Below are 72,089 nucleotides of genomic sequence, written 5' to 3' on the forward strand. Positions count from 1 at the left end.
AGCAAACTCAGCTATGGAGTTCCACAGGGATCTGTGCTTGGACCGATTCTTTTCACTTTATATATGTCCCCTTTAGGCAATATTATTAGGAAACACTCTATAAATTTCCATTGTTATGCAGATGATACCCAGCTATATTTATCTATGAAACCAGGAGAAACTAATCAATTAGTCAAACTTCAGGAATGCTTAAAAGACATAAAGACCTGGATGTCCTCCAATTTCCTTCTTCTAAATCCAGACAAGGCAGAGGTTATACTGTTTGGGCCTAAAAATCTCAGAGACACTATGTCTAAACACATTCTCACCATTGATGACTTAGTTCTGGCCTCAAGTAATACTGTAAGAAACCTCGGAGTTATCTTTGATCAGGATATCTCCTTCACTTCATACATCAAATAAATCTCTAGAACTGCCTTTTTTCACCTAAGAAACATTGCTAAAATTAGGAGCATCCTGTCCCAAAGTGATGCTGAAAAACTAGTCCATGCATTTGTTACTTCCAGACTTGACTATTGTAATTCCTTATTAATGGGATGTCCCAATAACTCATTAAAGAGCCTCCAGTTAATCCAAAATGCTGCAGCCAGAGTTCTGACTGGAATTAGCAAGAGAGATCATATTTCTACAACGTTAGCTTCTCTCCATTGGCTCCCTGTTAAATCCAGAATTGAATTTAAAATTCTTCTCCTAACTTATAAATCCCTTAATAATCAGGCTCCATCTTATCTTAAAGAACTCATAGCTTCTTATCTTCCAAGCAGAACTCTCCGTTCTCAGACTGCAGGTTTACTTGTGGTTCCTAGAGTTTCCAAATGTAGAATGGGAGGCAGAGCCTTTAGCTACCATGCCCCTCTCCTGTGGAACCAGCTCCCAGTTCAGGTTCGGGAGGCAGACACCCTCTCTACATTTAAGACTAGACTTAAAACTTTCCTTTTTTATAAAGCTTATAGTTAGAGATGGATCAGGTGACTCTGAACCATCTCTTAGTTATGCTGATATAGCTTAGTCTGCTGGGGGACCTCTACTGATAAACTGAGCTCCTCTCCTCTCTCCTTTCTCCTGTATCAATGCAAATGCCACCATTGCATGTCATTAACTCTGTGTTTTCTCTCTCCTTTAGTTGTGTTTCCTCCTCTCTGTCTCCCTCTCTCTGTACTTTTCTGCAGGTATCCTCGGCCTGGAGCTGTACATCTCCAGAATCCAGTTCATCTGCCCAATGTTCTTGATGCTTGTTATTGTCTTTATTGCCTGCTGTTCTTGTCTCTCTTCTCTTTCCACTCACCCCAACCGGTCGAGGCAGATGGCCGCCCACTATGAGCCTGGTTCTGCTGGAGGTTTCTTCCTCTAAAGGGAGCTTTTCCTCTCCACTGTTGCCTAAAGCTTGCTCAAATGGGATTGTTGGGTTTTCTCTATAATTTTTTGTATAAATATTTTCTGTAAGGTCTTAAACCTTACACTGTAAAGTGCCTTGAGATAACTTCTGTTGTAAATTGGCGCTATACAAATAAAACTGAATTGAATTGAATATGCCACACATTATCATTTTCAGGCACAACATCACTTATCAGTAGATGCAGAAATCTCATGGTGGCTCTCATGGCGATTCTCCCAGTTGTTTCACTCACATGTGCTTTTTCGGAAATTTTCTGAGAACAGTTAGTTCTGTCAGAAAATGTATAGGGAAATCATTGCATAGCAGTATACTCATAATCTAATGTCAAGTACTTTTTTCTACAAGAGAGTTCCAAATAATAACTTCCAAAAGATCATGTAAAAAGTCAGAGGGAAACCCAGTTATGCATCGGAAAAAACACTGAATCACTTTTCACACCATCAGCACTTCATCATCATTTTCGACTGCCAAACAGAAATGACATAAATTGTCAACACTGAAGAACTCCTGAAATCCACAAAAAACAATATAGTCCTAAATTATATGATGATACATTCAACACACCGTGAACGTACCCTTAACACTGGTTCCCAGCCTGGCAATTTAACCCCTTGGTTTCAAGCAGTTGGAGATCACTCATCATCGCATCAATACATTTAATCAGGGACAATCTGATTATTATGATTCATACACATTCACTGTTCATGTACTGTTCTTTGGTTGTGTAAAGCTGCTTTGCGACTATGTCAATTGTAAAAAGCGCTATACAAATAAAATTGAATTGAATTGAAATTAATTTTACACAATACAGCAAGGTATATGCTGGACAATGAGGATACATTTGATATTACCCAGTATGACGCAAACAATAATGTTTTTATCTTGTGGGTCCTAAATGGACAAAGACCTCAAAATCATCAATTTACAGAGCTAAAGAAATGCTTTGCTCTTCGCCAGAAGAAAAGTGTTGATCATGTAAGGCCAGCAGAAACAAATAATGAGAGTTTCAGTTAAAAATGCTATTACAACTAGGTTTTTGCAAATTTTTCTCGCAATGCTGTGGTTCTTGACCTTATCAGAATGCAACAGTATTTTGAAGATGAACACACACACACCCCATAATAGGTTAATCTTATGCAAAGCAATGTGTGGTTTAATTTGAAGACTGATTACAGTATGCTTTTTGTTCCAGATCAGGATTCTCAGGCAGAGTTTGGCATTGACTTCATCAAGTCAGTTAAACTTCTGGGATATTAATCTAGTCAGTTACGTAGCAGAGGGCTTTGTTAATCAGTTTTAGCTGCTTTGGTGTTAATTAAATTAAAAACAGGTGAACTAGATGATCAATGAACAATGAAAAAACTCCCAAAACAAGAATGATTTTAGGGGTGGAGGCCACTGAAATGTTTTCCTTCTAATCTTTCTGACAGTTTTTTCCACTAGTTTTGCATTTTGCTAGGTTCAGTGTCACTACTGGTAGTATGAAGCAAAACATCTTCGAACGCACCTTGCGGCCCCGGGTTCCTCCCGGGGCTACGCCTGTCTGAGGGTCTCTGGGATGTCCGGTGTCGGCGCGCTAAGCTGTGCCTTGGACCAGATCTGGGAGGAGATACCCTTGGACATCATCTGTTGTCTCATTAGGAGCATGCCCCGATGTTTACAGGCATCCATATAATCACGTAAGGGCCATGCACAGTACTGAGTAACATTTAGAGTTGCTGGACTATAATAAGCCATTGCTGTCCAAAAAAAATGTAAACGTAAGACTGCCAGCTGAAGCTCCGCAGAGGATGGTTGATGCAACAGGACAATGACCCAAAGCATACAAGTAATTCAATAAAAGAATGGCTTCAACAGAACAAAATATCCCTTCCGTAGTGACCCAGTCAGAGTCCTGACCTCAACCTGATTGAAATGCTGTGGCATGACCTTAAGAGAGTGATTCACAACAGACATCCCAAGAATATTGCTACACTGAAACAGTTTTGTGAAGAGGAGTGGTACAAAATTACTCCAGATCGTTGTACAGGTCTGATCTGCAACTACAAGAAATGTTTGGTTGAGATTATTGCTGCCAAAGAAGGGCCAACGAGTTATTAAGTCCAAAGGTTCACTCTGCACTGTGAATGTTTACATGTTATGTTCAATAAAAACATGAAAACATATAATGTTTGTGTAGTATTATTTTAGGGAGACTGTGTTTTTCTATTGTTGTGACTAATATGAAGATCAGAGCACATTTTATGAATGCAGAAAACCATGAAAAAGTTTTTCTTGCCACTGTAGTTACTTTACAGGTCACTGTGACAAATTTTATCATGACAAATCCATCAATATTTTCAGCATTTTAGGAAATGACACAATAGGGAAATTTATCAGTTTATCCTACTTGAAAACCAACCAAATACATATCCCTAAAACATTGAAGAAAACAACAGTTACAATTATATTGTTGCCTTCTTCTTCTCTTTCGGCTTTTCCCATCAGGGGTCGCCACAGCGAATCATCCTTTTCCACCTAATTCTCTCATGGGCATCTTCTACCCTCACACCAGCCAACCTCATGTCCTCTGTTATAACATCCATATATCTCTTCCTTGGTCTTCCTCTTGCCCTCCTGCCTGGCAGCTCCATCTCCAACATCCTTCTACCAATATATTCACTATCCCTCCTCTGCAAATGTCCAAAACATCTCAGTCTGGCCTCTCTGAGTTTCTTGCTAATGCAGGCTACGTGAGCCATCCCTCTGATGTACTCGTTCCTTATTCTGTCTAACCTGGTCACTCCTAAGGAGAACCTCAACATCTTCATCTCTGCTACCTCCATCTCAGCCTCTTGTGTCTTTCTCACTGCTACCGTCTCTAACCCATGTTAGAATACATGTGTCTCGTTTAGACACATGTATTCTGTCTTACTACGACTGACTTTCATTCATCTTCTTTCCAGAGCAAACCTCTCCAGCTGTTACAATTATATTGTTGCCTGTTTTCACCAATTCAAATTCTATTCTATTTATTAATTTATTTCATAACAGAAATTCCTAGATTTGAAAATTCATCATATTGACTGCAATAATTTAAAATGGATTGGTCCTCAAAAAAAAATTAAACGCTGTCCAAAATTTACTATAGGTTCACTTTGGAAAGTTTGAGGTAATATTTTTAGGCCTGTAGTAAGCAGCTCATAGAGTAAAAATAGACCTACACAGCTATCCATTGCAGGCAGTACGGAACCAAAATTAACTAACATGACTGGTTTATAAAAGCAAACGTCAGTGGTTTGCGCTAGCTTCACTTTAGCTAAAGCTACAGCAACTTTTTGTGTTAACAAGCAAAACAGTTTACAGCAACTCACAGAATAGTATAAACATTTTATAGCTCTCAAAGCTTTGCACAGTTTTTATACAAATATAATTTTAAATTACTTTGCTCACCATGAAAACAATGTCAAGTGTATGAAATAACGACTGAAAGTGAATCTTCTGCTTCCAATTCTCCACAATGCAATTCGACACAGTCACAGAAACGTGCTGACGCCAGCAGCTTGGCACACGCAGCCCAACTGTATGCACTGGTCAAGTTGACAAATGTTGCTGAATTTAATAAACAGGGATTTTCAAGTTTACAATTTTTCAGTTGTTGAGATGTGGTCAACTAATAATTTCATTGTTATTACAATAACTTAACTGTTGTTGCACTGACATGGAATTATATTCTTGAAGAACAAAAATATAAAATTCTACTACTACTACATGTGTACTACTACTACTATAATTTACAATGTAGTAGTGGTACATTTTAATACTAAATTATGTATTGTCTGCCCTCACCAGCTCTACAGGGCCAATCATGCTCATTAAATTTTTCTCTCGAACATACCTGTTTTGTAAAAAGAGCACTATCTTGCTTATTGCAGGTTTAGACTCTGCCACCTCTTATCAGTGTTTCGGCAACTCTGTCAAAGTAAGCATTATTTGGGTATGCTGTGTAACTATACATGCTATCTGCCAATCTTTCAAGGATCTCGTGTTTTAGATTTTCCATCCCTAACATACAGAAGATCAACTTAGGTAAGTTGATCTTCCTATACTCTACATCCACAGAAAAGATTGGAATTTCTAATACTACTGTGTTTGTCACTCCTGAGTTTGAAAGGATCTCTATATCTGTTGTACTATATGTGTCACTCAAGTTTCAGCAGAGAGAGGCATACCACTTCAAGTACAGGGATGACTTTGACTGAAGATCTGCAATATTTTATAGACTGCAGAGTTTTTAATTGAATTCAGGATTATTTGAGCTTTTTTATCAAGTCCTCCACTGTAGCAGGTCTTACATAATAATGATAATAATAATTATCATTATTAATAATTATAATAATAATAATCTAATAATACTTTATTGATCCCGTTGGGGAAATTGTTTTCTGGACAGCTGCAGTAGATGACGGCACTACTGTGTGGGGATCCAGTGATCCAGCAGGTGGTGATCTTTCCTATGTTCGCCTCTGTGAGAATCACTCTCAATATCTAATGTACCATCTTCTCCAGCACAAGTGGACTATCTTGTTAATAGTACAGCTGCTTCACTCGGAACAATACCTGATACTGTTGCTACTCTGAAAAAGAAACTAGTGAATCAGAGGAAGTTAGCTTGAAGATGAAGTTAGGAGGTACAATTCACAAATCCATAGCTTAAAGCAGAAATCACGTAAGCTGGAAAGAAGGTGGCATTCCACCAATTTAGATGAATATTGCCTAGCCTGGAAAGGTAGTTTAATGATATATAAAAAAGCCCTCCATAAAGCTAGAACCTCATATTACTCCTCATTAATAGAGGCAAATAAGAACAACCCAAGGTTTCTTTTCAGCACTGTAGCCAGGCTGACAAAGAGTCATAGCTCTGTTGAGCCTAGTATTCCGTCAACTCTAAGCAGCAATGATTTCAAGAATTTCTTTAAAAATAAAATCATAAGCCTACTCTGGACTCAGAGGTTTCCGTGAATTATAGACCAATATCCAATCTGCCCCTTATCTCTAAAATTCTTGAAAAGGTAGTTTCTAAGCAATTGTATGACCACCTGTGCAGCAATAACTTGCATGAAGATTTCCAGTCAGGATTTAGAGTACATCATAGCACAGAAACAGTACTGGTAAAGGTCACTAATGATCTTCTATTAGCATCAGACAATGGACTACTCTCTATACTTGTCTTGTTAGATCTTAGTACTGCATTCAACACTATAGATCACAGTAGTTTATTACACAGACTGGAACATGTCATTGGGGTCAAAGGAACAGCACTCGAGTAGTTTGAATCATATATATCAGATAGATTTCAGTTTGTACATGTTAATTATGAATCTTCCATGCACAGCAAAGTTAGCTATGGAGTTCCACAGGGATCTGTGCTTGGACCGATTCTTTTCACTTTATATATGTCCCCCTTGGGCAATATTATTAGGAAACACATAAAATTCCATTGTTATGCAGATGATACCCAGCTATACTTATCTATGAAACCAGGAGAAACTGATCAATTAGTCAAACTTCAAGCATGCTTAAAAGACATAAAGGCCTGGATGTCCTCCAATTTCCTTCTCCTAAATCCAGACAAGACAGAGGTTATACTGTTTGGGCCTAAAAATCTCAGAGACACTATGTCTAGTCACGTTCTCACCCTTGATGACTTAGTTTTTCCTCTCCACTGTTGCCTAAAGCTTGCTCAAATGGGATTGTTGGGTTTTCTCTATAATTTTTTGTATAAATATTTTCTGTAAGGTCTTAAACCTTACACTGTAAAGTGCCTTGAGATAACTTCTGTTGTAAATTGGCGCTATACAAATAAAATTGAATTGAATTGAATTGAATTAGTATTAGCCTCAAGTAATGCTGTGAGAAATCTCTGAGTTATTTTTGATCAGGATATCTCCTTCACTTCATACATCAAAGAAATTTCCAGAACTGCATTTTTCACCTGAGAAACAGTGTTAAAATTAGGAGCATCCTGTCCCAAAAAAAAAAAAAAAACTAGTCCATGCATTTGTTTGGATCAGGCGACTCTGAACCATCTCTTAGTTAAGCTGCTATAGGTTAGTCTGCCGGGGGAACTCTATTGATAAACTGAGCTCCTCTCCTCTCTCCTTTCTCCTATATTAATGCAAATGCCACCATTGCATGTCATTTACTTTGTGTCTTCTCTCTCCTGTAGTTGTGTTTCCTCCTCTCTGTACTTTTCTACAGGTATCCTCGGCCTGGAGCTGTACATCTCCAGAATCCAGTTGACCTGCCCAGTGTTCTTGCTGCTTGTTGTTGTCTTTGTTGCCTGCTGTTCTTTTCTCTCTTCTCTTTCCACTCACCCCAACCGGTCGAGGCAGATGGCCACCCATTATGAGCCTGGTTCTGCTGGAGGTTTCTTCCTCTAAAGGGAGTTTTTCTTCTTTAATGTTGTCTAAAGCTTGCTCAAATGGGATTGTTGGGTTTTCTGTATCATTTTTTGGTATAATTATTCTCTGTAAGGTCTTAAACCTTACACTGTAAAGTGCCTTGAGATAACCTCTGTTGTGAATTGAATTGAATTGAAAATAAATATAAAAAAAGCTTATAAGAAATGCACATCCTTAAGTTGTTGTTGAGCCATGATTAGGAGGCTAAGCCAGTGGTAAAAGAGGTATTTAGACGTTTGCTTTAGTAAGTATTGATACCACACTCTAAACAAGTACAAGTGCTGCATTCAAAAACTTACTGAAGTAAATCAATGAAAGTATTACCAGCTAAATGAGCTATGAGAAGGAAATTACGATACTTAGACAGTGCAAAATATAGGTCTACATTCAAATATGGTCAAAAGTCATGTAGTTTGGATTGACTGTAGGAATCATATGGATAAATAATTTACACACTCACAATTCCATTCTGTGCATTATTGCTTTTTCAGTTGAATAGTACAAACCACTAATCTGCTTTAGTAATGAGAACTTTTTTTCACAAAACACAAAAGAATAATTTATGATAACTCAAAGATAATTAAAAACAAAATCTGGGTTTACAGTAAATCATTAATAATATATATTAATTAATATAATATGTATAACTGAGTATCATCTGCATAGCAATGGAAATTTGAATTTGTAATTGTGTTTCCAAATAATATTGCCTAAGGGGGTCATATATAGAGTTAAAAGAATCGGTTCAAGCACAGAATCCTGTGGAACTCCATGACTTACTTTTGTGCATATAGAACACTCATCATTAATATGCACAAACTGGAATCTATCTTATAGATAGATGCTGGGAGAAGTTTGTTGTCTTATGCTAAGGAAAGATTGTTACTGACCCTTTTATGTGTTCCTGTACTACACTGTATTCTAAATCCTGACTGTAAATCCTCATACAGGTTATTACTGTGCAGATTATAGCACACATTAAAGCACACATATTTGCTTTGGAACTACTTTTTCATGGATTTTAGAGGTAATCTGCAGATTTGATTGGTCTATAAGTGGCTAAACCCCTGAGGCCAAAGTGGGCCTTTTGAGTTCTGGGTTTGATTACAGAAACTGTATAAGCCTGTGGTATGTAGCCTACTAGTAAAAATGGATTGATCTGATATATTATGGAGGTGCTGATCAAAGGCAAAACATCTTTGAGTCTAGTCAGTCATATCCTTTACACATTGCTCAACTTTATTAAGCTGTTTAATCTCATCTTGTTTTGATGAAACATATAACGTGTCGTCAGCATAACAATGTAAGCTAATACCATGCTTACGGATTATGTTGCCCAGAGAAAGCATGTAGAGGGAAAAAGCAGTGGGCCTAAAACTGAACCCTGTGGAACACCAAACTCCACTGGAGAGCATGTGGAGTGATCGCCATTTAGATCTACATACTAATAACCATCAGTCAAATAGGATTTAATCCAGGAGAGGGCTGTTCCCTTAATTCCTACAACATTTTCTAATCTGTGAAGGAGAATGCTATGATTGATGGTGTCAAAAGCTGCACTGAGGTTGAGTAACACAAGCATAGTGACGCAACCCTCACCAGAGGCCAATAGGAGGTTGCGAGTGATCGTTATACCAAGGAGCGAGTTTCTTATCTCTAATGATTTTTCTTTTAACTGGAGCTACAATATCTAAGGTATAATGTAATGTCCACTCTAAAAATTCAGTCGCCTTGTCAAGTTCTATAGGGTCAGACGGTGATCTAATCAAAGTTGATAACTCTGGGAGATCACTGATAAAGCTCTGTGGGGTAGTTGATGTGAATGTATGTTTAATGCGGAAGCGCAGCGCTGAGTATACATTATTAATATGACACACTTTAACTGAGACAAGAGAGTGGTCTGAGATAACTTCAGACAGTGGAATTTAAAGGTAATTTCTTATACTTTAGATATTATCAAATCTTAAGTGTGACCCGCTTTATGAGTGGGTCCTACTACACACTGATTTACTCCTAGCGAGTCCAGTATGGACATAAATGCTGTTCTCAGAGGGTCTTCTGGATTCCCAAAGTGAATATTAAAATCTCCAGCAATTAATGCTTTCTCTACAGAAACGACTAGGTTCGAGAGGAAATCTGCAAATTCACAAGGAAATTCAGAGTAGTAGCCTGGGGGTCTGTAAATGATAATTAGCGGGATCGGCTGAGCAGACTTTATATTTGTATCTATACTTGTTATGTAGGGGTGGCTGTGGCTCAGGTAGGTAGAGCAGTTTTCTGTCAATCACAGGATTGGTGGTTCGATTCCCAGCTGCCACGTCACATACCAATGTATCCTTGGGCAAGATACTGAACCCCTAGTTGCCCCCGGTGAGTCAGGTCAGCTGCATAGCAGCTCTGCCATTGGTGTGAATGTGTGTGTGCCTGTGCGTGTGCGTGTGAATGGGTGAATGAGACGCAGTGTAAAGTGCTTTGAGTACCTTTGAGTACCAGCTAGGTAGAAAAGCGCTATATAAGTGCAGACCATTTACCATTTACTATAGAGAACTTCAAAAACTTTAAATGTTTTTATACGATAGTAAGATTATCATTGTAAATAACTGCGACGCCGCCTCCTCTACCAGTTCGATGAGGCTGGTGAATGTAGCTGTATCAAAGCTACATACTCGTCATGTTTAATCCAGGTTTCTGTTAAACAGAGTATATCAAACTCCGTGATAGTTTCATTAACAGTAAGCGCTTTGGATGTAAGAGATCTAATATTTAACAGTCCTAATTTCAGATCAGGGGTGCTGGCTGCATAATCAGTGTGCTCTGAATTTGAGGTCTCTATGTTAATTAAATTACTAAAACAGACTCTGGGTTTTTCTAACTTTTTGTTTAGCTCGGGGGACAGACACAGTCTCAATATGCTGAACCCTGAGTGACGACTCTGTGCAGCTAGCAGACAGTTGGATTAGCCTGTTCTGAGACTATGTGCTATACTGCAAGAAATGAGAGCAGCACCTTCCCGAGTGGGATGGACACCGTCCCGCCCTGACAGGCCAGCTTTCCCCTCAAAGGTACTCCTATTATCTATAAAGTCCACATTATTTTAAGAGCACCAGCTGGACATCCACTGGTTTAGTGACCTGCTGTAAGTTATGTTGCCACGTCTCATTGGGATGGGGCCAGAAGTTGATTGTTCTTAAACTTTATACTAAATAGATTTACTTTGAGAGTGCTCCTGTCTCCCTTTTTCTTTCCTTTATTTTGAACTCAACTCAACTAAAGAAGCTATTTCTATTTATATTGGCAGAATAAGACATGGCCACAATAAAAGGATAAAAAAGACATGAATGTTTAGCAGCTTCAGCCAATTTAAATCTCACATATAGAGTTAAGTATTCAAACCCCCGCTTATTTTGTACTTTATTGCACTGCAATTTAATTTGATACATGATTGACAGTAATTTCTAAAATTTCTTTAAAAAAAAAATCTACCTTTCTTATGAATACTTTCTCTTACAGACACTATGTGAGGTTTCGGGTAGGGACAACTAAGAATACTGCAGACTTTAAAGGATCTTTAAATTGTTCTATTTTTGTTTAATATACTCATATCTCTAGATAGGAAAGCTATACTTTGAAATTTATTTTGCAAGGATCATATAACAAAAATTGTAGTAGTCAAAAAAATACATTTTCCTTTTTACTGGGAGTAAATTTCATAGTTGTACACTGTGACACTCTCAGGCAGGCTCTGTTTCATTTTAACTACAAAAATGAAGTTGCTCTATGGAACAAGAAGACAGTGGTGAAACCAAGTGGAATTTAGATGTTGGTGAAGGAAGCTATCCTTTCATGCATGGGATGGAGTCTGGTGCAAAGGACCCAAGGCATAGCAGTTTCATTTCCCAAATGTTCATAATTAAACGTTTTCTATTTGAATAGCCAGCAGGAAACTCCTTGGCTTATGTTTTTGTAGCGGCTATTGTGTTTGTGGAGCCAAATATTGGAAACTTTGATACCAAATCCCCTGGTGTATGTTAACTTTGGCAGCAGCCAATGGATTCTGGGGATGCTTTTCCTGCACATTACTGTGCCTCCACTGTCCACCACCCACCATCTCCTCAGGTCGTGGAGTTCCCTGCAGCCAGTGCTCGCTGAGCTGATGAAGGGGAAACACAGGGAAGACATTGTGATGAATTTCAGGGTGAAAACTTATCTCAAGTATCTCAGAGGTTTTTAGAGAAAACACTTCAATGTGGAGAGGCCTATCTCCTATTGCTGAACTCTGTTTCATCCTTTCTCATACCTAACAACAAATTCTCGGGAAGCCTTCAGCCATCAGAACATGTCCTCTCTGTACAGCATGTATGATCCACAAAGTAGTCATTCCTGTTCAGAGGTCAGTAAATGTTCAGACTACTGTGGAAACGAGGACCACGGCAAGGTTGCTTTCGCTGAATTCTTTGTAGCACTGAATAAGTCCCAGCTGGATAGGAATGTGAGCTGAGGGCCGCACAGCAGGAAAGGCAGAGTCAGCAAACAAGCAGTAGAGCAAATAAGCCACAAAGAATATTTATTAAGTTCTCTTTTCACGTGTGCTTGTGCTTATACAGAACCACTGATACCAAGATTGTCTATTAGTATAACCATGTATTTTTCTCTCTATTGGAGTTAGTTACCTATTTTTTAAAATAAATTCATGGTAGGACTCCAGTCTCCTGTGAAGAGTCCCCAGCATGTAATAGGACTTTGTTAAATGTAATATGTGTTTGCAGCCCCACTTTGTTTCCCATCAAATAACTACATTTAAAATAAGTTATCTTTTTTGCTTCACAACCTATGACACACAATCTTTACACAATAACACAATACACAATAATTTTCTCAAAGAGAGTAGAAAATTGTCCACTATGTCCATGTGTAGAAACTGACAATGTAGACTAGATTATGTTATAATGTAATAACCGTGGCAAGAAAAACTTTGTGAACCTTTTGGAATCTCATGGTTTTCTGCATTAATTTATCATAAAATGATCTCTCTGATCTTCATCGAAGTCACAACAATAGAAAAACACAGTCTGCTTAAAATAATACTACACAAACATTATATATCACAAAACTGTTTCAGTGTAGCAATATTCTTGGGATGTCTGGTGTGAATCGCTCTCTTAAGGTCATGCCACAGCATTTCAATCAGTTTGAGGTCAGTACTATGACTGGGCCACTCCTTTTGTTTTGTTGAAGCCATTCTTTTGTTAAATTACTTGTATGCATTGGGTCATTGTCCTGTTGCATCACCCATCCTCTGCGGAGCTTCAATTGGCGGACAGATGGTCTTACATTTTCCTGCAAAATGTCTTGATAAACTCTGGAATTTATTTTTCCATCAATGACAACAATCCATCCAGGCCCTGAGGCAGCAAAGCAACCCCAAACCATGATACTCCCTCCCATGTTTTACAGTGGGGATGAGGTTTTGATGTTGGTGTGCTGTGCCTTTTTTCCTCCACACGTAGTGTTGTGTGGAACTGAATTTTGGTTTCATCTGTCCACTGAATATTTTGCCGGTAGTGCTGTGAAACATCCAGGTGCTCTTTTGCAAACTTCAAACGTGCTGCAATATTGTTTTTGGACAGCAATGGCTTCCTCTGTGGTGCTCCATTCTTGTTTGATGTTTTCCTTATTGCAGATGTGTCAACAAAATGTAAGATGTTTGTAAGTCTTTAGTTCAAACTTTAGGATTCTTCTTTACCTCATTCAGCATTCTGCGCTGTGCTCTTGCAGTTATCTTTACAGGATGACCACGCCTAGAGAGAGTGGCAACAGTGCTGAACTTTCTCCATTTGTAGACAGTGTGTCTTACCATGGACACATGAACATCAAGGCTTTTGGAGATACTTTTGTAACCCTTTCCAAGCTTCATGTAAGTCAACAATTCTTGATTGTAGGTCTTCTGAGAGCTCTTTTCTGCGAGGCATGGTTCACATCAGGCAATTCTACTTGAAACCAGTATACCCAAAACTGGTATTTGTTTTTAAAGGGTAGGACAGCTTTCAGCAACACATCCAATATCATCACAGTGATTGGGCTCAAGGTTGGCTCACTCCTGGCTCCAATTAGCTCTTGGAGAAGTCATTAGGCTAGGGCTCACATACTTTTTCCACCTTGCACTGTAAATGTTTACATGTCATTTTCAATAAAAACATGAAAACATATAATATTTGTGTAGTATTATTTTAAGCAGACTGTGTTTTTCTATTGTTGTGACTTAGATGAAGATCAGAGCACATTTTATGACAAATTAATGCAGAAAACCACACAATTCCAAAAGGTTCACAAAGTTTTTCTTGCCTCTGTATACTGTCAAACAAAATGTAATAAAAGCTGATAACATGATAATCTGCTAATTATGTAATAAAATGAATATGCACATACTATAATAATTTTTTGCACACAAAATATTACATTATTATATCAAATTTTACTTAAAATGTACAAAACACATTTAGTGTTTTTCCACTTCTTTTTTTCCACTGCTGTAGTACATATTGGAGAAACTAGTTTGGAGAAAATTAGAAAAGCAAGTTTGCTCAGCACAAAATTTTCTAATATTTCTTGCAAAAAAAACTCGCGGTTCTGCATATAAATAGGACAAACGCTCAGGTAAAACTTTCAATGACAGGCCTCTCTAAAAACTATCACACTTTTTAAATTCTTTTTAAAATGTTTTCTGAAAGGAAACCTAAAATACTAAAAGGTACACTGGCCCATCACTGTTACCACTGGGATATATTTAATGTATAGTGTTGTGTGTTGTGTTATGATAGTTTAATAACGAAATCAGCAGCCATAGTCGCAGATAAACCGGGAGATGCATCTTTAACAGGCTGTGCGGATGGCATTTACTGTCACTTTTTGGCACAACATGTCATATGATTGCTTGTAATAGGTTTTTGCCATTTTTGATTTCAGCAAGAACTGTTACCTGTTTTTTTCATTTTAGTTTTGGAAAGGAAAATTAAAAAAAAACAAATGTTTTTATTTTTATTTTTTAGGTTTTTTTCACCAATTAACCTAACCGTAACCCTGTCTCCCAAACCCATGTATTTAGGTGGTGGGAAGTAGCCAGAGTACCTGGAGTCAACCCACACAGACACAGAGAATAAGAGCATATAAATTCCAAAACAGAAAACCATCTGGCCGATCTGCTGATTTAAATCTGGGTCCCGTTATATGTAACAACAGTGCACACCACTAAACCACCATGTCAAAGTCCTAGTTTGCAAAACTATCATGTTGGAATTTAGAGTGCAGTATATGGCTATTGCCTGGTGGCAGGATGTGCTAATGGCCCTTGTCAAATTCACAAAAGTACCACTGGAAGATTTGTTATTTCTGGCAAGTAAATAAATACAAACCATTGATTTACAGTGACTTAAATTTTATGAATTACACAATCTTCTCCCTAGACAATGCATAATGAATCCCTGTGATTATACTATAGTATATGTTAATAAGTATCTACTGCTTTTAGGATGTTTACTGTTCAGGTAAACACAAGTTCACAAGTTCTTTAAACACTGAGTGATGTAATTTTCCCTCTGACATAATTTAACTCTGTGTCCTGAGGGCCTAGAGGAAGTGTCCTTCACTGCTAGTGTCCTAACTGAATGATTTAGGAAGGGTCGGCAAAGGGCATAAAGTGGGTAAGGTGGTCCTTCACACAGTAGATTTGCTATGGTACACTGACATGTTTATGGTTTCCGAACAGCAGGGTAAGTTGGAGGGTGGCAGGATGAACGCACAGTAAACTGACGGATACAGGCCTGAAAGGGAATGACTGTATCCCCCACCAAAAAAATAAATAAATAAATACAGACTTCCTCCAGCGAGGGAGGAAAAAGCAAGGAAAAGGATTTGTAACAATGTTCCAATGTTCCTCTCACGATGAAACAATTTTGTAAAAGGCTTGATTATAATCAAACCGATTGCCATGGTCTTAATTGTGCCAGATTGGACCATGGGGCACTTTACATTTGGAGGCTTCCACACAAAGGCATAAGCCATGCATTTTTCAGACTTTAAATGGTCTCTATTTTTGCATAGATATGACCTCAATCCTTATTATCTTCCTAAAATCAAAGTCTGATCTTGACAATACAGGTTTAGCATGTAATGACTTGAACAAAGATTTCTGAAGAAATCTAAGGAAGACTTGTTGATTCTTAGGGGTCATAATCCTGCCTCTGTTTTCTGTTTTGTGCTTTTATTTTGGTCTCCTTCCTGTTCCCGGCCTTGTGTCTTGTCTTCAACTTCACTCATTACCCTTATTGTTTTCACCTGTGTCTTGTTAGCCCCTTTTTAGGCATGTTCCTGTTCACTTTGTCCTTGCCAGATTGTCAGTTTTCACAGTGCTCTCCACCCAGTCATTCAGCCTTGTGACCTGGCCTTGAGTGAATTTCCTGACCATGTTTTGACCTGGACCTGAACCTTGCCCTTGTCTCAGCTGTTGTTTTTTCCATGAGTTTTGCTTCTTGTTCTTGGACTCTTGTTTCTATCTCTAGTAGTAAATAGTCTGCACTCATATAGTGCTTCTCAAAAGCTACTAAAAGGGCTTTGACACTGCTTTTTATATACCTATTTGTGCATACAAGCACATATGCTAACTGTGAGGAGTGTACGAAAACAGATTTCCTAACCGAAAGAAGTAGAGATGGTGCAGTGGTTGAGATGTTTCAATCCGGAAAGCAAATGCTAGTTAAAGGCAGGTAAGCTCTGGGAAGACAGAGCAGTGGTTTATCTTGACAAGACGATGCATAGAATCAACTTGCATAGAAAACTAGACCTGGTCTGACCCTGTTGGTGGATGTTGGCCAGGCAATGCCTCCCTAGAAGAGGAATCTTAGAGAGAGAAAGAGCTGAGGGAGGCAGCAGGGGAACACAACTTTGTAGAGCTAGATTAAAACAGGTGAAGCACTGTGATAAAAATATGAAGATACATCTTCATAATTTATTTGAAGGCATGCTTTATCACAAGCATTTTTTCACATTGTAATTATTTACAATGTGAAAATAAGCTTATAAACTAAAAACAATGTCAGTGATAAATACAAAGCAGAAATTCCTGGCACAAATTTCACCAGCTGCCAAGATGCATGTAAGAAAGAAATTAGTGATGAATACACAATATATTGTGTGTGTCTGTGTATACTATTGCTTATATATAAATCTTTAATGTAAAAACAATGAGGAGTTGTTTTTTTTTTGTTTGTTTTTTTGTAGCGGGGGTTTGTATAGGTTTCCATTCTGAGATTGCTGGAAATGCTGATGGTCAAGTAGAAATAATGGCTTTTGAAATATGGGATGGTAAGGCCTGAAGTAAATACTACAGTATACTTATTTGAAAGAGTAGGCCATTACTCTCTGAGATACCTGTTGCACCTTGAGCTGGATCATTCCATCAGCTGTTCTTCTGCCTACCAGCCATTTGCCTACCAGAAGCCATTTGAATTTGTTCCAGTTAGGGGAAATTATTTTGCACCCAGTCCCAAGCAGAAGTGTTCAGTGATATCTGAGCTGAAGTGCTGGCTCAGTGGTGTGATTTGAGAGATGGCCACAGTTTTCACTACATCAGCAGAGAGTTTGTTCATATGAAGAACATTTAAAATATAAAATAATCAAGATGTGCTTACAGTATAGACTTTCCAGCTTAATTTTTAAAGGTTTCACAAAACTATGGCATTTACCATTTCTGATTTGCGGCCATTTTAAGCACAGCGCCTACATCCTCTAGAACGGCATACACACAAAGCTATGGCTATAGTTATATCTATGACATGTCATAACTATCCCACAAGCCTGTAAAGTGAGTGTAAACTGAGTTCTTTGTTACCTGTTGTCTCTTTACTCTTGTTAAGGGTAGTTTAGGATTATCATGTTGCCAGCAGTCTGAGGACAGAGGTTGTGTCCCTCTCTCTCAAACTCTACAAGCCTAATGTCACGTATGCCATCCCCTGCCATCTTAATCTCTCCACCCCTGTATGTGGCCCTGGCTGTTCAGGGAGTTGGTGACAGACTGATGAGTTCCTGACTAAAGAGAAACAGTGAGCAACAGGCCGACCATCCGTTCAGCTCTCCTCCTTCCCCTGGACAAGCAGCCTTCTTCCTGCATGACACAATAAACATGCCAACACACATAAACACACTCGCACACATTAATGTTCTTCTATAGTTGTGAATAACCTAGGGGTTTGGGAATGCATTATTTAGTTTATAACTAAATGCCTAATCTCAGCCTTGCATAAATATTATAATTTTCAACCCTAAATAGTCCTTAAAACCAACAAGTCGGTCAACATAAATGACCATATACATTGTTTAACTTAGATGTTGCCCTACAGTAATACTGCAGCCCATTTTGGTAATTTAAGCTGCTGGTGCAAACAACCTATGTAGTCGTGTTTTACAATAGTACTCCATACTTTCAGGCAGAATATTCACAATATTTATAACACAATAACACAATTCATGGTGCTGAACAAAGATTTATCTAACATTATAAGCACATATGTTTACATTTCTATTTTCATGTCATGTCTTTTCAACTTAACTTAAGTCCATGGAGTTGTTTGTAGAGCTACTGTCCACATTAAAGAAATGTGTGTATGTAATTGTGTGTCTCATTGTTTTTAATAGATTTGAAATAACAATGGAGTTCTGAGGTACAGATAATTAAACTGAATCAGGTCCCATAATCAGTAGTTCACTTTTGTGTTCTTAATGAGATTTTTTGATAACTTGAAAAAATGTCTGCTATATACATATATGTATGAGATACTCACAGTATTTATACCGTCCATGATTGAGCTGAGTAGCTGCAGACTAGTAAGAGTACTTATTATGGCTCCTGTACACTACAACATTAAACCACCAGGTGGTATTATTGTTGTAGCTGAAGTGTGCAGATTTATTTAGTAGCTACATTTGGCTGTTGTTTTTGTTTCCCCTGCCCTCTCCTTGAAATATTTCTCAATTACATAGAGTGAAAACGTGGGGCATGATACACATTTGGATTAGTGGGCAAGTAGAGAGTAAGAAGCTGGTCTATCATCCATTTGCATTATTCTGTTCATCATTGTCCTCATCATTGGAAAACCTATAAGCACTTACACAACATACAATCAGACATACAATCATTTCTATTTCACTCAGACACATAACCAACCAGTTGCAGTAAAATATTTTATTTTGAAATGATTATTAATTTTGAAAAATAGGTTTATGAAATCCAGTGATATATGTAAATAATCAATAATCAGGTTAAAGTGCAAAAATACATTTTGATACAATGCATTGGTAAAAAAAAAAAAACATTGGAATGTGGTATTCAAAAGCAAAACGTGTTGCTAACATGGCTTGATTATCCTCACTTTAAAATATCATTTCAGTTTCATAAAGTCTTTGGATTATACGTTTCTGAGTAAAGTTTTTTTTAACTTTGAGCAGCTACAAGATTTTTATAATGTGCAATTATCAAAATCTGACTTGGCAGTAAAGTATACACATCTCCACAATGATTTTATTTGTATTTTGTCTTAATAAAACATAATTAGGAAACATTCACATAGGAAGAGAAGGCTCTGCCAAGTACTTGGTTGTTCTATGACTGTTGCTGATTTTAGTCATATTTATTCAGTGTTCTCATCCTTTTCCTACTGGCACAGTGAATCACTTGATCTTGGCTGGCTTCAGTTCTTTGACCTGCATGTGCAATGTTTTGTGGACAGCCAGAGTCCTGGACTGACAGAAGCCCTTTCCACACTCCTGACACTTGAAGGGCTTTTCTTTGGAATGAATATACCTGCAGGAGGAATATCAAATAACAGATTGTTAATCTTTTCAAATTTCAAGACATCATTATTTGTAGTGAATGGTCATGCTAGGCTTTATGACCTTCATAAAATGTCTTCCAAACAAAGTAAAAAAAAAAAGAGCACATGCACTAGTATCCTAAACTTCTCCAGACTTTACCCAGGTAAGCTGCATGTGAGAACACAAGTTTTTAACATATACAACTTTGTGAAAACAACTTTATCCTGAGGGCTCCCTAGTACAAAGTCTTCCTAATATCTGTGTGAGCAAATACAGCAGGTAATAGTCCAGAGTAAACGACTGAAAATATTTAACACACTTTCTGTTTGTGCTACTCTCCTTTAGGAGAACGGGGTTTTATGTATATGGAATGCATTGTTTCTAATCATGTAACTGGCTCTACTTCGATATGCTGTAAAAAACTGTGATTTATGTGGTGTCATGTCTGATGATAACATTAAGGTATAATTGTAGTCCAGATTTGATGGGTGAATATTTAAAGGTCATAATCATGGCAAGGGAAATTTTCTAGTAACCAAAAAGTAAATCAAAAAGTAAGTAACAGAGATCTCTCAACATCTACAAATAATTAGTAACTATAACTGTCAAATAAATATTTCCTTCTGTGATGCAGTGGTGTAAAATAACTGCAGAACTTCAGTAAAATAAAAAAATAACAAAATTGTACTTCTGCACTTGAGTAAATGTATTTTGTTAAGTATCACCTCTTGCATAACATTAGTTAAAGCTAGAAAGCAATACATCATATCCACACATATGCTCAATTCTATAGAGCTGGACCACCAAATTGTCAGATCAACTGCTGCACTTAAACTCCCTCTAACTCTACACATTCTTACTAATGAGTCTATTTGACTATTTTACTAATCAAATCAATTCATTTAATTTAACAGTAGCAGTTTTTTGCTGCTTGCTCCTAGACAAATGTAAAATTGTGGTTACACAATTGAGCCTTACAGCAATTACACAGGAGGTGTTTAAGCATTGTTTTCTGTCTGTCTAACAGTTTTTTTTAATTTGTATAGGGCCAAATTGCAACAATTGCATTACAGAATTAATTAATGTAGTTAGGATCATGTTTTACTTGTCTTGTACAATGCCTATAAAAAGTATTAACCCCCTTAATGTGTCCTTTTATTGACACAAATTTTCATGTGTCCTTTTATTGACACAAATTTTCACCATGACTGATGTATAACATCATTGTTGGCAACTTAGACAAAAACATTTCAGAAAAATACCTCATTAATGTCAAAGTGAAAACTGGTTTGATTAATGTAAATTAAATACAAATATGGAAGATAAATCAGTGTTACCCATAATATTCACCCCCTTTAAAATGATATTTGGAGTTACAAGCTTTAGCAACTGAGAAAGGAGAGATGTACAACGTACGTACAACAACTGTTGCCTGGGTTCTTTACCAATCAAAGCTTTATGGGAGAGTGGCAAGACTGTTGAAGAAAACTCATGTTAAATCACAAATTGAGACACTATGTTTGGCGTACAATAAATTACCACAAACACACCATCCCCAATGTGAAAAATGGTGGTGGCAGTGTCATGCTGTGGGGATGCTTCTTCTCAGCTGGCCCTACCCTTGTAAGTTGCTTTGGAAAAAAGTGTCTGCTAAATGTAACATAAATTTTAAGGTAGAGGCTAAGATGAATGCGACAAAACATAGGACAATCTTGTTCAGTCGACAAGACAACTTCAGCTTAGAAGATTTGTTTCCCAGCTAGACAATGACCCGAAGAAGAAAGCTACATAGAAATTATTTACTGACAACAATGTGAATGTTCGGAAGTGACCGAGTCAAAGCCCAGACCTCAATCCAATAGAGAATTTGTGGATGAACCTGAAAAGGGCTGTTTACACCTGATCACAACACAACGCACTTTTTTTTTCTTTAACTTGACATTACTTTGTAGAATTTTTTTTTTGTCAAAGCCGCTAACTTTCATTGACCATGATTGACTTATAATGTCAATAAAAAAATGAAACATACAAAGGGGTGAATACTTTTTAAAGGCACTGTAGGATATTTTTACACTTCATGCCAATTTTGTTCAGGCTGTGATGGTTACTGAAATGGTTACTGAAATGCAGGTGATGTACACACAGGACTGGGCTTTATGCGTAGACATAAGATAGAGAACTACTGCAGTTGTTCTGCAGCTCACACTAAAATATCTGTTCATCTGTACTGGATAATACTGTCATAATGTCTTGCAGTATTGACTGTACCTTCTTGTAAAGGCAGGTACTCAGTTTACTTCAGATGTATAGTAAAAAAGATGGCAAAACAAGCACAATTTGAAAGCAGTGTCATCTGAACATAAAGGCAATATGTGTCTATAATCTCTATTTTAGTCTGAATATGCATTTAATTTGAATGTAACATTATCTATAGAAATGAATTAATCCTACAAACACTATGCTCGCTACCATGTTGCATTTACATAATAAATAGCAGAAGATGTTTTATGAAGACTGAAAAAAGGGGAGATCTACTTTACCACGTTTTTCATTGTTGTATGAACTGAGCATGGTTGTTGGATCTACAGTTTCAGAATGTAACTCTTTATACAGCAAATATTGTATTTAGTATGTGTATAATTTGAAAAGCTTTGATAAAGTCTGGCTCTCACCTGTGGTCCCTTAAGTGGTCCTGTCTTCTGAAAGCCTTGTGGCAGATATCACAGGTATACGGCCTCTCATCAGTGTGTGTCCTCTCATGGATCAAAAGGTTGTAAGATTTTGTAAAATGGCGTCCACAGAACTTGCAGACAAACTCTTTCTTGGTCTTGGAGGGCTGTCGGCCACGGCTGGACTTGCGCTCTGGTGAGGAGAGTTTGGCTACATCTAGGAAGCACTCCAGGGCAGCTGAGGTTGGATGGTGAGATGAAGCCTGTGTTGCTTCTGCAGCACCTATCATGCTTAGGTCCGCTGCTTTCAGATGATCATCCTGAGTGGCTGCAGCTGCAAGGTTAGCAAAGTCAAACCGGGGCTTGTTCTTGGAGCTATGCATGAGCTCTGCTGAGTCCTGCTTAGATGGCAGAATGTGAGGGAATATAGGTATGGAGGCCATGGAGGACAAGTGGGCAGGCAATTTGGAAATGGTGCAGCGGGGCACAGCAAAAGCTGGGTAACCAAGAGTCCACTGGTGGAGGTGGATAGCATGAAGGGCACTGAAGCTGTAAATGCTGTGAAAATGATCTGCTGGCAGCTGTAGGCCTGTGGAGCTCTGGATGAGGGAGTAGTTGGCCAGATGGAGGGACGGTTGAAAAGGGACTGGTACTGACAGAGTCTTGCTGCCCATGGCTGTTCCAGCAGGCTTTTTGGTAGAGACAGAAAACATTAGTAGATTAAATTAAGCAACTTTTTACCAATTCAAATGTCTTTATGTTGTTCTATAATGTTATTGTTTTATAATATTGATATTAAGTGAATTATTTGCATGAGCTTATTTGAAAATTCTGATTACCTCAGTGACTGTATTCAAAGCGCATATGGATTTTTACTGCCAATATTTGGGATGTGTGATGCCATTTGATCACTCACAAGGTCCACGACACAAGTAATCCACAGTTTGTTTTAATTGTGGCATCACTAATACACAAGATGCTGTTACTGATGGACACATCTGGTTTAACAGGCTGGAGCAGGTCTTGGCTTGTACTCTAACAAATCCACTACAGACCCAGCTTTCAACTAACAAGTAACTATGTGACATGTGTCACAATGGTTGTAAACTTGTGCTTAAATTGCAGCAAGTATTGCCCATGTTACATGGTCCTTATCACTCTGTTATGTGTGTTCTGTGCTTTTGTCAAATTGAATATACAGTTTAGCTGTTTGTGTTCAGACTCAGGTTTATTCTACAAGCAATTGAAAACCCCAAATCACTGTCCAAATATTTAGGAAAAAGCTCCTAAAAGATGCAAAAATTATATTATTTAATATCAAGAGCATTATATAAATGTTCAGGTTTCTGTTTGCTTTTATGTTGTGGTTTTTATAAATACATTTAGTTATCCGATTATTTGTGCATTTTGGGAGGGTTGGGGTTCCCTTAGAACAGGAAATCAGCTGTCAATAAAGAACCATTCTAGTTTGGCTTCAAACTTAAAGGGACACATGCTGTGTGAGTTTGGAGGGTATGTATAGGGCTTGCACAACCTGCCACAAGAAGCAGCTCGGTTGGGGCTGAGCATTTGAAAAGTTCTAGCTTGTGGAGTCACACTATGCAGTTGTGTTTTTTTAAATGGTATGAAAAGAGTCTTCTTAAAAAAAAAAAATTGTTGTTGATTAGCGAGTTAGACAGAGAATGAGTGAGTGTGTGCTTGTTTCCTGTTACCAGAAATATGCCCAGGGCTGTTGAAGGCAGGGAAACATAACATTCAAGCTGAGGCATACCTATGAGCTGTTAAATCAGGTTTGATAAGCAGGAATAACAATAGACAATACTGCATCTTTGTCTGAGGCAGACACTGACAGACAGCAGGCACAACAGTTCCAAGTCCTTGTTCTTAGAGTGAACACAGGCCACTCCTCTTAGTTCCACATCTCATACAACAGACACACTATATTTTTAAATCACAAACTTCTGCATCACTGCTTCACACTCACAAAATACTTTCACTGAGATGCTGGATTTAAGTGCAGATTCAAGGTTTGTAGTACATTTCAGAGGAAAATGTGTTCTACTTTTCTACTTTTAATTTACTTTTTATTTATCTTAATTACTACATTTAATTACTGTACTTTTACTTAAGTATTTCTATTTCAAACCACTTTCTAATTACATACAATACATAATACCTGATGAAGTTTGAAAAGACAGACACTGTTGTGAATTTTATTACAGCCTAAGCCAGACAGTGTTAAGTAGTGCACAATATCACACATTCAGGTCCCCTTTACTTTGTCAGGATATTCACATAAGATAAAATTATGCAAAAATATATTGATCATAAATATGACACAGATTAAACTACCCAACTGTGTACAAAGTAAAACACAAAGCTAAATAAACATCAAAGTGGTTGGATTCAGCACTGGACTCATCATTACAAACTAATGTTATTCAAATCCACATAACTGTCTGATTTTACATCGCAGAATTTCCAAAGATACCAAATATGATTTGTAATACTCAAAGCATAAAGACTATTTAAATTTGATGGAAAAAAAAAAACATTTGGTATATCATCATATTGATGATGATGATAGTTTTATTATGAGAAAAAACAACAATGACGATAACAATATTAATATATTTAGTAAACGAACAAGAAATAGCAGATGGCCGCCCACTATGAGCCTGGTTCTGCTGGAGGTTTTTTCCTCTAAAGGGAGTTTTTCCTCTCCACTGTTGCCTAAAGCTTGCTCAAATGGGATTGTTGGGTTTTCTCTATAATTTTTTGTATAAATATTTTCTGTAAGGTCTTAAACCTTACACTGTAAAGTGCCTTGAGATAACTTCTGTTGTAAATTGGCGCTATACAAATAAAATTGAAAATTGAATTGAATTGAAACAGTGGAATGGAGTTCATATTGACAGAAAAAGCACAGTTCAAATGTTTACAGTTTTATACACACTATAGAAATCATAATAAATGGAGCAAACAAACCTGTTAAACATTACAAATGCTTTAAGATTAAGGCTGAAGACAGGTCAGTCAGTCACCAACCATTTGATTTTTATTCATGAGTTTTTAGAATGTGAGGGCTGTGCTGTTTAGACTCACGTAACCTATTGATGTTTGCATACCCTGCTTTGACTGTAAGGTTTAAGACTGCAAAACACAATTGAAAACACATGCTGTAAACATTAGGATACATTAATTCAAAGTCTTTAGAACCTTTGGCAATATTCACATTTTCTAAGAGTTGACAATAATTCTGTCACTAATAATTTCTACATGAAGACTACAAGCAAATAAAGATAAAAAATGTTCATGAAGCACCTTAGCCCTTAAGAAACTTCTTAAGGTGAAAAATTGTTAGGAATAGGGAGGAGGTTTTTTAAGACGCTTAAGAGTTTCTTAAGCATAGGACAAAATGGCACGGCAGAGAGGCAAAAGCAATGTTCTCCATACACTGAATAAAAGTGAATTAATGAAATACAAGTAGATTATGTAGGGATAATGTCTGTGGTCAAACTCATTGGAGATGTACCCACTGCATTGGGCGGGTGGGTGACATAACACTGTAACTCCAGAAATTTAAAAATGATTACAATAAGAAACACTGCAGCAGTATGTAACTTTTGTCTGACACAACCTTCTACCAGAAGAGTGGCCACACAAGTTCCATATTGTTGCATACCTCATAAAGTTCCACTGGATGTTCATACCTTGCATAACAGCTTCTTCTGAGTGGTTGGTGTAACTGATGGAAAACTTAAAATTACTTTTTGAGAACCAAAAGAGGTTGCCATCTTCAACATTGAAATTGTTTTTAGTTGAACTACATGTTAACCAACTATAATCTGACCAGCAATCAATATGGCTTATAATGTACTCTATGACAGTGTTCTTTACCATGTTTTACTTGCTACAACTTCAGTCAACTTAACTTACCAGTGTCCTGAGCCACACCCACTGATACCATATTCAACATACCTTAAAGCAACCATTGTAGTGATGTTCACAACACTACTAACTCAACAACAAGGACCTACACGATAAGAGAACCACAAGTACTCACACTCACAAGAAAAAACAAAACAGGCTGAAATAGTAGAAATATTTGTATGGCATGTATGACATGACACACAAAGTTACATAATGGTTTCTTTCACTTTATTTTCTAAACATCTTGAGATCTCCCCCTGGGGGATTTTACCCCCAAAGTATGAGCCATTGATTTAAACTGACCATGGATTTACAAGAATCTGTCTGCATGAAAGAATACTATAAAGTCTAACGAACTGCAGGTACTGAAATCAATAACAATCTACAGTCCGTCTGTGCTAATTTAGGAGGCATTCAAGTCCAGAAACTTAGCTGTGTACATTTTACTTCCATATGTTTTTGTTGGATTTCTCTGGATCAACAATAAATAAGTTATAAGGTTATTGAAGTCAAAGCAGGTTTAAATATTTTTTGAATATACAAAACATGATACATTTTATTAACTGAATCAACTAGAGATGTTTGCCAGTTGGCGAACTATAAACTCTCTAACAAAGTGTTGAGAAAAGACATTGTCCCCTTACAACTACATCCATCCAAACTCTTGTGGATGGACTAGATTGTCGCTCTATTTAGCGGATTTGTTGTGGTCATGTTTTTGCAAATTATGATTTTGAAAATTATGACTCATATGAGCAGGTTGATGATCATTTGCAGACAATGATAAATAAGCGATCCGCATGTCTTAAATAAGGGGTATCACATCGGCCTTTCGTACAGTTTCTAAAGCAAGCAAAACATTCTTTAAGCAATAATATGTTCCCATTTGCACATCTGTTTGGAAAAGCTCCCTGCCTTCCATTGCAATTTAATTTTTACTAAATAAATACTTATACTATTGCAATGTAATGTCACGGTATGTAAATTTACCAATAAAATCTAAAGTTTTAAGGAGAGGCGAATTTCAGTTGATTTCCATTATAAAAATATACATAAAAATTAACACTTACCAAAATGTATGTTTAAAAAAAATCCTTATATAGCCTGGGATCCCGTTGGAGTTTCAGTGTGTTTGATAAACAACAGCGGTCTTAATCAATGAATTAACGTAACTGCCGTGATGGCAGCATGTTTTGTGCTGCTGCGGCTTTCCCCCGATGTCAGCTCAGAAAAAGAGGTTGGGCTTGCTAAGCACAGTAGTGAAATTGCTGAGACACCTCTCTGCTCTACTGTTATGTGCTCTCAGCTGCCACCGTCTCTTTATTGCAGCGCACAGTCCGACTCCGTCTGCTGCGTCATTCAGCCAGCCCACATGACACAAGACAACACAAGAGCACACAAATTGATACATTGGGGTCAAGTAGGGAAACCTTCATATTCGACTCCTGCTTAGGCTACATGGACCAGCGAATGTAATTAATCCAAAACCCATATCCCAAATCCAAAGTTTGATATAGAATAACCTGGGCTATTGAAAACAAATAGGCCTAGTCAGCGTTTTCATAATTTATTTTTCAAATATTCCAGTAAAGAAGGGAGGTGTTCCCACTGACTGTTTCTCATCTCTATCTGCGCATCTCTGCACCCGAGCTTTGTGAGTGCATGTTTGAACACATGAAGAATCATCTTTAGTCTTTCTTTTGGTGCCCTGCTGTTAACACAGACTTTAAATTGAACATTTTGGCTTTGTACGTTTTTATTTATTGGAGAGGGCCAGAGATGGTAACTTTGACTGTCCTGCAGCTTGCATATTCATGTCAGACTGTTAAGGACTGATATTGAACATTGAACAAAAGCTGCCATCTGCTGGAGGAATATTTTCTTCTTCAAATCAACTTCCTCCTGAATTGCATTTATCTTCTAAGATTCTTAAATGTATTAGTAAAGTCGTTTCTCTTATTGTAGTCTTCATTCTTCTTTTTCGATTCTGGATCTGTGCAAATATTTCTCAAAATAACATAAAGAAGCACATGTTGACCTAATATACTCTGCTGATATTTTCAAAGTTAACCTGAGTAAATATAAAGTGCCTTTTTTCAATGATAATTTTAATTATTAAGGTCAAAAAGTGAAGCACACTAAAATATCTCAAAAGCAACGCCTCATGTTGCAATCTTAAGCAACTCAAAAATAGAGAGAGAGAAATAAAGTAATGCTATCCATCCAGGAGGTCATAAAACAACCCAGAACAACATCTAAATGACTGCAGGCCTGTCTTCACTATTCAACAATAAGAAAAAGACAAGGCAAAAACTTAATCCATGGGAGAGTCCTGAGGTGAAAACCACTGCTTACCAAAAAGTAATCACAGTGTTTAACTTTTTCTATATTATGTTATGTTTCAGCCTTATTCCAAAATTAATTCAATTCATTGTTTGCTCAAAATTCCCCAAACAAAACCCTATAATGACAATGTCAGAGAAATTTGTTTGAAATCATTGCAAATTTACTAAAAATAAAAAAAACTAAAAATCTCAGGTACATAAGTATTCACACCCTACAAATGCTTTGAACCAAAGCCACTTACAAGGTACGAGGCAGGGTAATGTCTCGCCTAAGGACCCCTACTGGAGGTAAGCTCTATCAGGTTGGATGGGGAGTATCGGTGCACAGCCATTTTCAGATTGTGTGTGTGAATGGGTGAATGAGATGCAGTGGAGCGCTTTGACTACTAGTTAGGTAGAAAAGCACTATATACCATTTACCATTTAATTCCTTGGACTTCATGGCTTGGCTCGGTTTCGAGTCTAATGGCAAGTATTCATAGTTTTTGCCCTTGTAGCATTATACTCAAAAAGCACTGAGGCTTTATTAATGCTAAATGTGCTTCAACAACATTTAAGCAAAAGCTGTGATTACTGTGATTTTTGTTGTTGTTGTTTGTCTTTTATTTTTAACAAATTTGCAAAGATTTTAAGATCTTTAATTGTTTCATTAGACAGAAAATAAGTATACATTTATATTGTCTGACGCTAAGAGAAGATCGTTAGTGACCAGTGTTGTTTCTGTAATATGATGTACTTTAAATATTGACTGGAAATCTTCATAGACTTAATTCCAGCGCAGTTGGTCACATTATTACTTTAAAAACACTTTTTCAAGGATTTTAAAGGTAGGTTGGATGGTAGCCGACTAATACCCCTGAGTAGAGGTTTGACTTCAGGAAACCTTAAACTACAGCCTGTAAGCCTGTTGTATGTAGCCTTATCATAAAGTCTATCTCATCTAATATGGACATGCTGATCAAAGCAAACATCTTTGAGCACGCTAGTTGAGATGAGGTGTAAGAGACATTGATAGATGTGTTATTTGACACACTGATAGTTTCTGTTGTACATGAGTACATGTGTCTGCCTCAGGAAGAGAAAAAAACAAAGTGTTGTGGACTACTGTATGTTTGTGTGACAGTAGTGAGAGGATTTCACAGTAAATTTTAGTGTATGTTGGTCATCCTGTTGATTATTGTTTTGACGTTACATCGCCTGCAAAGTCATCAGATCTGGTGTCTGTGAGCCACTTCATCTTCATCTCCATGTTGGTGGACAAACAAAAGAAATGGAAATTTACAAGCATTAGGGAACAGTGGAGAGGAAAAGCAGAACCAGGCTCAGGGTAGGAGGCCATCTGCCTCCAATGGTTAGGGTGAGTGAAAAGAGGACAAAGAAAAGAACAGCAGGCCACAACAAGCAGCAACCTGGACCCGTCAGTTGGGCAAGCAACTGAATTCTGGAGATATCCATCTCCCAGATCGAGGATACCTGCAGAAAAGTACAGAGAGAAGGAGACAGAGGGAAGGAAGCACAACTACGGGAGAGTCATAAAGTTAATGACATGCAATGTTAGCATTTGAATGGATAGAGAGGAGAGGAGCTCAGTAGAGGTCCCCCAGCAGACCTGGGGGACCTAAACAATTATTCTAAAATTATTTTCTGGATTTTACAGGGAGCCAATGGAGAGAAGCTAATGTAGGTGAAATATGATTTCTCTTGATAATTCCAGTCAGAACTTTGGCTGCAGCCTTTTGGATTAACTGGAGGCTTTTTAAGGAGTTATTGGGACATCCTATCAATAGTAAATTACAATAATCCAGTCTGGAAGTAACAAATGCATGGACTATTTTTTCAGCATCACTTTGGGACAAAATGTTTATAATTTTAGCAATATTTCTCAGGTGGAAAAAGGAAGTTCTAGATATTTATTCTAGGTATGATATGAAGGATATATCCTGGTGAAAGATAAATCTGAGATTCCTCACAGTGTTACTTGAGGCAAATGCACATCTAGGGTAAGAATTCGATTAGACATAGTCTTTTTAACCAAACAAAATAACTCCTGTCTCGTCATCATCATCGTCTGTGTTTAGAAGAAGGAAATTGGAGGACATCCAGGCCTTTATTTCTTTTAAGCATGCTTAAGGTTTGATGAATTGATTAGTGTTTCCTAATAATATAGCCAAAGGAAGACATGTATAGAGTAGATATTTAACTTAAAAATATGAGCTCAGCTCATTAAATTGAGTTGATAAAATAAAAAACTAATTAGAATATTAGTAGATTTCTTAGCATGCATTTGTCAAGTTAAGGCTCTTGAAATATTGTTCTGTCGAGGTATTTAAAGAAAATGTTCATGGTAGAAACATTCTGTGTCTTTAATACACACATCTATTAGATCACAGTTGTTTACTTTCACACGAGTAGAAACTATATGAACCATGATAGAGGTGGATGTTGAATTCATCCATACCTCAGTATACTTATAATTTTTAAAAGTGCTTGGTGCAGCTTAACATGATTTTCATGTACTCATTTTGTACATTTTGGCTGCTTTAAACAACTTGGAGAGTACTTCTTTAAAGTAACAAAACATACAAAAGTACAAATTAACAAAACTAAGAGTATTTGCGAGATTGTCTAAATTAAGTTAGATTCTTAGGTCAGAACAACTACCTAACTTGTTCAATGAACTAATACATTTATATCAATCAAACCAAACACATAAATTCACACAGCATAACAATTTCAAACCAAGTTGAAACAAGTCAAATGAGTAGTGTGGACACTACTATTACTTCAGCTAGTAAAAAAAAAAACAGTGATAATGGGAGCTTTTCCTTCCCCAGTTTCAGGTTTCAATTAATATTAACATTGATATAATCTAAAAAAGATTTTAAAATAATACCTACTGACAGGGCATCTTTTCTCTCACCTACATCAACTAAACCATTTAACCACAGAGTATTAGATATGCAAACTTCAATGGTTAACATAAAGTTTTTGTCATAAAATAATTACTGTTCTAGTCATATGCACTGCCTTTTTCACTGTTGACACCCAGATAAATTATTGAGCATTAAGCAATATTTGCATTTTGGGTAAAAAGTCTGTCTTAGGTGAGGTAGATATGGTTTACCAATCATCCATTTCCTCCCCTTATATCACAAAAAGAACTGAATAAACTAGACTAGACTGAATGTGCTTTTAATAAGGATATGGGGTGTCATTTTCTATATTAAGTTCACAGGCTGCACCTGCATATCTTCTCTTATCCCAATAAATGGTAATAAATTTCCCAGCAGATTTACTGGACACCTGTTTAAAGGTAAACAATGCACATGAAAGACTTAGCAATGGTTTTACGATGTCAGCATTAGTGTTTAACTTTGAAATAGTGTGAAATAAAATTGCAAAACTTTTCAAATAAAGCTATTTATTCAGGGCAAAGATCCTAAATTGTTGTGCATTTGGTCCAAACCTCACTTTTCTACTGCCAGGGGCAGAGGGTTGAGGACCACTGGAAGAGTCAGCCAGGATTAAGAGTGATATATAGAGGGTAATTTTGGGATTAGGTGGTGGGTCTGGTCAAGTCTACACTTGACTTGACATAGTTTCATATAAGCCCTGTCAGGTTGTGCAGACTTTCAAGCACTGCAAAGCTAGGCCCTGTCAACCACCTAACCAGCCTAACTCTGAGGAATTGTGCTGAGTAGCTTGGTCACATTTTACACACATAGGGCAGAAGTATCTCTGGTGGTAGATCAGTCATCAATGAACCCCAGGGTTGGTGGTTTGGTGTTTACACCAAAACACTACTTAACTAAATTTATAAACACCTGGAGGAGAGTAAAATGAATTGGTCTGCATGATTCTGATGGTGCTGGAAATCATGCTCCTTGATTGTTGTTTGTAGATTTCTCATCAGCATTTATTTCATTTTTTCATCCAGCCCCACTTGTTGGTAGAAAAAAGCTGTTTGGTTTGGGCAGAAATGTTGTTGGCTGCATCTTTGACTTGACCTTTGACTGTAGGACTCAGTTGGACCGACGCTGAATCTGTGCCACTTCTCTGGTGAGTTAAGAAACATGGTGTCGTCGTCTCTCTGGATTCATCAGCTTTTGTAGTTTCAGTATTTTGTTATGGATATGAGAGGTGAACGGTATTTTAGCTAATTCTTCTATATTGTGTAGAATAAATAGTTTATTGGGAGGCTGTGTGTCGAGCTAACTGCTTGCTTAATATTGCCGTTTTAACAAGTAACTAACGTTCATGGCGCCAAATCAGCTGCTTAATGTTTTTGTTACCGCTTGAGGTCAAAATGTCACTTTTTACTCAGGTTTAATTTTCATACATGTCTGGCTGTGTTGAGCTAAGTAGCTAACGGTGACATAGAGGCTCTGTGAAACGACCATGTTGAGACAGGAGTTGTAACATGTGCTTAGCTAAGTCTTTATAAATCATGTGAATTATAGGTTTGAATCAGTACAGTGAATAACCTGAGCGTCATTAAATGAAACAAGTTACGTTGTTGTTAAATCAAAGTCATTTCATATTTGGTGATATGATTTTTAAAATATTTTATTATGTGAAGTGTTGCGTATTTGTCATAAATGGTCAATTGTTTCTGTAGTGTAGTGTCAGAAGAGTTTTAACATTTCAATTTCGTTAAATTTTCTATATTCTCTCTTTAGGCTGAAAGTGAAGCACCTGTTTGGTGGAGTTTTTAATCAAGTAAGCTGTGTGCATTTTCAGTACAGAACACTGAAACCGATAAAATGACTTGGAGGTGCAAACTTTGTGTTACCACCATTGAGATTATATTTACTTTTCAGGCAAGAGGAGTAGAAACAATCCAGACAAACAAGCTCCCCATACTAACGTTAAAAGACCAAAGTGTATTTCCTTCCTAACTTCCCAAGAAGTGAAGATGCTGTGAGCCTTGAACAGCTGAGACTGCAAATTGTTGGAGAAGTTCAGAAGATTGAGAAAAATCTTCCTATGATCACTAAGCTAACGCAGACCACCTTTGCCCTGCTGCGGAAAGAGGTTGTCTGTGATGACCTGCCTGTTAATGACATACTGGAACGTTGGCCTGCCCTTAAACTGGAGTCACAGGTGAAAATGTTGTTCTTAGTTCATCTATTTGTCTAGGTAAATGTAATTATTTGTGTCAATAGTATCTTGGTCAGTTTCACTTAACACCTGGCATTTGAATTGTGCTAGTATAAAGATGGTTTTTATGTCTTCAGCCACCATTAGATATATTTTGGCAGTTTATCTTTCAGTTTTTACATTAAATAACTTATAACAAATGTTCAAATATATATATTCTAATATTCTGCTATGTGTGGTTTTTCAACACAGACCATACATTCTTCATTCGTTCAGGAAAAGTAGCTGAAGTTCTGGATCAGCTGTTCCGGATTTATGACCTTCAGGTAAGTTATTTAAACAAATTGGTACCTGAACATACTAACATTGGGAATCTTAGGTTTACCACACAAAGAAATGAAAGAGACATATTATTATACGTTTTTTTTTTTTTTTTTTTTTTTCTGTGACCTTTACCATCCATGCTGAAACAAGTTCTGTTCTCACACTCAAGGATCAAATTGATGTTGATGTGAGACGTGCTGCTGTCCTTCAAGCTCTTCCTGCATATCTGCATGAGGACGACTCAACATTTCTTAAGATGTGAGATGTAAGTTAGCACATTGTTTATAGTTTAGGCAACAGTTCATTTATATAAACAAATGTCATTATGCTAAAGAATAACGTGCAATAGGCCTGGTGTGATTAGGGCACATCATTAAACCTTCAGATTTTCATCACATTCAGATTAAAGTTGCATTTAATTATCAACAAGAGAGTTTTTTTTTCCTCATTAATTGGACTAATCCACCAACCTGGTTCATGGACTGTTTAACTAAAAGAGTATAATGTCATGGGAGTTTCTGAAGATTTGTTTACCCAAATGAATAGAAGTGATTGGAAGTCATGCTTTTCCTTCATGCAAGTACTTTTACCTAATTTTTACTTATTTAATGTGATCAATATGGAGGCATTAATGAGATGTTTATACAGTATGAGAGGATGTGGGAGATAAGCAACAATTTGTGTGTTGGGTCACTAAATCTTTAATATGAAAATGTTGTGAATTATTCCAGATAAACACATTTTAACAACTATAGCACATTTTGTGTCGACCTGTTAAGTAAGACAGCACTCTCTCTATCTGAATGGGTTGACCCTTACACCATTATTGTATGGCTCAATTTGATTGATACTGTCTACCTTTGGAGATACCATAGGCGATGTACCCCAAGTAAGGTAACCTTATTTTCTCTTCAGTTGTCACAGGTTGAACAACCAGACACAGGTGACCAGTTGGACTCCTCTTAATCAACTCAACCTCCAGCAACATTCTTCTCTCCAGATAGGATTTCAGTTGTGCTTGAGGGTAATGTAGTTGTTGATTGCACCACACTGGCTGATGCTTTTGTAATGCTTTTGGCACTTATTTAGGCCCTGCATCTGAGCTACCCAAATAAGTTGGCCAACACATTTAACTTTATCCAGAATGTGTTGATGGGCCTAGATGATGGGAAGTTAAGGCCCAAGGTGCTGAGTCTTAAAAAGGACCTTTTATCAGTGAAGTAATCTGATGTGACTTTATTATCTTGAAGATTGTACACATGCACTACAGTCACTTTTGTAATATAGTTAGCAATTGAAGTATTTTTTGTGATTTGATCATTTTTAAATTAGGTAAATGTGAAGAAGTTTAGCCATACTGTAGTATGTAATTACATTGATCACTGTGGGTTAATAGGTAATACTTATATATGTGTTAGAAGTTTTTTACAAGTATTTCTTGCACTGTTTTATGATGCTATTTTGTCATGCATGTTTGACTTGAGTGATGGTTACTTAATAAAGAAGTAACTTGTTCTGAAACGGCCTATTGTTCTGTTGTGTAATCTACTGTTAAAGTGTATGGGTTTAACAAATTGAGTTAAAACTATTTAAAAAAAACTTATGTAATCAGTTTCAAAAGAAATTTTAAGTATTGTGTTTTAATTTTTGAGTTTTAGTTAAGCAAAGCTTTAAGTTAGAGTAGAGTGCATACAACTTTATTTACCATGTATGCTTTACTTGAAAAATCTATTACTGAGCAACTAATTATTTTTTGTTACTTGTAATTGATATATAAGAGTTAACTATACTTAAATTAGTTCTGTATTCTGAACTTAAAATAACAAGTTAAAAACAATGATAAAAAGCAGTATTTAGAACTTACAAAGTCAAGTTAGTATCAATTAAAACTAATTTGTAGAACTCACTTGATAACATATGTTTTTTGGACTTATAAAAACAAGTTATGTTAAGTCAAAATTTCTTATGTAATCAGTTTCAACTAATTTTTTGAGTTCTATTAACTTAGCGGGTTTTACAGTGTGGTTCAACACAAGGCAGTGCTCTCTCTTCTTTCTTATACATCTTATAGAGTCTATAGTATAGACAAATGACTGTATCAGCAGGTTTGAAAATCATCATATCTTACTACTCCTACATTTCTAACTTGCATACAACACAGTGATAGTCAGCCTGCTGAACCCATGCAGTTTGCCTATAGAACTAAGATGACAATGAGCCCCCCTCTCCTAGCCCCCTTCCACTATGTACTTATTGTTAAATGTCTTTTTTGCCTGTGTCACAAGCTACTTTGCTGCTACAAAATTATTTGCCTCCTGGGGATAATACATTTGTGCTTTATTTACTTTATTTACTTTGTGTGTATGTTTGGTTTGGTGTGCTATTCTTTGGAAAAACCACCAGATGCTGGGCACAGTATATATACAGTCATCAGGATCTTATGAGCTTGGGTTTTGAGCTTGGGTTTACGCTGTGAAAGGCTTATTACATCAGACTTTCACCACTCCCGCTGCTAGCGTAGCCATGGAGGTGCTGCATGCTGCACAATGCAATAGGCACCCAGCAGAACTCTCATCCTGACGCAGTGTACATCATAGCTGGAGACTTTAATCATGCTGATTTAAGGTCAGTACTCCCCAAATTTGATCAGCACATTAAATGTGCAACAAGGGGTCCAAACAAACACTGAATAAAGCCTACAGCAGCATCCAAAAAGGCTACAGAGCAACCTCTCTACCACATCTGGGTTTGTCAGATCACACATCCATGTTGTTGATGCCAGCATACACCCCCGTCAGGAGGAAAGCCTCCCCAGTGACAAAGATTGTGAAAAGATGACCGGAGGGCGCTTCACAAAAGCTGCATAACTGCTTTGAGTACACAGACTGGAATGTGTTCGCGCACCAGGACCTTAAGAAGCATGCTACATCCGTGCTCTCTTACATCAACTTCTGCGTTGACAACGTTACTGTGGTCAAATGTCTCCGGGTGTACTCCAATCAGAAACCCTGGATGACTAAAGAGCTCCAGGTCCTGCTGAAGCAACGTGGTGTTGCCTTCAGATCCGGTGACAAAGCACAATACAGTGCAGCCAGAGCTAACCTCAAAAGAGGCATCAGAGAGGCCAAGGCAGCTTACAAGAGTAGGATTGAGGACCACTTCAGAAACAACAACACACAAGAGGTGTGGCAGGGGGTCCAGCACCTAACCAACCATAAGTCCTGCAACACCATGTTTACCATGATTACGTTTTTTTGTATGAAAGGTAATTGTAAGTTGTTTTATTATTATCATTATGTTGTTGTTATATTTTCTCTCTTTGCACAGTTTGCAATTTCGTTGTACTGTTGTACCAAGTGTGACTGTACAATGACAATAAAGCTTTATCTTATCTTATCTTATTTGTTATTGATTTATTGGATAGTATTTGGATGAAGGACACTGCTGCAGTGTGGATCTATATCTGACTTTTTACTGGAAAATTTTAAAATGCCACTACAGACAAGACTATAGAGGAGCTTAGCTGAGTAGCTGAGATAACAAAACAAATACAGAAACAGATTACATATGTTGATGCGCAATCTATAAATGCCTGGAGATGAGTAAAATCAACAACCTGTCTCCTATTTATCATGCTGCCCTTTCATCCATCCCAAGAAAGATCAGGCAGGGAGGACGCGCCTGTTTTTTCGTCTGAGAATATCGGAATTTTTGAACTCTATCCAACCTTCTCCAACTCAGGTACGTTAAAATGAGTAATATTGAGCTTGTTCAGTGTGTGGAGTGCAGGGTGTTTAGACAGTCTTCCTCCGTCGTTAGCGATAATTTTATCTGTGACAGGTGTGTGTTAGTTAGCACTCTGACGGAGAAGATAACAGCGTTAGAGGAGTGCATCCAGACTTTAGAGAGGGTTTAGAGAGAGTGAGAGGAGCGTTATTTCCGTAGCGGAAAGTCTGGGTGCCGCGGGCGGAGATAGCCAGTCCCCGACTCCGGCATTAGAGCCCTCACAGCGGCGCAAGTGGGTGACGACTCGGGGGCATAGGCTTACTCGCGCAGCCAAAGCTAAGGCTAAGGCAGGGGTGTCAAACTCAATTGCACAGGGGGCCAAAATCCAAAACACACTTTAGGTCGCGGGCCGAACAGGATAAACATTTATTGAACACACTAAAACTTTTAAAACTTATCTTTTTTTAACATAAACCTTAAATAACTTATACTATTTTGCTCTCTATAAAAATATAGCCTGTCTAAATGATACAAGTTAGACATAAAGTAAACATTAAAAGAACAAACATTCAAATTTCTTTAATCTTATGTCATTTTATATAAAAAATAAACTTAAATTTTAAATATCCCAAAAGATTTCACTCTCCATAAAAATATATCTTGTCAAAATTATACAAATTCAAAACATGAACATGCTGCATAAAAAAACCTGGAAATATAAATAAAATTGGTGCTTTTCAATCAAATCCTTCAGTCTTTGCTCTTATGTCATTTTATCAGAGCTGCATCTGTTTTTGTCAACAAGTTATTTTATATTTGGTGTGAGGTTCTGTGTTGTGGAGATTCTCAGGATGGACTGCAGGTTCTCACCAGTGAGACGACTCCTGTGTGCTGTTTTGTTAGTCTTCATCACTGAGAAGAGCTTCTCACTAAGATTTGTGCTACCAAACATAAACAAGGTTCGAGCCTCATGTGGACGGAGCTGGGACATTTCTGCGGGAATGGAGTGAATAAACTGTGCGGGTCCTGCAGTGTCCTACTTTATCTTCAGTCATTACACTGCAGCTAAATCAGCTCAATCTGAATCTGCACAGGTGCAGTTTCCAAATCGACGGCAAAATGATTTTCTTGTTCGTCAAAGTCACCAAAGCTCCGTGAGAACTCAGTTTATCAGCAAAGTGCGTATTTCTGAACACCGCTGTAACGATATGGTTCAACATTACTTGGCATGGTCAGGACTAGCTTCATAATAACCTGCAGCATCATAAACTAGACTTGATTAACGCGGAATGTTTTCGGCAAGGCAGCTGAAGCGCTGCATTATGGGATCTGTAGTTTATTGTGTTACCAGCGCTTCATATCGCCGGGCCATTAATAACAATAATATAGAAATGATCTCGCGGGCCGGATATAATTACACGCCGGGCCGGATGTGGCCCGCGGGCCTTGACTTTGACATATGGGGGCTAAGGCTAGCCCACCGGAGCACACCACCCCCGCGCTTCACGTGTCCAACAGGTTTGCCCCTCTCAGTGATCCACCCGCTGAGAAACCTCTCCCAATGAGATGAGGCGACATAACTTACAGCAGGTTATGGTCGCTGAACCGCTGGATGTCCAGGTAGTGCTCCAAAAATAATGTGGGCTTTATAGGCAATTGGAATACCTTTGAGGGCAAAGCTGGCCTGCTAGGGCGGGACGGTGTCCATCCCAGTCGGGAAGGTGCTGCTCTCATTTCTTGTAGCATAGCACATAGTCTAAGATCAGGCCTAGCTAGTCGGTGACTACCCAGAGTCCAGGCCAGGGAGCAGACAAACAGGCTAAACCAAGCGTCTGCTAGCTGCACCGAGTCGTCACTCAGGGTTCAGCATATTGAGACTGTTTCTGTTCCTCGAGCTAAACAAAAAGTCAGAAAAACCCAGAAAGTCTGTTTGAGTAATTTTAATTAACATGGAGACCTCAAATTCAGAGCACACTCTGATCTGAAGTTAGGACTGTTAAATATTAGATCACTTACATCTAGAGCTCTTACTGTTAATGAAACTATCACAGACCAGGAGTTTGATATACTCTGTTTAACAGAAACCTGGATCAAACAGGATGAGTATATAGCTTTAAATGAAGCAACTCCTCCTGGATACAGCTACATTCACCAGCCTCGTCTGACTGGTAGAGGAGGAGGCGTCGTAGTTATTTACAATGATAATCTGATAATTGTACAAAAACATGTACACAAATTTTATGCTTTTGAATGTCTTTATAGTAACATAACAAATATAGATACAAATATAAAGTCTGCTCAGCCGATCCCACTAATTATCATTTACTTATGATATAATAAAGCAAACCACACTTACTGCTGTGTTACTCTTAGCTGTAAATACCTTTATACTTGCTATGCAAAACAACTAGGCCTATATTACAAAAAGCAAGCTAAATTATGTTCATAATCATCATTGACAAAAATTACTAGTTAAAAATATTTAACCAACTTAGAGCCAAACTAATATTATCTTTTACAATTGACAAAGTGTACTTACAAACCAAAATAGACAGTCAGGATGCTTCATTAGAGTTCATGTTCAAGTCAAGAAAAAACAACTCCATACAATTTTTAGATGGTAGCAATAATAAAAGAAAAGGTTTGGGCTAGGCAAACTACTTAAGACAGATAAAACAGACAAGAATAAGCTGGGACAGGAGAACAGGTGTCTCTAAACCATGTATATTTTTTGAAGCACTCAATGATTTTAACAGTACAAGTTAACTAAAATCTGTTGCAGTAAAGACACAGAATTAAGGGAATTAACTATAGGTAGGCTAATATATTTTAATCAAACGCTGCCCAGCAAATGTTTGACTACAATTTAAATTTGATCTAGTTAAAGCAACGAAGAAACGGCTTCACCAACATCAGATATGTTTACATTGTTCTGTTAAAGCTAAGATTTCTTCCCAACAGATAAGCCAAAATTATTTTTAATGGGTAAAAAAATATTCATATCATATCACAGGTGTAGCAGATAAAGAATGACTAAATGGGTGCTGGTAGCAGGTGAAATGGTAAATGGTCTGCACTTATATAGTGCTTTTTTACCTAGCTGGTACTCAAAGTGCTTTACACTGCATCTCATTTACCCATTCACATACAGTGATGGCAGAGCTGCTATCCAGCTGACTTTACTCACCGGAGGCAACTTGTGGTTCAGCATCTTGCCCAAGGACACTTTGGCATGTGGCATAGCAGCCAGGAATCAAACCACCAATCCTGTGCTTGGCAGACAACTGCTCTACCTATTGAGCCACAGCCACCCCCAAGGAAAGCAGACAATAAGAATAATTGAAAATAAAAGCTTTAAAGGTTTTTCTTTAACCAGCTCAATTTTATCACAAATTACAATTGTGGGGCCTGAAGAGCTGATTGACAAGGCATGGAGACAATATCTTTATGTCATTCATGACATATTCTACTGGAGTATTTGATATTAATTATGTCTAATCGCCACTTACTTTATTAACGTTTTCAGTCTCCCTCTTACACCCTCATGCATTGCAAGATGCTCGTCCATGTGAAACTTAATAACAGTAAAACAGAAAATAAGATTTTGGTTTATTTCTTTATTTGATTCTTTATTATTCGATCAATTACTAACAAAAACATGCAAAGGCGCTGTCATATTTCCTCTTCCTGATTCCAACAAAAAAGGAAAAAACGAAATTCTGGTCTGTTCGTTTTTTGGATTCCTAAACTAAGACGTATTGAATAAACAGATGGTACATGGACCAACGTGCTGCCTCATGACACCACGTCATAGCGCCAAATAAAGCGAGTGGTTTGAGTCAGAGCAAAGTACACACGGGAAGCTACTTCTGTCCAGCTCTCTCTTAATAATTTCCTCTGCACGTTATAATGCAACGGTGTTATGGCAAAGTTCCGCCTCGGTTGTGGTCGCCGATCGGCATTTTATATTTTTCTACATTGTGGGTCGCACATGTAATGTTACACCCTCAGTGTCTAGATTTTAAGCCGCCCTTTCGGCCGTTAAGGGAGCTGGAGTTTTGTGTAATGTACAAGGATTTTGGTTGCTGTGATTACCAGAAAGACAAGGAACTGATGACTAAGTACTACCGGATTATGGATCATTTTGATTATTATGAATATGCCAACTGTGCGGGGTTCGTCATGGAGCTCCTCTGCCAGGTAGGCATGCGAGGACAAAGTTCACTTTTGTCCAAAGCGCCTCCGTCATCTAAAGCTTGACCATAGAGCAAAACACTTGTAGTTAAATAATTAGAGGAAGGCTTTCTGTTGATCTGATCAAAAGGACAGTCGTTTTTTCGTCTTTTTGTTTTACTAACAAAACACATAAACGATATAACGACTCAAATCTTCCTTTACTGGAATATAGGCCTATACAAAAATCAAATAAATAAAATCATAAATGATTATTATTAATAATAAATGATAATACATTATTATTGTTAATATTATTAGTTAATGACAGTAGCATAAATGAGAATTGTGTTCATTTGTTTTTCTTTATATTCCTTGATGGCCATAAAAGTCTAGGTGCTCTTGTCCTGTTGTTAAATAGTGTAGGCTATATGGCACTAAGGAAGCTCAGAAAATTGCATTTTCAAGAGTTATTGTTGGTCTTGGTTTGATCATCGGCTCTCCCTTTGAGAAAGCGAAAACACAAAAACAAGTTTGTGTACTACACAATAAGAAATCAAGGTACTCATGCTTTCTTGCTCCTGCTGTACCATAGGAAGATATGAGCACAGTACCTCAATATATTGGCACATTTTATTATCTATAAATGAACTTTTCTGCACCCCTAGTGGGAAAATTTAACCTTTATATCATGGGAGCATTTCAAGCAGTGGTCATTCATCATTTAGATGATTTTTTTGTCTCCTTTTTAGTAGGTCATGTTGGACAAGATACTGACAAACAAAACGATCCTGAAGAACATTTAAAATTTAGGCTAGATTAGATTTGGCATTACACAGTTACTGTACCATTAAAAACAATGCATAACAGAATAAACAGAGGTTGGCATTGCAGTGTGTAAAGCTAATGTATAATATTCAGTATACTTTCTGAGTGAAATACATGAGACTTCTCAAACACGTCGTGTGTGAGATGTATCCAGTTCAATGTTTGTATTTGTTACGAACATTAAATTAAAGAGACTACAAACAGAAGAGAGGCCATGCAAATACAACTATTACGGGGGAAAACAAAAAAAGGAGGAGAAAACTAAGGATACTCTGCAAAAGGCAGGCAAACTAATGACTATCGAAACCAGCCATACAAACAATAGAAAACACAGCGTAAGCTGACACTAACGATCAAGAAAACAAAATCAAAGCAAAGCTGGAACTGACTAACCAAACAAAACTACAGCTAAAAGCTAACAATACAAGATCAAATAAGAAAAAAAAGGAAACTAACAAGCTGACTATGCTGCAAATAACTTATAAACGGTGGAGTAACAAGCTAGAGGTCAGGGAAAAGCTGAATAGAGGAAGCAAGGAACAAACAAGATCGACAGTTGACACACTAGCAAATGACAAACAAACCGACAAGAACTTAAATACAAGACACACTAATGATTAATACAAAACACCTGCTAAAAACGGACACTTGCACTAACTCAAGCACGCTAAGACATGCCCCCAGAAGTAAGAGAAACAACTAAACCGGGTAACAAAAACACACAGACTTCTGGGGACACTGCCTCAGCTGGTCAGATGAGGGAACTGTAACAGTATTTGCAGGAGAGATGAGGAGGGGAAAGGGGTGTGTAGGGGAGTGAGGGGTCAGCGGGGACAGTTATGTAATGGCTGGAAGTGGAGTCCCTGTAATGCGTTGAGCAGTTTTCACCAACTGCCACAGTGCCTTGTGCTCAGTGGCACTGCTGGTTAGGATGCTGTCCTCAGGAAGAAGGCCCTTATTAACCAGACTGGAGGTATTGGTGGTCCAGGACAGGTCATCTGCGATATGGGTGCCCAGGAACTTGAAGCTGGAGTCATGTTCAACAGCCATCCTGTTGATGTGGATGGGGCCTCTGCTCTCCCTCTTAAAGTCCATGATGAGCTCCTTAGTCTTGATGCAATACGGAGTAGGTTATTGTCAATGCACCAAGCAGCCAGGTGCTGTACCTCCTGGTTGTACCTTGCCTGAATAATTTGTCTAATCTTGTACTATCTTTGTAACCTTAAAACAGTGATTCAGATGATACGACAAAGATGAATACTTAGCTTGCACTTCAGGGGAAAACACCTTTACGTATAACAAAGCTCCAGGCTTTACCTTAGTTCTCCATGTTCTAGGTCCTCTCTATCCTGCAATAAAACAACAGAGGAGAAAATGCTCCTGTGTATGTGAGGGCATCACCCGTCCTGTTAGAGCAGGATGGATGATGTGTAAGCCCCGGTGTTCTGTGAGCTGTTGCTCTTCATGCCATAAAAGCAAGCATCTAATTTAAACATATTGAAATTTGAATAAAATTGAAAAGTTACACAAGTTGTTGTCAGTAGCGCCCCCTCCAAGGGGTTTGCCAAGCATCGCAACTACATAGCACGTTAGCTCTGAGAAAGAGACCAGCATGCTAGGGTCACAAAGTTCAAAATGACTGTGCTCTCTTAGCTGTAACAAGATTATCCTTACCAAGCCACCAGGCTTGTCCAGGGGAGTGTATGTGCGATAGAGCAAATTTATGTTGGGGTTGATAGGCAAACTGGACGAGGTCAAGTGAGGGTTTGACCAGAGGTTGGAGGGACTCCAGGATCAGTCTCTCAAAAACCTTCATTCATATGTGAGGTCAGAACCACTGGTCCGTAGTCGTTGGGGACACTGGGAAATGGCTTCTAATTCATGGGAACTAGCCACAACTTTTTTTCACCCAAGAAGAACTCTCCAGACATAGGCTAAGATTGAACACATGTTGAATATAACACCACATAGCTGAGAAGCACAGGATTTCAGCACCCTTGAGCTGAATCAGACAGTTCTTTTGGGGTGAAGCCTGTTTAGGTGTCTCCTCACCTGATCTACTGAGATGGACATCATGTGGGTGGTGGCTGCATCGTGTAGGGGAATTGACTGAGGAGAATGTATTGAAGTGCAGGGGGTAATGAGGCTCAGCTTGGAATCTATTGAAAAATAATAATAATTATTATTATTATTTAAAAAAGCCTACACTTAACCATGAGAAAGTCTAGGTTAGTCTAGTAGCACTGCATCCTGTGTTCTATAGATCTCAGAGATGAGTCGCAGATTGGTGATAAAACTGTTGAAGAAGTAAAGTCTTAACGAACAGACCCGAAAATAGCAGAAACAATACTGCAATAATACTCACAATGGCCTCACAATGTGCTTGTGCTGCCATCTTGTCCTTGCTCTTGTTAAACCCACAAACCAACATTATGCTTGCCTTTGCCTTACCTCACTTTTAAGTTGCTTTGGATAAAAGCCATAAGCATGAGAAACTATATTAACTATTAAAAAATAAAACAACGTTATATTTCTTGGACTGATGTACAAGTAAATCAAATTTTATTACTTTTATATGGAAGAAAAAGGTCTATTGTATCTGCTGTTATTAACATTATTAACATTGTTCACTGACCACAAGCAAAACCACTAGCGGGAGACCCTCTCTTCACTTTTATTTATTTTGTTATCAAAAATGCATTTGTAATTTACCTGTCTGCAGAGGATCTTTGTACACAGCATGAGCAACCAAATAAGCGTGTGAATTTATTATTTTTTTTAATGTCATGGAAATTTCTGTGTTACAAACTCATTTAGCTCACAGTCTATGCCCAGGGTTTTCAAACCTTTAAGTTGCAACCCTTTGTAAAGGGTCCTGATCAGATGATCAGTTTCAAAATGGGTTTAGTCTAACATGGGAATGTATGCACCACAACAATTGTAGGACCTGGGTTTTTTTTTTTAATGGTTTCTACCTAACCCTAACCACCCAGACAAGGGCAGTACATGGCTACAGCTAAGGAACTACTGGTGCAGGAACCGCAAGCAGGCAGAACCTGGAATTTGGAGCACTCCCTTTAAGAGAGTTCTCCTAATCTCAGCTTGTTACCTGTAGAAAAGACACCAGAGAGACAGAAATATTGCTGATTGATGAGGGATCAAATACTTATTCCACTCACTAAAGTGCAAATCAATTTATAACTTTGTTTGATAAGCATTTTTCTGGATTTTATTTGTTGTTATTCTGTCTGTCACTGTTAAAATAAGCCTACTATTGATCATTTCTTTGTCAGTGGGCCAATGTACAAAATCAGCTGGGGATCAAATATTTTTCCCTTCACTGTAACATCAAACCCCTAAATGCAGTTAAGGGTTAATCCCTTTTTGAGCCAAAATCCATATTACAAAACAAGTCAGCGTTTTTAACTGACCCTGACAGAAGACACTTACTGTAGCAGGATCAACAAGTTAGTCCTTTGGCTAAAGCCAGTATAACTAATTTTTTCAGCTTTCAATAGATCAGATGACTATGTATAATGCAAAATAGGTGATAAAATTACAATCATGTTGGGTATAATACAAGGTGTAAATAAAAACGTATTTGCTTCTCTTTTTGGTTCTCTTCTCCTTATCCCCCTGTCTTTCCAGGAGTGTTCTCCCTATGCAGCTCACCTCTTTGATGCTGAGGACCAAAGTACCCTGGTCCGGACAATCCCTGGGCTCTGTCCGGACTACTGTTCCCAGTTTTGGAAGAAGTGCAATTCTACCATCCCTTTCATTTCTGACAATCCTCACATAGCCAAAATCAAAGAAGACCAGACTCGACTCTGCCATTACCTGGAGCTGGATGACATGGACTACTGCTACCCACACCTCCTCAGCAACCAAAAGCTTACCCAGAACTTGGGCCAGGTTCAGTCTGATTCAGATGGTTGTCTTCAGCTTTGTCTGGAAGAAGTGGCCAATGGTTTGCGGAACCCACTAGCCATGGTCCACACAAATGATGGCACGCATCGATTCTTTGTGGCAGAACAGGTGGGCTTGGTGTGGACCTACCTTCCTGACAGGTCAAAACTGGAGATGCCATTTTTAAACATTACCAAGGCTGTTTTAACATCATCATGGGAAGGGGATGAGAGAGGCTTCCTGGGACTCACCTTTCACCCCAAATACAAGTACAATGGGAAGTTGTATGTATATTATTCAGTGCAAGTAGGTTTTGATGAGAGGATCAGGATCAGCGAGTTCCGTGTGTCAGCCAACGACATGAATGTGGTGGATCATTCCTCTGAGCGGTGGGTCAGATTAGCTATCAGCAATGCGTGTTAGTAATCTTTAGCACAACTGCACAAGCATCCTACAAATACACTGTACACAAATATGGAATATATGTGGTCCTTAAAATTTTGTATTTTTCATGTCCACTATGTCTTAGGGTTATTCTGGAGATTGATGAGCCAGCATCAAACCACAATGGAGGGCAATTGCTATTTGCAGATGATGGCTACTTGTACATTTTTACAGGTGATGGTGGAATGGCAGGAGACCCATTCGGAAAATATGGGAATTCCCAGAACAAGTAAGAAAGTCACTAAAATAATAACTTGTAGAGTGATGAATGTTATTGGTCATGTGAAATAGATGAACAGTTCTACTTTATTTTAGGTCAACCCTCTTGGGTAAAGTTCTTCGTATCAATGTGGATGGCAATGAGAGAGGGCCATTGTACAAAATCCCTCCAGATAACCCTTTCATACATGAGCAAGGAGCCCGACCTGAGATTTATGCTTATGGTGTCCGCAACATGTGGAGGTGCTCAGTCGACCGGGGTGACCCTCTAACTAAAGAGGGCAAAGGGCGCATCTTCTGTGGGGATGTAGGCCAAAACAAGTTTGAAGAGATTGACATCATAGAGAAAGGAAGGAACTATGGCTGGAGAGCTAAAGAGGGGTTCTCCTGCTACGATAAGAAGCTGTGTGACAACAGTTCATTAGGTAGGCATACTGTAAATTACTGGAAGATGGGTTGGAAACCATCAGACAACAGTGGTCTTTAGTGATCAGTAATTTGTGCAGAAACATGGTATCAGCCCTCTAAAGTTGTGCAATGCCAACTGCAGAAATTGTCACAGAAATGGGCATACATGATATAATAAATATAATGTAATTTTTAAAAATAATAAAACTGATTATATAATTAACAAATGGTGAGGATATTAGTTGCACATCATGTAAAAAACTATTAAACCATTAACATAATAATATTTATTAGTAAAGTCGGTGAAGATTCTCAGTCGTCCAGGTGAAGTTATCTGAAAGTTGAGTCATGGCAACTGGACTTCCTTTAGTTAGTTGAAACGTTTTGCTACTCATCCAAGTAGCTTCTTTAGTCTGAAGATAGTTGGTTAGAGGCCACAAATTTATGCTCCAAGACTGGTTGCACTCCAACCCTTGACCTGAATAGGCTCGTTAGGTGAAACAAAAGATGGGGGAGATGTGAAGGATCACACCTCTGCCCACCCCGTCTTAACATCTAAATGGGTCGTTAAGTGTGTCCAACCTGGTGCAGGTGTGAACTGGTTCTGGCCTTTTTCGGGATAGATGAAAGGGCAGCAAGTCCTCCACCTCTGTTGAGAGAGGGAGTGTTGATTTGCACATGCAAGGCTTCCCTCACCCCTCTCTCAAACTACTTGTCCTCTTTGTCCAATATTTGAACGTCACAGTCCTTAAATGAGTGTCCTTTGTCCTTAAGATGAATGTATGAATGTGCTGATTCAGGACCTGAGGTGTTACTCCTCCTGTGCTGTGCCATCATCCTGTGTAGCGGCTGTTTGGTTTCTCCAATGTACAGTTCAGAACATTCTTCACTGCTTTGGATCGCATACACTATATTGTTCATCTTGTGTTTTGGAGTCCAGTCTTTGGGATGTACAAGTTTCTGTCTAAGTGTGTTAGTGGGTTTGAAGTAGACAGGTATGTTGTGTTCCCTTGTTCTTTACCTGGAACAGGTTGCTGCCTTGTTGAAGGCCCACTTGGAATATCCACAGGACCTGAGCGCTATCTTCAGATTCCTGTCTTCCTTCTTTTGGGCTTCTATGGAGGTGGGGATGTTTTGAGCTCTATGGTTCAATGTCCTGATGACTCTTATTTTGTGTTGTAATGCATGATGTGATTCGAACAACAGGTACTGGTCCGTGTGGGTGGGTTTCCTGTAAACCTCTATTTCCAGTCTTCCGCCTGTCTGCACAGTCCAGGAAGGCCAAACGGTTATCTTTGGTGTCTTCTCTAGTGAAACTGATGTTGGTGTCCACTGAGTTTATGTGGTCTGTGACAGACTGTACCTCCTGGATCTTGATCTTCACCCAGGTGTCATCCACATATCTGAACCAGTGGGTCGTTGTCGTCCCTGGAAAGGAATTCTCCACCTCTTCCATGTATTCCATGCGTGTTTCCAGGTTTGCTACAATGGGTGACACTGGGGAACCCATGGCACAGCCGTGTCTCTGTTTGTAGAAGTCACCTCTGTATGTGAAGTATGTGGTGTTGAGACACAGGTCCAGGAGCAAACAGATCTAGTCGGGACTGAGATTGGTTCTGGTGCTGAGGGAGCTGTCTTCTTCCAGTCTTCTCTTCCAGGATGTTAATGTGTAGTGGGGATGCTGGTGAAGAGAGACGTGACTTCAAAGGATACCATGGTTTCATCTGTATCCAGTTCCAGGTCCCTGACCTTCGCTGTAAAGTCCTCTGATTTGTGGATGTGGTGGTCCGTGTGTCCAACTAGTGGAGTACTGTGGCCAGGAATTTGGCAATGTTGTATGTGACCGAGTTAATACTGCTGACTATGGATCTGAGAGGGGTTGCCATGACTCAACTTTCAGATTTATTAGTAAAGTTTATATAGATTGTAATGTAATACACTGCTGAACACAAAACATAACAAAAACCTATTGCATTATGAATTTTAAGCCCCATTATGGCTAGCTATGTACCTACCTTCTTGTCAAATGACAGCTGGAACTGTGCTACTGCAAATCTTCTACAGTAAAAAAGAAAGTTCAGACGATTGATGGATGGATTTGTAGATATGGTTTAGTGGCAACATTTGTCATATATGATAATATTAGAACAAATGCAATTACACATTTTTGAATGTATTTTATTCAACCTGAAAAGTAGCTAAAGCACAAATACTCATTTATGAACACATATATAATACAGATTTTTTTCACAGAGGATGTCCTGCCTATTTATGCATACCCCCACAAGATGGGCAAGTCAGTTACAGGTGGCTATATCTACCGAGGCTGTGAATATCCTAACCTGAATGGCATGTACATTTTTGGAGACTTCATGAGTGGGTAAGTTTTGATCTGATAGATGGCATGTTTTGTTAATCAACACCAATATTTTAGCTGCATATACTGTCTAGATTTGTACAAGAACTTCATTTTAGTCCTTATCAAACACTTACTTTTATCCTTGTTTACCATGTTATCAACTGTAGTTTTCCTGTAGAAAGGACTACTTGTTCAGGATTGGTGAGGAGCTAATCACCAAATCAATGAGTGGTATAGATGTAGCACTACAAAGCTTCAGTGTTTCCTTTCTACAGTGAAGCCAGCTTGTGACTTGTCGACCATATGGCAAGTGATTTTCTACTTTCCTTTCTTCACCAAAGTCTTCTTCAGCTCATGATATTTGGTGTGATTGGTTCCACAGCATTACTATTGTGTGTATTGTTGAGGTCTGGGCTCTGACTGGGGCATACCAAATGGGAGATTTTGTGTCCTAGAATTCAGCTGTAGTAGATTCTAATTTGATCAAGGTTTCCCCTTAAGGAAATTCTTGTAGACAGGCAGCCGCATTAATGGCTTAGAGTTAGGGATTTAGTATCATGTTAGGGATACTTCAGCATATAGTCAAAAATCTAGGAAACTGGGAGATAAACCACAAACCCTGGGGTTGGAGCATAACTTTGAAGACACAAAAGCTTCCTTTTGGAGTGTCTCACTTGACATTAGCTGTTAGTTGATGATGCTACAGGATCAGACTTTCTCACAGTAAATGTCTGTGAAAATTCATTTGAGAAATAGTGATGAATAGATGTAACTCTTTGCTTTGGCTTTTCAAAACAAATGGAGGGATGGGACATACAGTACACCCTTTGCAAAGTATTTTACTGCAGTTTTCTTCAGTTGTTGTTGGGATTGGTGAAGCTGTTCCAGGAGCAGCCATGCCAAGTCCAAGCCGCGATATTGCCTCCACTGTGCTTCACAGATAATCTTCTAAAGTTTGGATTTGCTCTTGCACAGTTTGGCCACTCTATCACTTTGGTAGAGGTTATGCTTGGTCTCATAAGTCCATTAAACATTGTTCCAAAATGGTGTTTCCACCCAAAGCTTGTTTATAGCCAGTAAAAAAACAACACAACATCCCCAAGCCAGAGGTTCCGGTTAAATCTCTATTTGTACTGCGAAGGAAAGGGTCACTCTGCACTCACAAAACAACAAAAAGTAGCATTGTTTTAAAGTAGTGAATGCATTCTTTGCTTGGGTAGACACAGACCTCTTCTTGGCTGAAATTAGCATCAAAAGGACTGAGCCCCAAACAAATAATATAAATTTGCGACCTCTGGAGTTCTTTCAGGTTGGCCGGAGGCAGCAATGCTCAGACTGCCTCCACTTTTCCTGGGCATGACCAAATACCTGGGTGTTAATGGCACTCATCTCCCTCCCATATGTACATTTCCAAAGAGAATACACATTCTCAGAGTGCATGTCTACTGATAAGCTGAGGTCCTCCTCTCTTCTCTCATCTCCTATTCTATCCTCTCATCTATCAATTCACATGCTAACATTACATGACATTAACTTTGTCACTTCTATCTGCTGTATTTGTGCCTTCTCCTCACTGTCTCCCTTTCTGTGTACTCCTCTGCAGGTATCTCTCGGCCTGTATAGAGTGCAGTTACTGCCCTACCAACCTGCTTTTTCTGCTTGTTGTGATAGTAATCACAGTACATCTGTACAGTCTTCTATGTATCCCTGGCTTGGTACTTGGATTAGTTTAAATAAACCCACAGTTTTCATTAAACCTGCTCTCTTTTATGGTGAATAATACAGACATTGTGGATTTTATTCTGGTTGCAGCCGTTTGATGAGTCTGCAGGAGGACAGAAACACAGGGCACTGGAAATACAATGAAATATGCATGGGGATGGGCCTGACCTGTGCGTTCCCCAGACTGATCAACAACTACCACCAGTACATCATCTCTTTTGCAGAGGATGAAGCTGGTAACTTTCAAACAGCCTTGCACCTAGATGTGATACTGTTGTAACACTGTACTGTCTTGGCCATAACTTTTGAATGTTCCATTGCACTCTGATTGTGTGTGTGTGTGTGTTTTTTTGTTGTTGTTGTTTGTGTTGTTGTCTTTTGTTTTACCAGGGGAGCTGTACCTCATGTCCACTGGGATCCCAAGTGCTACATCACCTTCAGGAGTAGTTTATAAAGTGGTGGATCCATCAAGGTGACTACTACACAGAAAAACTCATTTTTGTTTTATTTCACTATAACTACACAGAGATAACTTACATACTGTAGCTGACTTTGCTCTCAGTATGTACACTTCTATTTCTGTAGTAACATGTGAAAAACACACAATTCATCCCTTATGGTTAACTCTTGTCTTTCCCAGTGCTGGTAGCATAAACTTTTCTGATTTTTTCTTGCATGTGGAGGTCATACTGCCTGTCTCTGTTAGGTTAAAGAAAAGATGAAGACATATTGAACGCACAATTAAATGTCCGCCATCCTAATTCTGCTATTTCTCACATGAATTCAGACAGCTCCTGGCTTTGGTCACTAGTGTTTCCCAGTCATTGAGCTAATTTAAAATATTGCTTTCCATGCTTGTGGTTAGAGGTGTACATGTGCTTTCTTAAGCAGAGGGATTTTGCAGGCACTGCAGGATTTCAGTCGTTCACAGCATAACAATTGTTTTCTTGTTGACTGCTATCCCAGCTGCACTGAGATCATTGACAAGATCCTCCCGTGTAGTTCTGGGCTGATACTTCGCTGTTCTCATGATCTCATGATCATGATCTTAACTCCACAAGGTGAAATTTTGCATGGGGCCCCAGACCAAGGGAGAATACATAGTTATATTGTGTTCCTTCCATTTAGAAATAATTGCACCAACTGTCGTCACCTTCTCACCAAGCAATAGTCTTGTAGCCCATTCCAGCCTTATGTAGGTCTACAATCTTGTCCCTGTTATTGTTGGGCTGCTCTTTGGTCTTGGCAAAATGTTGAGATAAGAATCTTATTGATTGATTACTTCTGGTAACAGGTGTTGTTTCGAGCTGAGATTAAGAGCACTCCCTTTAAAAAGACACCAGGGAGCCAGAAGTTTTGCTGAATAATGGTGGTCAAATATATATTTTTAGTCATCAAAATGCAAATCAATTCATAACTTTTTTTTATGTTTTACTGGATTTTTTTTTTTTTTGGTCATTCTTTCTCTCACTGTTAAACTAATCCTACCATTAAAATGATAGATGATTTCTTTGTCAGGGGACAAATGTTCAAAATCAGCAGGGGATCAAGTCCATACAGATACAGAATCCTTATGATAAATGAATGACTTACAGTCTGCTTAGAGAATGGAAAAGGGAAGCATACTGGCCGAGGTGGCAGAGTTGAACAATGGAGAACATTCACAGATGAGTACAAAGTGGATGGATGATCAACACAAGATGGAAGAGACTGAAGACCAAGATGGCCCAGAGTGTTGCTGTCCACCACGTGGCGATGTACTGAGAACAGAGTTAGTTAGTTGCATACTAGATTGTCCAGAGAGAGACAATGGTCAAGGCTTCATCTGTGCAACAGGTGGCAGCAGTCATCCAAACATTAAACCATACAAACAGTACAGTTCAAGTCGAGTTCAACTGAATATTATATTATTATATTATACTCATATAAGATATTTAACAAATAATTTTCTTCCTCAGAATAAATATTGAGAAAAATAATCACTCCTCAAAAGTCCAAATTTAAGTATTTCTACATTTTGTGGAATTACACTCACCGGCCACTTTATTAGGAACATTGTCCAACTATTCGTTAATGCAAATTTCTAATCAGCCAATCACCTGGCAGCAACTCAATGCATTTAGGCGTGTAGACATGGTCAAGACGATCTTTATATATATATTTTATATATATTTTAATTGTATAGCACCAAATCACAACAGAAGTTATCTCAAGGCACTTTACAGTGTAAGGTTTAAGACCTTACAGAAATTAATTATACAAAAAATGATACAGAAAACCCAACAATCCCATTTGAGCAAGCTTTAGGCAACAGTGGAGAGGAAAAACTCCCTTTAAAGGAAGAAACCTCCAGCAGAACCAGGCTCATAGTGGGCGGCCATCTGACAGCGACTGGTTGGGGTGAGTGGAAAGAGAAGAGAGAAAAGAACAAACGGCACAACAACAACAACAAGCAGCAAGAACATTGGGCAGGTCAACTGGATTCCGGAGATGTACAGCTCCAGGCCGAGGATACCTGCAGAAAAGTACAGACAGAGGGAGACAGACAGAAGGAAACACAACTACAGGAGAGAGAAGACACAAAGTTAATGATGTGCAGTGTCAGACTTGCGTTGATATAGGAGAAAGGAGAGAGGAGCTCAGTTTGTCAGTAGAGTTCCCCCAGCAGACTAACCTATAGCAGCATAACATAACTAACATAATAAGTGTGTGTGAATGGGTGAATGAGAAGCAGTGTAAAGCGCTTTGAGTACCAACTAGGTAGAAAAGCGCAGACCATTTACCATTTACCATAACTAAGAGATGGTTCAGAGTCACCTGATCCATCTCTAACTATAAGCTTTATAAAAAAGGAAAGTTTTAAGTATAGTCTTAAATGTGGAGAGGGTGTCTGCCTCCCGAACCTGAACTGGGAGCTGGTTCCACAGGAGAGGGGCTTGATAGCTAAAGGCTCTGCCTCCCATTCTGCATTTAGAAACTCTAGGAACTACAAATAAACCTGCAGTCTGAGAACGTAGAGTCCGGCTTGGAAAATATGGAACTATGAGGTCTTTAAGATAAGATGGAGCCTGATTATTAAGTGATTTATAAGTGAGGAGAAGAATTTTAAATTCAATTCTGGATGTTACAGGGAGCCAGTGGAGAGAAGCTAACGTTGAAGAAATATGATCTCTCTTACTAAGTCCAGTCAGAACTCTGGCTGCAGCATTCTGGATTAACTGGAGGCTTTTTAAGGAGTTATTGGGACATCCTATTAATATATATAATATATATATAAATAACAAATGCATGGACTAGTTTTTCACCATCACTTTGGGAAATTTTAACAATGTTTCTCAGGTGAAAAAATGCAGTTATAGAGATTTCTTTTATGTATGAAGTGAAGGAGATATCCTGGTCAAAGATAACTCTGAGATTTCTTACAGTATTCCTTGAGGCCAATACTAAGTCTGTTTTGTCTTTTAAGCATGCTTGAAGTGTAACTAATTGATTAGTTTTTCCTGGTTTCATAGATAGGTATAGCTGGGTATCATCTGCATAACAATGGAAATTTATAGAGTGTTTCCTAATAATAATGCCTAAAGGGGACATATATAAAGTGAAAAGAATCAGTCCAAGCACAGATTCCTGTTACAATTCCTCCCTTTGCCCCTGTCAGTGGGTTTTGTTTTGTTTTGTGCTCACTCTCCTGCCACACCATATATGGACTTCCTCTTCCTCCATTCTCCACTCACCTGACTAATTACTGACTTGTTTCACCTGTGCATCCATTTGCTTTATAAGCAACCCTCAGTGTTTCATTAATTGCTGGTTTGTTCACAATACTCCGTGTACTTTACATGGATCTCCTCCACTGTCTTGTTTGTTCGTTGGTCTTTGTCACTCAGTTATATTTGATTACTCTGGACTCATTTTGTTTCAGCCTGGACTGCACTTCAGTTTGTTGGACATTGGTTTCGTTAGTGAGTTTTTGTGTTGCCTGCCTTTTGCAGTGTATGTTCCGTTGTTACTTTTTCCTGTTAGCTTTGTATGTTTGTTCCTGTTTAGCCTGCCTTCCGCAGTGAGTGGAAGTTAAGTTTCTTGTTGTTTTCAGTTGTTACTTTGTATGTCAGTTTATGGTTTTGTTTGTATCTATCCAACATGTTTTCAGGTCTCTTTAAGTTGATACTTTGTTAGTGTTTGTTAGCTCTCTGTGTCCCCTGCCCTTGTTAATAAATACCTTTTTGTTTGTCTGATAGATATGATTTAAACCACTCTAGTGCTGTTCCTTTGATCCCAATTACATGTTCCAGTTTGTGTAATAAAATTTTATGTTATATCGTGACGAATGCAGCACTAAGATCTAACAAGACTAGTATAGAGAGACCATTGTCTGATGCTAATAGAAGATTGTTTGTGACCTTTACCACTGCTGTTTCTGTACCATGATGTACTCTAAATTCTGACTGGAAATCTTCACACAAGTTATTACTGTGCAGGTGGTCATAATTGCTTAGAAACTACCTTTTTTCAAGAATTTTTGAGATAAAGGTTAGATTAGATATATGCCTCTGAGTCGAAGAACTGGAACCAAGTTAGAACTGAACAGAGTTAAGCAGTCAGAAAAATTTCTTATCTGCCCTACCCAGGTTTGTTGACAGTTCTGCTCTAGGTATCTGATATTGATGTGGTGGCAGCTAACCTAGGTCATTTAGAGTTGAAGGGAGCTCTAAACAGCCAAGCTTATCTTTTAATTGGTCATGCATCTCTTGATACAAGGTGTTGTATAGGACTGGCTCATTTTAAGGGCCACAGTGCAAGCAATTTTACTGAATAGAGTACATGCTGTGAATCGAACTAGATGGTGAGCTACTGGTCTTAATGTCCTCCACTCCAATCACAGCAAACAGCTCCATGGGGAAGAGGGAGAGAGGCGGGGCTGGCAATTATAGCAGAGAGATTGAACCATTACAGCCAGTGACCTACATTACTACATTCTAACTATCTAGGGTAGTGCTGTAGGATGACTTTAAAATGTGGCTAACATGAATTCTGGGCACTATAATAAATAACTGGAGGCAGTGGAAACATCAAAAGACACTATGCACATAATAGACCTAAGGCAATATTTTATTCTGTTTTGTTTTTGTTGTGTGTTGTTTTCCAGACGTGCGCAACCAAGACAATGTCACTTTGACACGCTTCCAGTCAGAGTAAAAAGTAATCTCATCAAATTTGTTCCCCAGGAAAGTGAGTCCAATTACATAATACCCAACAGTAACAACAATGAACATGTGGAATATGTGGCAATTTGTTGAAATGCTCATCTTTGGTCTTGTGTTTTTGTTTTTTCTTCTGTTAGCATTGATTGGCCTTCAACCAGCAAGCAAAAACAAGCCTGAACCACAACCCACAGAATCATATGACTGGCTCCAGGTGCTCATTGACCAACTCAGAGCAGATCCCACAACCCCTTTACCAAGTGCAACCACATCCAAAGCACCCAAACATTCAAAACAGAAAGGTCGACGCAAGAAGGGCAAATCCAGAACAGAAAGTGCACCATTGCTCAAGAATGGAGCAGTGAGGTTAGTTGGAGATGAACCAGGCCACAGTGACCGTGGACGGGTGGAGATCTATGTTAATGGGGAGTGGGGTACTGTGTGTGATGACCTCTGGAGCACAACAAACGCAGAGGTGGTTTGTCGTCAGCTAGGTTACCGATACGCACTTAAGGCAGCCAAGAACTCAGAATTTGGTGAGGGAAAGCATTTGCCAATTCTTCTAGATGATGTTCAGTGTGATGGGACAGAATCCAGTCTTCTTTACTGCAAGCATGGTGGCGTGGCGACACATAACTGTGCCCATAGTGAAGATGCTGGGGTTATATGTGGCAACGAAGACTACACTGTAGTAGTCTAAAAATGTGTCTGCTATAAAGTCAGAACTATCATTAACTAAACTGCTGTTAAACAATATCAGTCTACTGTCATCATGAGAGTTGACTGATGTCCCATGAATGAGCAGCTGGTAGCTACAAATGTCATGGCAAAGTTAGTCAATGTAATCTAAAAGAAAGAGGGAAATTTTGTAAAATCTGCAGATGAATCAACACCTTTAAGTAATCACTAACTTAAAGCACATTTTAAAACTAGATGGTTATCTATGCTGACAGTTCTTTCATCAAATGATTCCAAATGTTATTAATAACATAACCTACAGTAACAACTGGAATTCACAGAAAATGTACTACACTGTAAGATCTTTTTTTTTATAGTATTGTCTTTCACTCGCCAGCCTTGCACTGAACTGATCAAAGTTAAATGCTTATGTTTAATGGCATTTTTTTTTTCAAACCTTAATATCTCATTTGAATGTACTCTTTGCTTTACAGTGATTTCATCAGCGATGTTAACAAATGTGATTATAAACATTTAAATGTTGTATAAAATTTTGAATATTCATTACCCATGGCTACATTGCGTTACAATTTTAACATAATAATAAATGTTGACAAATGCTTTCAAATCTTGCCTGGCTTTCCCCCATGCTAAGGGCTGTTAACGTTTTAAATGTGGCTAGATATGGGTAAGCTCCTCTTTGGTTGCACTTGCATTTTTGCAACAAACGAGTTTAGATGAGTGTAATGGTGCAGCTGCATAGCTAGATAGACACTGGTCACACATAGGTAGGGACACACAAAGCAAGTGGTCACTGGGGATAATGGATAACTTAAAAAATAACCTTACCTTTAGTTCTCTTTGGCATCACAAATGTCTGAATCCGATTCCCCTTTTTTTTAAACTTTATCAATATTTATTCCATCTAATATTCCCTGTTCTTGCCAATTTTAACACTTGTTTCACATCTAGCTTAATTAAATCCTAAAAGCAGACAAGTCTTGTTCTCATGCTGATATCACTCATTTTTATCAAGGATTGACTAAAATGCAATCTATCTGTATTTACACTAAAATCAGGAGCATGAATGTTTGAAAATACATTTTGAAAGGTGAAAATGTGATTTTAAAACTGAAGAATATGATCTAAACATTAGAAAATAAAATTTAAATATCGTATGTGTGTGTATGTATATATATATATATATATATATATAAATATGTGTGTATGTATATATATATAAATATGTGTGTATGTATATATATATATATAAATATGTGTGTATATATATATATAAATATGTGTGTGTATATATATATATATATAAATATGTGTGTGTGTATATATATATATATATATATATATGTGTGTGTGTATATTATATATATAGATATATATATATGTGTGTGTATATATATATATATATATATATATATATATATATATATATATATATATATATATATATGTGTGTGTGTGTATATATATATATATATATATATGTGTGTGTATATATATATATGTGTGTGTATATATATATATATGTGTGTGTATATATATATGTGTGTATATATATGTGTATGTATATATATATATATATATATATATATATATATATATATATATATATATATATGTACATATACATAAACTCCCTGAGAAAGCAACAGGAAGAAACCTTGAGAGGAACCAGACTCAACAGGGAACCCATCCTCATATGGGTGATTACATGCTATGTAGGCAGCAGGCAGTCCAATATAATAGTTAATGTCTTTAAGTTAATGTGGAGTCCAGTTAGTTAATTGCACGCAGACTTGTTCCATTCCTGGACTATCGAGCGTTGAGTCGAGACCTCAGAGAAACAGCTGCCGACGTCCGCCGAGGCCAAGACCGACTTCATAGTAGTGTGTGACCAACTCCAGTTTCCAAACGCATCCCATAGGGCAGACGGTGGATCCAAGCGACGAGATCTCCAGCCAGAAGTTGGGCATCAGGACGAGTCAGACAGGTCCAGAGGGCAGAGGGTGGAATGATGTGTAGCTCGACAGAGAGACAGGAAGAGGGAAATAGAGAGGTTGAGAAAGAGAGAGATGGCAGTTTTCTCAAATACCTTGAGAAAACTACAATTGTCTTTTAAGCGTTTCAGGTTCATTTTTGTTGTTTTACCTGAGCCATTTTTCAGATCAGACTCATCCAATTAGCTTCTTCCTCTTGGTTAGAGGCCACAAGGATTTATTCACTTATTTGTAAAGAACCATGATGCAATTCCCACTAAGAGTAAAGGGGTACTAGGCTCAGCTGTGATTCTTTGTGAGCCTGGCTACAGTGCTGAAAAGAAGTCTGGGGATGCTTAGTAGAGTAAACTCAAATGTTGGTCAAAATGGCCAGATAAAAGAGGGTTGTGATTAAAGCAGTTTGTGGGTTTATTGAGATTTTTGGTATAAGAAATGGAATCTAATACGGAATAAAATGCAGAGTTGAGGCAGTTATCATCAACATCTACATGCATGTTAAAGTCACCCACTATAATGATAGATAGAAAGCCTGAGAATTCAGTTAAAAACTCAGAGCAAAGGACAGGAGGACTGGTTTTTGAGTGAGCAAAGCTAGCAGACCTCAGATATTAATAATTAGACAATTGTGAAATAAGTCGTTTTAAAAATAGGTTCTTGACCTATACAAGCGTATGTTACAACTCTTACTTCAGTCACTGAGTAGTTAGTGACTTAAAGGGCTGAAATTACTTTGTTTGAACCATACACATAAACAACTCACATTTACCTCTGTGCAATCAAACACAAAGCATTCGTACATTGTAGTAGAACACATTGGAAACCCAGACAAATCAAAATAGTGCAGTGCAAATGAGTGTTTATTTGTATAATACAAATAAAAATTATTAATTATTAATAAAAATCTTTCAGACAGGGTACCGGTTCACCTTTTTTTTCAGCTGGAAAAGAAGAGGTGTGAATGTGTCAGGGCGTGTGCTCTTGTACTAATGCACACACTGAAGCAACATGGACATAAGACATCCTAATTCTGAATGAAAATTAAACAAACAGCAGAAACAGAAACAGAAGAATGGTGAAAATAGTAATAATGGTCAACTTACCATTACCAATACTAAGTCTTAACAATATTTTATATGTTTACAATTTCAACATATACTGTAAAACAAACAGTTTAAATGCAAACATATCACATCTTCTACATTACAAATCAGTTCAATAATTTTTTCATTCATTTTAGGTTACTTCACTTTACTGCAAGTTCAAACAAAAAAAACTCTGTCAGATATAGCAAATGGTAATAATGAAGGATCCTGACTTGTTTCCCACACCTGATTTGATCCATGTGTGACAGAATAAAAAAGATTTACATTTACATTTACAGTTATTTAGCAGACGCTTTTATCCAAAGCGACTTACAAGTGAGGAAAAAGGCAAGAAAAAAAATCTAATTCAAGGAGAAAAAAACATCAAAACAAAGTGCTATCAAAAAAGTGTTTCTGTTTCAAGAGATGTGAGTACAAGAGAGCAGAATTTTTTTTTTTTAAGTGAAAAGAAAGATGCAGAAACGTTCTGTTATCAGCAGTTTTTCAAATATTGAAAGTTAGGGGGCTGAGAGTGCAGAGTTTGGCAGCTCATTTAACCACCGTGGGATCATTTCCTTGGTGTCTACTGTGTGGTGCTGGTAACATTATACGTCGTTCACTGGTCGAGCACAGTGGACGGGAGGGGATGTAGACCTAAATTATTGAATTAAGATAAGTTGGAGCTGTAGAGTTGACCACTCTGTACGCAACAGACAGAGCTCTGAACTTAATCGTTGCAGCCACAGGAAGTCAATGCAAAGATCTGAAGAGTGGTATGATATGAGAAAAGATGACAAGGAATCCTAGGCTAGAGAGTGAAGTTCCAACAATGTGAGCTGGTCATGGCTGGCCGGCTATTAGATAGTTTTTCTACCCTCATATATTCATCATCACATATATTAATACAAAGAAAACCCGGATGATCACTTGTTGCACTTGCTCTCCCAAGAACACTAGAGCCTCATCTGTATAGTTAATGAAGCTCTGTTGATCATAGAAAGTGTAAATTATTCAGTATTCTTATAAGCAGTTATCCAGGGCAATCTAGATACACTCTTTGGTTTGGAACCAATTTTCTCTTATTTCTATTACTGCCATTCTTGGTCTGCTCCTTAGCTACACTACCTGTAGTCAAGAACATCTACCTGACCAGTTTAGTGGAAGAACTGAATACAAATGTTGACAACGGGAGACTAGCCATTCTACTATTGTTGCCCAGCAATCCACTCTTTCTGCTAAAAAGATTCAAGAATCAATATTCAAAAAACTTTATTAATCCCAGAGGGAAATTGTTTTGCCTCATTACAGTTGTTCTCAACACAGACAGAAAGAAAGGGAACCACAACCAGGAGAGATCTACACCAACATAAATACACATAACCAATAACATCAATACAGAAATCCAATATATGTACAGAATATGTAAAATAGATGAATGAAAATGGGTCCGTATTTATAGCCTATGGTGGCAAGTAAAGGATACAACTATCACTTTCCCTACTCCTTACAGAGGGGGGAGGAATTTTACAGCCACCTTCATGTTGTGGCCCCAGCAGACCACAGGATAGCAGATGACACTGGCCACCACAGACTCATAAAAAGAGAGGGAATGAGGGTTTGACCAGAGGTCGGAGGGACTCGAGGATCAGCCTCTAAAAGCCTTCATTATGTTTGATGTCAGAGCCACTGGTCTGTAGTTATTGAGGACTCTGGGACGTGGCACCTTATTCACTGGAACCAGGTGCAACTTTTTCCACCCAAGAGGAACTCTCTCCAGATGCAGGCTAAGGTTGAAGATGTGCTGGAGAACACCACATAGCCACATATCCATCTGGACCTGCAGCTTTTGTGGGGTGAAGCCTGTTAAGCTCTCTTCTCACCTGCTCAGCTGAGATCATTAAGGACGTGCAGAACGCCCAACCTGACGGACTGGTCATCATTGCCGGAGATTTCAACCATATAAATCTCAAGTTAGTACTCCCTAAACTCCATCAGCATGTGGACTTAGCACCAGCTACATCAGAAAGTGTGTTGATGATGTGACTATCTCCAAGACCATCACTAGACGCTCCAACCAGAAACCGTGGATGACTGCTAAGGTGTGTGCGCTGCTGAAGTCGAGGGACTCCGCCTTCAGAGCAGGAGACAGGACGGCCTTAAGAACAGCAAGGTCTGAACTTTCCCGAGCCATCAGAGAGGCGAAGCGCGCGCACGCCAGGAGGATCCACGGCCACTTTGAAGACAGCGGAGACAGCCGGCGCATATGGCAGGTGCTCTGTCTCTCCACAGCCGACGTGAGGAAGACTCTACGCAGAATCAACCCACGGAAGGCTGCTGGTCCAGACAACGTTCCTGGCAGGGTCATTCAATTCAATTCAATTCAATTTTATTTGTATAGCGCCAATTTACAACAGAAGTTATCTCAAGGCACTTTACAGTGTAAGGTTTAAGACCTTACAGAAAATATTTATACATCAGGGAATGTGCAGAACAGCTTGTGGATGTCTTCACTGACATCTTCAACATCAAGTCAACGACCATCGTGCCGTGCCGGTGCCGAAGACGTCTACTGTCTCCTGCCTCAATGACTACCGCCCTGTTGCACTCACACCCATCATCATGAAGTGTTCGAGAGGCTGGTCATGAGGTATATCAAGTCCCAGCTTCCACCTTCACTGGACCCTCTGCAGTTTGCATATCGTCAACAACAGAGACACATATGTTCGAATACTGTTCATAGACTTCAGCTCAGCATTCAACACCATCATTCCCCAGCAGCTGATTGGGAAGCTTAGCCGACTGGGTCTGAACACCCCCCTCTGCAACTGGATCCTGGACTTCCTGACTGGGAGACCCCAGTCAGTCCGGATTGGGAACAGCATCTCCAGCACCACCATGCTGAGCACGGGGGCCCCTCAAGGCTGTGTGCTCAGTCCACTGCTTTTCACTCTGCTGACTCACGACTGTGTAGCAATGCACAGCTCGAATCGGATCATCAAGTTCGCTGATGACACGACTGTGGTGGGTCTCATCAGCAAGAACGACGAGTCAGCGTACAGAGAGGAGGTACATCAGCTCTCAGCCTGGTGCAAGGCCAACAACCTGTCTCTGAACGTTGGGAAAACTAAAGAGATGGTTGTTGACTTTAAAAGAGCAAGGAGTGACCACTCTCCACTGACCATCGATGGAGCGTCAGTGGAGATCGTCAAGAGCACCAAATTTCTTGGTGTTCATCTGGAGGAGAACCTCACCTGGTCACGCAACACCCGCTCCATCAGCAAAAAGGCCTAGCAGCGTCTCTACTTCCTGAAGCTGAGGAAAGCCCATCTGCCGCCCCCCATCCTGACTATCTGCAATCCAAGTGTTTTCTTTTGTGTAGGAACTAGTCACTAGTTGTCCAGGCCAGCACACCTGGCCAATCTCTAGCTACATTCCTCTTAACTGTTGCTACAATTGTTGCCTTTCTAGCTAACCTTCCCTCATATGGCAAGGAGTGTTGTGGAATGTAAAGCTGGGTTTAGATCAGCATCATTATCATCATGAGGAAGAGTGGCATCACCAGCACTCCTCTCATGTAGGACTGCATCTTCTTCTTCTTTGTCAACTATTTTAAACCCTTATTCATCACTGTATCACACAGGACACAGTATGGATACTGCAGTTTAACCTTAATTTCTGCAAGGAACACTTCATGGTCTTGTCTGAGGAGATTTTAGATTATAGAGGCTTATACTGTGTACTTATTATATGTATGTGTTCAGTTTACTCATTTTTAGTGCACATTTATCATCAGCGAAATCCTTCTCCTAAGATATAAATCACTTAGTAGTCAAGCTCTATCAGACGTCATGGTTCCATATCTTACAAGCAGAACACTCAGTGCAGATCTACTTGTGGTTCCCAGGGTTTCCAAATGTAGAATGGGAGACAGAGCCTTTAGCTATCAAGCCCCTCTCCTGTGGAACCAGCTCCCAGTTCAGGTTCACAAGGCAAACACTCTCTACATTTAAGACTAGGTTTAACACTTTCCTCTTTAAAAGCTTATAGTCAGAGATGGCTCAAGTGTATATAGATTAGTCTGTACTAAGTTGCATGCCACAGTTGCACTCATATCCTAGTTGTAAAAAAAAAAAGAAAGAAATACAGTCTTCATAGCAATACACACACTGGAATGTAAATACTTAAACCCACATACACTCACTGGCCACTTAATGAGGTACACCTGTAGAATTTATTGCAACCCAAACAGCAGCTCTGCCATGAATTCTACAACATGATAATTTCTCTGTTTTTGTTGTGTTGGAAAGGTGTTAATTCTGGTATGTGATTATATTGAGAGGTGGTTCTAATATTTTAGCCCCCTTATTAATTTTTAATATGTTGAACACCCACTTTGATTTCAAAAATAAACATATAGTGGAATTATCACCTTTTTGACAGTTTCAACAAAGACTAAAAAACCATCTGTAAAAGCAGAAGTCACAAAGAGCTGCTGCATTGGAGCGTATTAGATTGTACAGTGTACAGTATTCTTAACCTACACCATTGAAAATAAAGCAACCATCTCACAGTAGACTTGACAAAGCATTAGATTACATTTCAAGCAGGGTTTTTTAATGTTTGTAATTTGGGTTTTAGTTCACTGTGGCCCAACATGAGAAGTACCTGCTGGATGAACTGGAATGTGCCCTTCATAGACTTAGGGTAGTTGAGATGCAGGGCATATGCAAGTCCAAACAGAATGCACATAGCTTTTGGCAGGTCATTAATGTTGTTCATCACAATCACCTTAATGATGATCTTCAGTGAGACTGGAATGATGTGGTGGGCTGAATCATTCATCATCATCTGAGTCCTAAAACATAACATAAGTGCATTAATGGAATTAAATGTACACAGGCATTCTTGATGTAAGCAGGGAAACTGTACAGTTCTGGTGTAGCTCCCATGTTTTAACTTGTAATGTTTTAACATTTAACCCCTTTTGTCACACATAAACTCATAATACTTGCAGGTCTATTGCATCTTAACAGAAAACCTTGAAACCAGAATATAAGTAGACTTTAGCTCGTCAGCTCAATTGCAGCTACATTAGGGGTGGCTGTGGCTCAATAGGTAGAGCAGTTGTATGCCAATCACAGGACTGGTGGTTCGATTTCAAGCTGACATGTCACAAACCAAAGTGTCCTTGGACAAAATACTGAACCCCAAGTTGCCCCCGGTGAGTCAGGTCAGCTACATAGCAGCCCTGCCATCGGTGTATGTGACTGACTGGGTGAATGAGACGCTGTGTGTGCTTCTCTTGCTTTTGTTTATAAACATTGCTTGTACACTACACTACACACATGTCTATGCTGTTGTGCTTCTCTTGACGAGAGAAAGCGTTTGCGACCATAATAAGGATTTTGTATTGGAGAAATACCTTAGTTGCTGCACAGAATCAGAAGCAGTTAGAAAGGAGTTTCCTGCTTATAATTAGTCTAAATGCAACATATTTGATAACTAATTACCTTTTGTTTATAAACATTGCTTGTACACTACACTACACACATGTCTATGCTGATGTGTTTCTCTTGACGAGAGAAAGCGTTTGCGACCATAATAAGGATTTTGTATTGGAGAAAAGCAATAGTTGCTGCAGAGATACAAAAGGAGTTAGAAAGGAGTTTCCTGCCTATATTTAGTCTAAATGCAACATATTTGATGGCAAATAACCTTTTGTTTATAAACATTGCTTGTACACTACACTACACACATGTCTATGCTGATGTGTTTCTCTTGACGAGAGAAAGCGTTTGCGAGCATAATAAGGATTTTGTATTGGAGAAAAGCAATAGTTGCTGCAGAGATACAAAAGGAGTTAGAAAGGAGTTTCCTGCTTATATTTAGTCTAAATGCAACATATTTGATGGCAAATAACCTTTTGTTTATAAACATTGCTTGTACACTACACTACACACATGTCTATGCTGAAGTGCTGCTCTTGACGAGAGAAAGCGTTTGCGAGCATAATAAGGATTTTGTATTGGAGAAAAGCAATAGTTGCTGCAGAGATACAAAAGGAGTTAGAAAGGAGTTTCCTGCTTATATTTAGTCTAAATGCAACATATTTGATGGCAAATAACCTTTTGTTTATAAACATTGCTTGTACACTACACTACACACATGTCTATGCTGAAGTGCTGCTCTTGACGAGAGAAAGCGTTTGCGAGCATAATAAGGATTTGTATTGGAGAAAAGCAATAGTTGCTGCAGAGTTACAAAAGGAGTTAGAAAGGCGTTTCCTGCTTATATTTAGTCTAAATGCAACATATTTGATGGCAAATAACCTTTTGTTTATAAACATTGCTTGTACACTACACTACACACATGTCTATGCTGAAGTTCTGCTCTTGACGAGAGAAAGCGTTTGCGAGCATAATAAGGATTTTGTATTGGAGAAAAGCAATAGTTGCTGCAGAGATACAAAAAGAGTTAGAAAGGAGTTTCCTGCTTATATTTAGTCTAAATGCAACATATGTGATGGCAAATAACCTTTTGTTTATAAACATTGCTTGTACACTACACTACACACATGTCTATGCTGAAGTGCTGCTCTTGACGAGAGAAAGCGTTTTGCGAAGATACAAAAGGAGTTAGAAAGGAGTTTCCTGCCTATATTTAGTCTAAATGCAACATATTTGATGGCAAACAACCTTTTGTTTATAACATTGCTTGTACACTACACTACACACATGTCTATGCTGAAGTGCTACTCTTGACGAGAGAAAGCGTTTGCGAGCATAATAAGGATTTGTATTGGAGAAAAGCAATAGTTGCTGCAGAGATACAAAAAGGAGTTAGAAAGGAGTTTCCTGCTTATATTTAGTCTAAATGCAACATATTTGATGGCAAATAAGCTTTTGTTTATAAACATTCCTTGTACACTACACTACACACATGTCTATGCTGAAGAGCTTCTCTTGACGAGAGAAAGCGTTTGCGAGCATAATAAGGATTTGTATTGGAGAAAAGCAATAGTTGCTGCAGAGATACAAAAGGAGTTTAGAAAGGAGTTTCCTGCCTATATTAGTCTAAATGCAACATATTTGATGGCAAATAACCTTTTGTTTATAAACATTGCTTGTACACTACACTACACACATGTCTATGCTGAAGTGCTGCTCTTGACGAGAGAAAGCGTTTGCGAGCATAATAAGGATTTTGTATTGGAGAAAAGCAATAGTTGCTGCAGAGATACAAAAGGAGTTAGAAAGGAGTTTCCTGCTTATATTTAGTCTAAATGCAACATATTTGATGGCAAATAACCTTTTGTTTATAAACATTGCTTGTACACTACACTACACACATGTCTATGCTGAAGTGCTGCTCTTGACGAGAGAAAGCGTTTGCGAGCATAATAAGGATTTTGTATTGGAGAAAAGCAATAGTTGCTGCAGAGATACAAAAGGAGTTAGAAAGGAGTTTCCTGCTTATATTTAGTCTAAATGCAACATATTTGATGGCAAATAACCTTTTGTTTATAAACATTGCTTGTACACTACACTACACACATGTCTATGCTGAAGTGCTGCTCTTGACGAGAGAAAGCGTTTGCGACCATAAAAATAGCTTTAGTTGCTGCAGAGATACAAAAGGAGTTAGAAAGGAGTTTCCTGCTTATATTTAGTCTAAATGCAACATATTTGATGGCAAATAACCTTTTGTTTATAAACATTGCTTGTACACTACACTACACACATGTCTATGCTGAAGAGCTTCTCTTGACGAGAGAAAGCGTTTGCGAGCATAATAAGGATTTTGTATTGGAGAAAAGCAATAGTTGCTGCAGAGATACAAAAGGAGTTAGAAAGGAGTTTCCTGCTTATATTTAGTCTAAATGCAACATATTTGATGGCAAATAACCTTTTGTTTATAAACATTGCTTGTACACTACACTACACACATGTCTATGCTGAAGTGCTTCTCTTGACGAGAGAAAGCGTTTGCGAGCATAATAAGGATTTTGTATTGGAGAAAAGCAATAGTTGCTGCAGAGATACAAAAGGAGTTAGAAAGGAGTTTCCTGCTTATATTTAGTCTAAATGCAACATATTTGATGGCAAATACCTTTTGTTTATAAACATTGCTTGTACACTACACTACACACTTCTATGCTGAAGTGCTGCTCTTGACGAGAGAAAGCGTTTGCGACCATAATAGGATTTTGTATTGGAGAAAAGCAATAGTTGCTGCAGAGATACAAAAGGAGTTAGAAAGGAGTTTCCTGCTTTATTTAGTCTAAATGCAACATATTTGGATGGCAAATATCCTTTTGTTTATAAACATGCTTGTACAATACACTACACACATGTCTATGCTGAGTGCTGCTCTTGACGAGAGAAGCGTTTGCGACCATAAAAATAGCTTTAGTTGCTGGCAGAGATACAAAAGGAGTTAGAAAGGAGTTTCCTGCTTTATATTTAGTCTAAATGCAACATATTTGATGGCAAATAACCTTTTGGTTATAAACATTGCTTGTACACTACACTACACACATGTCTATGCTGAAGTACTTCTCTTGACGAGAGAAAGCGTTTGCGACATAATAAGGATTTTGTATTGGAGAAAAGCAATAGTTGCTGCAGAGATACAAAAGGAGTTAGAAAGGAGTTTCCTGCTTATATTTAGTCTAAATGCAACATATTTGATGGCAAATAACCTTTTGTTTATAAACATTGCTTGTACACTACACTACACACATGTCTATGCTGAAGTGCTGCTCTTGACGAGAGAAAGCGTTTGCGACCATAAAAATAGCTTTAGTTGCTGCAGAGATACAAAAGGAGTTAGAAAGGAGTTTCCTGCTTATATTTAGTCTAAATGCAACATATTTGATGGCAAATAACCTTTTGTTTATAAACATTGCTTGTACACTACACTACACACATGTCTATTCTGAAGTGCTTCTCTTGACGAGAGAAAGCGTTTGCGAGCATAATAAGGATTTTGTATTGGAGAAAAGCAATAGTTGCTGCAGAGATACAAAAGGAGTTAGAAAGGAGTTTCCTGCTTATATTTAGTCTAAATGCAACATATTTGATGGCAAATAACCTTTTGTTTATAAACATTGCTTGTACACTACACTACACACATGTCTATGCTGAAGTGCTTCTCTTGACGAGAGAAAGCGTTTGCGAGCATAATAAGGATTTTGTATTGGAGAAAAGCAATAGTTGCTGCAGAGATACAAAAGGAGTTAGAAAGGAGTTTCCTGCTTATATTTAGTCTAAATGCAACATATTTGATGGCAAATAACCTTTTGTTTATAAACATTGCTTGTACACTACACTACACACATGTCTATGCTGAAGTGCTGCTCTTGACGAGAGAAAGCGTTTGCGAGCATATAAGATTATTGGAGAAAAGCATTAGTTGCTGCAGAGATACAAAAGGAGTTAGAAAGGAGTTTCCTGCTTATATTTAGTCTAAATGCAACATATTTGATGGCAAATAACCTTTTGTTTATAAACATTGCTTGTACACTACACTACACACATGTCTATGCTGAAGTGCTTCTCTTGACGAGAGAAAGCGTTTGCGAGCATAATAAGGATTTTGTATTGGAGAAAAGCAATAGTTGCTGCAGAGATACAAAAGGAGTTAGAAAGGAGTTTCCTGCTTATATTTAGTCTAAATGCAACATATTTGATGGCAAATAACCTTTTGTTTATAAACATTGCTTGTACACTACACTACACACATGTCTATGCTGAAGAGCTTCTCTTGACGAGAGAAAGCGTTTGCGAGCATAATAAGGATTTTGTATTGGAGAAAAGCAATAGTTGCTGCAGAGATACAAAAGGAGTTAGAAAGGAGTTTCCTGCTTATATTTAGTCTAAATGCAACATATTTGATGGCAAATAACCTTTTGTTTATAAACATTGCTTGTACACTACACTACACACATGTCTATGCTGAAGTGCTGCTCTTGACGAGAGAAAGCGTTTGCGACCATAATAAGGATTTTGTATTGGAGAAAAGCAATAGTTGCTGCAGAGATACAAAAGGAGTTAGAAAGGAGTTTCCTGCTTATATTTAGTCTAAATGCAACATATTTGATGGCAAATAACCTTTTGTTTATAAACATTGCTTGTACACTACACTACACACATGTCTATGCTGAAGTGCTGCTCTTGACGAGAGAAAGCGTTTGCGAGCATAAAATAGCTATAGTTGCTGCAGAGATACAAAAGGAGTTAGAAAGGAGTTTCCTGCTTATATTTAGTCTAAATGCAACATATTTGATGGCAAATAACCTTTTGTTTATAAACATTGCTTGTACACTACACTACACACATGTCTATGCTGAAGTGCTTCTCTTGACGAGAGAAAGCGTTTGCGAGCATAATAAGGATTTTGTATTGGAGAAAAGCAATAGTTGCTGCAGAGATACAAAAGGAGTTAGAAAGGAGTTTCCTGCTTATATTTAGTCTAAATGCAACATATTTGATGGCAAATAACCTTTTGTTTATAAACATTGCTTGTACACTACACTACACACATGTCTATGCTGAAGTGCTTCTCTTGACGAGAGAAAGCGTTTGCGAGCATAATAAGGATTTTGTATTGGAGAAAAGCAATAGTTGCTGCAGAGATACAAAAGGAGTTAGAAAGGAGTTTCCTGCTTATATTTAGTCTAAATGCAACATATTTGATGGCAAATAACCTTTTGTTTATAAACATTGCTTGTACACTACACTACACACATGTCTATGCTGAAGTGCTTCTCTTGACGAGAGAAAGCGTTTGCGAGCATAATAAGGATTTTGTATTGGAGAAAAGCAATAGTTGCTGCAGAGATACAAAAGGAGTTAGAAAGGAGTTTCCTGCTTATATTTAGTCTAAATGCAACATATTTGATGGCAAATAACCTTTTGTTTATAAACATTGCTTGTACACTACACTACACACATGTCTATGCTGAAGTGCTTCTCTTGACGAGAGAAAGCGTTTGCGAGCATAATAAGGATTTTGTATTGGAGAAAAGCAATAGTTGCTGCAGAGATACAAAAGGAGTTAGAAAGGAGTTTCCTGCTTATATTTAGTCTAAATGCAACATATTTGATGGCAAATAACCTTTTGTTTATAAACATTGCTTGTACACTACACTACACACATGTCTATGCTGAAGAGCTTCTCTTGACGAGAGAAAGCGTTTGCGACCGCTTTCTCTCGTCAAGAGAGCACTTCAGCATAGACATGTGTGTAGTGTAG

General features: G+C 38.2%; 2 protein-coding genes and 1 long non-coding RNA gene across 4 annotated transcripts; 2 read left to right on the forward strand and 1 right to left on the reverse strand.

Annotated features, from left to right (window-relative positions):
* Positions 1 to 19,068: 19,068 nt before the first annotated feature.
* osr1 (odd-skipped related transcription factor 1) lies at positions 19,069 to 27,583 on the reverse strand. Its single transcript, XM_026356779.1, has 3 exons — positions 27,374 to 27,583; positions 22,374 to 23,059; positions 19,069 to 19,690 (listed from the first exon to the last, which is right to left on the reverse strand). The coding sequence occupies exons 2-3, from the start codon at positions 23,042 to 23,044 to the stop codon at positions 19,558 to 19,560; spliced, it is 804 nt and encodes a 267-aa protein (XP_026212564.1). The 5' UTR covers positions 23,045 to 23,059; positions 27,374 to 27,583; the 3' UTR covers positions 19,069 to 19,557.
* A 6,132-nt stretch (positions 27,584 to 33,715) lies between these two features.
* On the forward strand, positions 33,716 to 35,249 carry LOC113159316. Of its 2 annotated transcripts, none has more exons than XR_003298613.1 (4): positions 33,716 to 33,751; positions 34,001 to 34,074; positions 34,242 to 34,337; positions 34,988 to 35,249. It is a non-coding gene; the product is annotated as an uncharacterized LOC113159316 (long non-coding RNA). The 2 variants fall into 2 exon arrangements; XR_003298612.1 differs by having other exon boundaries at positions 34,997 to 35,249.
* A 6,381-nt stretch (positions 35,250 to 41,630) lies between these two features.
* Positions 41,631 to 58,303, forward strand: hhipl1 (HHIP-like 1). Its single transcript, XM_026356560.2, has 9 exons — positions 41,631 to 41,998; positions 46,448 to 47,094; positions 47,235 to 47,378; positions 47,465 to 47,793; positions 50,030 to 50,156; positions 51,948 to 52,093; positions 52,248 to 52,329; positions 57,004 to 57,086; positions 57,199 to 58,303. The coding sequence occupies exons 1-9, from the start codon at positions 41,708 to 41,710 to the stop codon at positions 57,756 to 57,758; spliced, it is 2,409 nt and encodes an 802-aa protein (XP_026212345.1). The 5' UTR covers positions 41,631 to 41,707; the 3' UTR covers positions 57,759 to 58,303.
* The last annotated feature ends 13,786 nt before the right edge of the window (positions 58,304 to 72,089 follow it).

Source organism: Anabas testudineus, chromosome 12, assembly GCF_900324465.2.
Source record: "Anabas testudineus chromosome 12, fAnaTes1.2, whole genome shotgun sequence".
Classification (NCBI taxonomy): domain Eukaryota; kingdom Metazoa; phylum Chordata; class Actinopteri; order Anabantiformes; family Anabantidae; genus Anabas; species Anabas testudineus.

What these genes read in the sequence shown, in the direction of transcription:
- osr1 (XM_026356779.1), bottom strand. Translation starts at nt 23,044, where the DNA reads ATGGGCAGCAAGACTCTGTCAGTACCAGTCCCTTTTCAACCGTCCCTC. An exon ending in GACCACTTAAGGGACCACAG is followed by an intron (nt 19,691 to 22,373) that starts GTGAGAGCCAGA and finishes TTCCTCCTGCAG; the next exon opens with GTATATTCATTCCAAAGAAA.
- hhipl1 (XM_026356560.2), top strand. Translation starts at nt 41,708, where the DNA reads ATGCAACGGTGTTATGGCAAAGTTCCGCCTCGGTTGTGGTCGCCGATC. An exon ending in TATGGGAATTCCCAGAACAA is followed by an intron (nt 47,379 to 47,464) that starts GTAAGAAAGTCA and finishes ACTTTATTTTAG; the next exon opens with GTCAACCCTCTTGGGTAAAG. An exon ending in TTTTGCAGAGGATGAAGCTG is followed by an intron (nt 52,094 to 52,247) that starts GTAACTTTCAAA and finishes TTGTTTTACCAG; the next exon opens with GGGAGCTGTACCTCATGTCC.